The sequence below is a fragment of the Amblyomma americanum genome, chromosome 4 (genome assembly GCF_052857255.1).
Source record: "Amblyomma americanum isolate KBUSLIRL-KWMA chromosome 4, ASM5285725v1, whole genome shotgun sequence".
NCBI lineage: Eukaryota > Metazoa > Arthropoda > Arachnida > Ixodida > Ixodidae > Amblyomma > Amblyomma americanum.
Window position 1 is genome coordinate 48,874,518 of NC_135500.1, and position 72,089 is coordinate 48,946,606.

General features: G+C 47.9%; 1 protein-coding gene across 2 annotated transcripts; it reads left to right on the forward strand.

Moving 5' to 3' along the window:
* Positions 1-880: 880 nt before the first annotated feature.
* LOC144127930 (cell death-inducing p53-target protein 1) lies at positions 881-56,799 on the forward strand. 2 transcript variants are annotated; one of them, XM_077660936.1, is made up of 5 exons: positions 891-1,026; positions 2,369-2,467; positions 10,142-10,229; positions 18,879-19,143; positions 55,475-56,799. In XM_077660936.1, exons 3-5 carry the CDS (start codon positions 10,145-10,147, stop codon positions 55,581-55,583), a joined length of 459 nt encoding a protein of 152 aa, XP_077517062.1. In that variant the 5' UTR covers positions 891-1,026; positions 2,369-2,467; positions 10,142-10,144; the 3' UTR covers positions 55,584-56,799. The 2 variants fall into 2 exon arrangements, with proteins under 2 accessions (XP_077517061.1, XP_077517062.1); XM_077660935.1 differs by lacking the exon at positions 2,369-2,467 and having other exon boundaries at positions 881-1,026.
* The last annotated feature ends 15,290 nt before the right edge of the window (positions 56,800-72,089 follow it).

Below are 72,089 nucleotides of genomic sequence, written 5' to 3' on the forward strand. Positions count from 1 at the left end.
GGTCCAAAGGGTGATATCGTCCGCGTACAAGGAGTGTTCTAGGTCTGGAATTTTGGCGAGTTCGCGTGCCATTTTGATGAGGGTTATATTGAATAAGAAGGGGGAGAGGACCGATCCTTGCGGCGTTCCTCTGCTCCTAAAGTGAAGGTGTCGGATTTGATTGTGCCAATTTGAATTTTAGCCGTTCTATCGGAGAGAAAGTCCTTGATGTAGTTTAACGTTCTTTCGCCTACGTTCAACGGTGAAAGAGAATCTAGGATTGCTTTGTGTTAGACGTTATCAAATGCTTTGGTTAAATCTTGAGCTAGGATTGCCCTTGTGCTCCTTTCTTGCTCCTGAGATAGGACGTCGTTTGCTAGTCTGAGCATCGTATCCTGTGTTGATAAATATGGTCTAAAGCCGACCATAGTGTTTGTATATAAATTCTCTTTGTGCGTGTGGGACTGCAGTTTGTCGAGTATGACGTGCTGAATCATTTTTCCTAAGCAAGAAGTAAGCGAAATAGGTCTGAGATTTTCGAGCGCGAGCTTTTTGCCCGGTTTTGGAATGAATTTAACGATGGCGTGTTTCCAAGACGCTGGGAGTTTTCCTTCCCTCCAACATCCGTCCGTGAGGGCTGCGATGGAAGCGCCTTAGCGTTCGTTTTAAAAATTTCATTCGAAACTCCCGCGCTTGTTGAACATAGGTTACCCTATTTGGCTATAATGACAGCATAAACTTTCTTGGAAACTTTTTTCGCTTAAAGATACCTAGCTGCAATGTTCTTCTGGAAACAGATTAGACTTTAAAAGAAAAACAAACCATTGTGACAAAATTTGTCGCGCTCCCTGGCGTTCATTTTAAAAATTCGGTCCGCAGAGCAGCCTCAGCGCTCATGAGGGTTCCTGAGCATAAGGCCGTAGTGTGCAAGTAGGGTGAACCAGAAGTTGGAGTGTGCGTGAGTGAGCGCTTGTTTACAGCGGTGCTGGCAGTGTGTGTGGTGTCGGCGAAAGTAACCGCGTTGGAAAGCTTCTCTTCATTGGTTCGGTAAGCGCTGCTTTGTGTTTTCATCTGTTGGCGTGTTTTGACTTTCTGGTTTGCAGCCTGTGATAGGTGCTGTAAACAACACCGCGCTCTCCCAAAGCTCCTCTCGAATGTCCGGGAACGGAGAACTTCCTTCGCAGCTGTGGTAGAGGCGCATCCTGTTTTTCGTAGCATGTGATCGTGCAACTTTCTAGCGTATCAAGCGCATCATCGCGATGCCAGTGAGTGCGCCCGCTAGTAGCGGAGTGTTTCGTCTGAAGTAGGTTGTGTGCAGGCCACCTGCAAAGTCGCCCGTTCGTGCCTAGTGGTAGATGAGAACGTATTTAACGGGATCGCGCTAGCGGGTGTCTTGTGTTTTCAGCTCTGTCAAGCTACAGGAGCTGACCTTCAAGTTTCCGAGTGGCGCGGGCAAGCAGCCATGCGACGATGAGTCAGACAGCCGCGTTGCATCGCTCCCATGCACTCGTCGCGGAAGCAGGCGTATCGCGAACCCCGTCAGCTTGCACTGCAGCAGCTCACTCACTTCTTTACGAGTGGGTACTGGTAATAAGGGAAGGTGCGGTCAACCAGGCGACACCCATTAGCAGCTTCGCGGCTTCGAGTGTGCCGAAGCCAATGGTGACGTGCACGATGCTTTGAGGAAGTGCGGTCGTCGAGCTGATGTAGCGTCCAGGAAGCTGATAAATTGCCCCCTGTGACGTCCGGTCTCCGTCAGCAGCTTGGCTGTGTCTTGCTGCCAGTACAGCGCTTGCATAAGCACGGTGACGCGCAGTCTGACGGGGACACCTTCGCCCTTGCTGCACGGTTTCGCCTGTCGCGTGGAACGAAGCACTCACGTGCCACTTTGCCTGCGGTGCTGTTCTTACTGCCGCTTTTAAAGTGCATTTCGATTAATTTTGGAAAGAAAGTGGTTGCAAACAGTTGGAGAATAGAAAAATTGCAAGCCGTGCTTCTTATATTTTCGCGTGTGCAGGAAGAAAGAACGAACACCATTAGTGCTGATTCATTTAATGGTTCCCGCTCAGTACCGACGTATGCGAAACTGTGCAGACAGGGGAAATTGTAGCAATCATTCGGTAACATGACGGACCTACTCAAGAACATATTTGCTGTGGATGACGCTTTATGTCTGTCAGTGCTGGCAGTTCTTGCTGCTGGCCTCAGGAATAGAAGGATTACCGAATGATACATCCTGCAGACCATTAGAAGTAGCCAGCCACAGGGCTGACTTCTTTTTCAGTTCGTATTGCATCATTTGTTGAAAGCAGCAGTGGTTGCCCTGGAACCATAGCAGCAACTCTATGGCTTGCAGTGTACACATTGGAATAGTGTTATTTCATTGCAGCTGCAGTGCTGGATATCTGCAGTTGTGTGGGACGGGAAATTGCCACAATCACAGTGGTGATCACCATTACTGTGTACATGGAAGCACGTGGCTTAAAAAGTGAGGAAAAAAACTTTTCTGCCCCTCATGTACGCATGTTTTAAACAATGCAGCTACTATCTTGTCACTGATTACAAGTACTAACAGCACCCTATATGCTTGGCATGCTTTGTCAGCATCCCTTGGAACTCCTGCAGCCTTAAGCTAGGGTAACAAGAATTGTTACCAGGGATTTGCAGAGTCTGTCATTGGAAAATGGGCACATCAACTATGTTGCAAGCATTGTACATTGTCCTCCTTGTTGCATTGTTTAAGGGAATGTTAACATGCCTGCCCATTGGTTGTAAATGGTTGTGTTTAACTTTTTGCTGTGAAAGCAGCTACTAACACCACCGCACACAAAATTTTGCAACACAGACACACCCGCATGGACGTCTGTAGCATGCTGATGTTGATGAGTCGTGACACTACGGGTCCCTGAGCATCCGCAGGGACATCCCCGCAGGGGGATAGTGGTGAGCAGTGCGCCACCACGGACCCGAGCACCGCTTTATCGCTTTGTTAGTTTTAAAGCATCAAGTCGATGCTTCTTTGAGATGGTAGTAATGCCGCAAATGTTTGTAGTGTTTGCTTGTATTGTGTGTCGTCGAACAGAATGCCAACCGCTCCTGGCCGTGCAGAATTTAAAGCTGATCGCGAACTTTCGAGATACGGCATGGAAAGTTTCTGCAACATTCTGGAAAAACTTAGAATTGGCTTTGCTTGGGGGTGATCAGTCAAGATAAATCTTATGGCGTCTTGCATTGCAAACAAAGCGATAAAGTGTCATGCCAACAGCTTTGAAGCATGACCAAACGAACACTACAAAGATTCGCGGCAGTGTCGTTCACATTTCAAACCTTGCAAACATCGAAAACCTTTGGTGGTACCCCTGTGACTTCGTAACATCGCACAGGTCTTTAAACACAGTAAGCGGTGTCATTTCTAACAGTGACTTTCTGCACATAATAGAAGAAGAAATGCTCGAAGAATCCGCAAAGAAGACAAAAGAAATTCCCCAAGCACCTTGTCCTGACCTTTCCCTCCTGCGCCCTGCCCAAATCAATAGAGGTAGGATACGCAAAAATCTCTGTCCGTCCATATATACCTAACCGTCGATGCTGCTTCAAATGCCAGAGGTTTGGCCATGGCTCGCAAAGCTGCCGTGGCTGCGATACCTGTGCCAAATGTGCCTCAAATGATCATCGATCCGACTGTGATGCTGCGCCACGCAGCATCAAGGCGACCACGCCGCTTATTCAAGGTCATGTCCTGCATGGAAGAAAGAAAAGCAAATAATTTCCATAAAGACCAAAGAGAAATATGACATTTAAAAAGGCAAGAAAGCGTTACCCAACGACTCCGAGCACACTCTCTGTTCCTGCACATACAAACTTCACCAATGTGGTGCGTGGGCGCCGGCGCACCACACTGGTCTTCCGTACCTGCTCAGCTCACACCCAGAGAGGCTGAGGCAGGGCCACCCACTCCCCTGGCAGATGCAGCCAGAGCTGCTATGCCACCCTCAAAGAAGGGCTCGCCGGTCACCAAGTGAGCAGCCCGCAAGGCTTCCCCTGTTCGGGAGAAGCCCGCGAGTTCCCCTCGGAACTCCAGCTCCTACACTGAGGCGATGGATACAAGTCAGAGCTCGCCTCCACCACAGTGGCACTGAAGCTCTCTTGACCGAAGAAAGAAAAAAAACCCTCAATAACAGGCCCTCAACAAGGAGAGACCTAGGTTCTGAATACATCCCCCCAAAAATATCATGATTGGAACTGCCGTGGAATTCTCAATAACTATAGGTATGCAACAGATCTATTAAATTCTGTCTCCTGTAGCACTGTGTCTGCAGGAGACCACATTGGAACCTTTGCATAAATGTATATTTAAAAAGTATAAAGTCTTCCGCCGTGACTGTGAGCAGGCGAGTAGGTGCTCTGGAGGCGCTGCTGTTCTAGCTCAGAGTGGTGTTACAACCCATGGAAGCTGCTGCAGTTACTGTTCTTAGCTTTCAACCAATTACTGTATGCTCAGTTTATCTTCAACCACACCTCACAGTAACACTCTGTGACCTAGAAGCATTTTTTAATCGGTTACCAGAGCCATATGTGGTAGTTGAGGATTTTAATGCACACTCCTCATTTTGGGGGAGTGAATAGACAGACGCCAGAAGCCGTGTAATAGAAGATTTTATTATGCGCAAGAATGTTTGCCTACTCAATACAGGCAAACCCATAAATTGCTCTCCATCCTGAGGAAAAATGAGCTCATAGACTTGTATTTTAGCTGTTCATCCATTTTTACCGATTTTAAGTGGGTTGTCCTTGATAACCCGTACGGAAGCGATCACCTTCCTATGGTGAATAACATTTCATCACCACCATTAATCACCCCTAGTAAACCACGCCGTTGGAAGCTGCACTTAGCAGCCTAGCAACTGTTTCATGAAAAGGCCAATCTGGAGAAAGTATATTCAGATAATGTTGGCGTTGACGAACTGAACGAAATTTTCACAACTTGCATTATTCCTGCTGCGTGCCAAGCTATTCCTTAGTTGCCAGGAGTAGTACGACAAAATAACAAGCTCTGGTACACACAAAAATGCTGACAAGCGAAAAAGAAACAAAATAAAGCCTGGGGAGTTTTCCAAAGATACCCAACGCACGAAAATCTCGTATATTTTAAAAAGGCAAGAGCAAAAGCATGGTACATCTGACGCAATGCTGAAAAAAACATCGTGGAGAAACTACGCATCATTCATAAATAGTTCAGCTACATTCAAACAAATGTGGGAACAAGTCCGCGAACTTTATGACAGCTTTTCTCCTTTCACAATTCCTTTCCTAAGAGCTCTGGACACACAAAGAAGTACAAAGGAGCAAGCAGGCATCTTAGATGAACATTTCTCAAACATTTACAGTTCTTCACACTACACAGATTTAAGTTTTAAAGTATAGAAACAAAGCGGAGAAACACAGACTTCCAACAGCTGGTTGCAGAAACGCACCGTACAATGGTTTAATTACAATCCAAGAAATAAACAACGTTCTTTCAGATAGAAAAAAAGATTGCATCTGGCCCTGATAATATACAGTACTAAATGCTGATGCATCTTTTTCAACCATCTGTGGAAGCACTTTTGAAATTTTTTAACAAAATATGGCTATTCGGGAAAACTACCGGAAGCCTGGAAGAAAGCACTTATTGTACCATTCCTGAAACCTAGAAAGCAATCAACATCCCCCAGTAGTTACAGGCCAAAAGCCCTTACTGGGTGCCTTGCATAACCTTTGAAAGTGTACTGAATATAAGACTTAACTTTTCTCCTTGAATCACATGAACTTCATGATGTCTGTCAGTGTGTTTTTAAAGTGGCAGGCTAAACAACTGGACAACTGGTCATTTAGTTCGCCTTGAAAATACTGTCCAAGATGCTTTTATACGCAAAAAACACTGCCTTGCTGTCTTTTTCGACATCGAGAAGGTGTACAACACCACCTGGAGGCTCGGGATTCTGCGCGACCTAGCAGAGTTTGGCACCCATGGCAGGATGTTTAACTGCATAAATGATTTCCTGTCCAACCCTTCCTTTCACATATGCCTAAGCTCAACCCACTCAAGGAACTTTGTTAAAGAAAATGAAGTACTTCACGAGTGTATTATAAGCACAACGCTCTTTGTTATAAAAATAAATTCCATAGCCAGAATAATCCCAAAGTCCCTTGTGTATTCCGTCTATGTCGACTATCTTCAAAATAGCCTGCACATCCTCAAACCTAGTAACATGCAAGGGACAAATACAGTTTACAATGAATAAGACTGGAAGGTTCCATTTTTCCACACAGAAAACCGTGGCTATTCTTTTCTCACTCTAAAAAGGCTTACAAGCCGACCCATTCATTTACCTGAATGAAACGCAGCCACCCGTAAAAAATTAATACAAATTTCTAGGCATAACTTTTGACAAAAAATTCACTTTCCTGCATCACATCAACGCACTGAAAAAGTGAATTGGAATGAAATAGTAAGGCTTCCACAGTGTGCATCCATCTTCACTGCGGAATTTTACGCCATCTGTGTAGCGGTAGAAAAAGTAGTAAACAAGAACCTCTCAAACAACTTTATTTACAGAGACTCGCTAAGTGTACTTACAGCTCTTCGTTAAAGAAATGCATTCACTCTGTGGCTTGGTGACATCATACACAACATAACAACCGCCTTAGCTCAAGGGCAAAAATAAAACTCTGCTGGGTACCAAGTCATGTCGGAATGAAAAGGCAATGAGAGAGCAGACTTTTGCTCTGCTCAAGCTGGTGGCAAGCCGATAAAGAAAGTAAATGTACCTTTTAAGGACTGCATGAACTTCGTACACCGTAAATTAAGAAAAAAAATGGCAGTTGGCTTGGACCTACGACGTAAACAACAAACTACTCTTGGTAAATCCAGTTTTACGTGAACGGAAGTCATGTTTGCACCAGGAGCGTTTCGTTGAAGTTGTTTTATGTTGTCTTTATGTAGGCCCCACACACCTCACACACAACTTTCTATTGACAAATGAAGACAAACCTGTTTGTGAAAGATGTGGAGATGAACTAACAGTTAATCACATTTTATTATCATGTACAAAAGTAAAAAAAACTAAGGAAAATGTATTTTACTGAGTTTTATAATAAACACATTCCTTTAAACCCATTTTTCCTCTTGGGAGAAGATGCAGTTGTCGACATGTCGTTTTAAGAGAAACAGGTTCTCTCGACAAACCCTAAATTTTTACCCACTGCTTCGCTTAATTTTTTTATGCACCTCAGCCACCTTCTTATTCCTGGGAAGAAGACAGGATTTGTTTTATTGGTTGGGAGGCTCAACATCCTTGCCCAGCCAAGGATGGCTGCTGAGATTACCTGACCTTCTTTAAAGCTTTTAATATTAGCCATTCATAGAATTTCTTCCTTCATCACTAGGTATTACCTTTACCTAGTGATGAAGGAAGAACAATGTTTTAGGCTCTCTACACCAATGATAATTAATATTTCTATAAAGTTCTGCAGAAAACAATTTCCCTATACCTTGAGTTTGTTACACGATGGCCTGAGTTCCGTATGTGCCATAAAACCCAACACAACACTGTTCTGCTTTGGGCTAGTTCATTTATGCAGAAACAGTGCGAAAAAACATGAACGATGGGAAGACGCACGGACAGACAAGATAGACACTGTTCTGGCTTGGGCAAGTTCATTCATGTAAAAACAGCTCGAAAAACTAGGAATATGGAAAGGCACACTTATAGACAAGAAGGGCACTGTTCTGGGCTGGGCTAGTTAGTTCATATAGAAACAATTGGAAAATACAAAAACTATGCAAAGGCATACTGACAGACAAGATGGGCACTGTTCTAGTTTGGGCTAGTTTATTCATGTTAAAGCAGTGCAAAAAGATGAGGACGATGTAAAGGCACTCTTACAGGTAAGATGGCCACTGTTCTGGTTTGGGCCAGTTCGTTCATGTAGAAACAGCAGGAAAAAATGAGGACGATGGGAAGGCACACTGGCAGACAAAAGACGGGCACTGTTTTGGCTTGGGAAAGTTCGTTCATGCAGAACCTCGGAAACACTAAGCCGATGGAAAGGGACACTTAGAGACAAGAAGGACACTGTTCCGGTTTGGGCTAGTTTATTCATGTAGAAACAGCGTGAAAAAATGAGCACAATGGAAAGGCACACTCAAAGACAAGATGGGCACTGTTCAAGTTTGGGCTTCTGGTAACACCTTGCATATGAATGAATTAAGGTGTGAAGGACCTAACCATCATTTAATCTTGCCTGAAGTCATATCAGTGTCCCGATCCTCCTTTCCCACAAGATGTAGCACCACCTAGGGAGTGCACTAAGATTCGTCTACTATCCACATGACTGGTTGAAAATAGCCGCACATGGCTTATGTGGGCGTGATGGGGTTCTACAAGATGCCAACTACGCCAGCAAAGGGGCCGATCTGTGCTTGACAGCTGGCGGCATCTGCCGCTTGCACCTGTGATAGCACCAACTAAGCATGCACAGTGCAAGCAGGTGGTTTGTTTTCAATCAGTGAAGTGCGGGAGTGGGCAGAGGAGGAAAGGCGCACATGCACAGAGTATGAAAACGTACGAAAACGGTGGTCTTTGCTCTAGCCAATCTGTGTATTGTCCCTTCTTAGCACTTCTCGAGATGCTCAGTGTTTTGTTACATTACATCTCTCACTTTGTATGGACCTTCATCTCCTGTTCTGCCTCTTTATGGGTTAAGTACTGGTATGCTGTATAACTTCCATGTGCAGCCAGGTCATGAGTAGCAGCTTACCAGTACCCTGAAAAGAAAATGTATCTGTAACAGCTGTATCTTACTGGTACTCACCTAGGCGGCAGAAACGTGGAAGCTAACGAAAAGGGTGCAGCTTGAAGTTAACGCCACTTAGCAAGCTATGGAAAGGAAAATGATAGGTGTTATATTAAGAGACAAAAATGGAAAAGAGAACAAATGCACGTTAGTGATGCTGTAGTCAAAATCAAGAAGAATAAGAAATGGCATGGGTGGGCATGTAATCCGAAGGCACGATACTGAATGTTGTTAGGGTAACGCAGAGAATTCACAAGAGAAGGCAAGTATAGCAAGGAGAAGCAGAAAGTTAGGGGGCGGATAAGATTAGAAAGGTTGGAGGTGTAAGATGGCCAAAGCTGGCAAAGGATAGGGTTCAGTTGGAGCGATACGGGACTGCCCTCTATCCTACAGCGGATGTAGTTGGACTGGTGATGGTAGTAATGCATCATAATATGCTTTGTTGGAGCTGAAGGGATGTCCCACAACAACGCTTCGCTTTAGCGGACTCTTCCCAACCGTGCACATAGGTATGGGAGAGTGAATGCAATGGATATCTCAAATAAGAAAGTTGATGCTTGTGAAATGGTGGCTGGACACGCTGTTATGAGTTTGCAGCCACCGGCTGAGCTCCTAGAACGTGGTGTCTGCTTCTTTCATTGGTCTTTTTGTGGCATAATAATTCAGGACGAGTTCTTGAGTGGTTGGAACTGAAGAGCCATGCAACAGGCTTGTACCTGCAATGTGGAATGTATTGCTGGAAACACTCGTCATTGAGCACTAATTGCGAGAGTTTGTTAGTTGCCAGTGGCACACTATATTTTTTTAATTGCAATTGGACTGCTGTCTCTCTGCTGTTTCTTGTCTACTTTTCTGTGTTAATTTCAGTGTGTTATAGTGAAAGTTTTTGCATAAGCAGTGCAGTGCATTTTTGTCTGTGTCTTCAGTGCTCGGCATCAGATTGTTGACATGTAAAAAAACACTGCAAATTTTGTCATAAAGTGCTCGGATGGAAACCTGCCTGGCTTTGATCAGTATCAGAATTAGATGCGTAGGTTACAAGCACATAAGGCACTATAAAATGACCAAGACTACCCAATCTCTCAGTGATTTGTAATGGTGTCTATTGATAACCTTTTGTGAGCAATCATGATTTTTGCATCAATTGCTGCAAGGGCTCATAGAGTGGTCACTGTGACCAGAGAGAAATTGTCGCTTCTTTGGGCCTTTGAGGATATAATAAATGATGTGGTGTGCCTGGTTCTGCCCGCGTGCCGGGAGGGTATGGTATCGAGGAACTGCCAGGTGGCCTTGCTCATGTGATCTGCTTGTCGTGTGCCTGTAGGCAATGGCAGAACCAAGCAAGATACCTCCACCTGGTTATGCCGATCCGCCGCCTTCGTACCAAGCCTCGGTGCATGGCTTCCAACCCAGTGAGTACCTCACCTTACAGACCAGTGTTGCATATGTGGAGGACAGGACGTCGTACATGTTGGACATTCGTCCTGCAGAGTACCTAATTTGGCTGATGGTTGTGATGATAGCATGGCACCTTGTGGGCCAGCGGTAGTTGCTTCCTTCAGATTTGTTATGCAGCTTAATTATATATATATATATATATATATATATATATATATATATATATATTGCACTGGAGGGGTTGCTTCGGCTGGAAGCTTTTCAAAAGTACATGCATTTAGCATGATGTAGGCATAATTTGTTGGGCCCCCGAGCCGAGGGCAACTGCACTTTCAAAAATTCTAAAAAGTGATATGGGTGTTACTTACTGTAGGCTACGCCTTTCACTAAATAAGGAGACTAGCAGTAATAGCTGAAATGTTAACTATTCAATATTAGTTATTCAGCCTACTCATTAGTACATCTTAGCTGTGTTCTGATGCACTACACCGCTGAGAGTGCAAAGTAAAAAAAAGCGCTCTTCTAGCTCGAAAAGCCAGTTTTTAAAAATTGCTGAATATCTTAGGTGAAGCGCCTGGTATGCATTCAGAATGCAATGAAAAGAATAAAAACAGAATTTTAGCAGGTTAATAGGCGCTGTACTTCACCAATCAAATGTTGCGACGAAAAAACGCATGGCAGTAACAATTCCGTTCTTCTATTTTTCTTTGGAAAAACCTGTATTTAAAACTTCATTTTAGTGAAAATTTGAGCGAGTGAATGTTTACGAACTTACGAGTCCTTCTCCTTGGAGGAGGTTGAATGCACTCTGGAAGCTTAAGTTCATTTTTCCAGGTAAGCTGTTGTGAAGAAATGCCAACTGACTGCTCTTCCTACGGGTTTTCCAGTATTTTAATGCTGTTTAAATGCATTAACTATGACAGAGTCACCTATTCTACATTTGCCAGATATAAACCTAACAACTTTCCTATGTGCTCTGTCAGGCTGCATGATGCTTTTTTCGCGTATGGGTTCTACACTGGTGAAGCGTGTTCAAGTATAGACCATACACAAGTATCATAAGCCACTTTCTTAATGTCTGCTGGAACAGGTTTTTTACAGTAAAGCTCGTTAATTTGAAAATTTGGTTAATTCGGACTACTGCCAAAGTCCCGCCAAATGGTCATGCAAGTCTATGGCATCAGAAGCTCGTTTATTCGGACACCGCGGGGTTCACATCAGTTAATTCGGACTTGGCCCCCGAATGGGAATCGTGTCAAATGAAGTGCTCGATGGGCAGTTGTCCAGATATTCGTCCATGGGCCTGAATTGCATATTATATTGTCTCCTGCACCCTTCTGATGTGGGCGCAAAAGCAGCCATGTTGACGGTTGGCAGGTTCCCATCGATAGGCCAAGAGAGAGTCTGGCCACATAGTTTCGTTTTTGGAGCTTCTCTGCTAGTCCACGGCAGTGGCGGCTATCTGCTGCACATATCAGTGAGCCAGCCGATCCGCACAGCCTTTGATACGACGACTTCCTTGTTGCTGATCTTTTGTAGAGTGAAAGTGCTACTTCACTAGCAAAGCTGAAAAACCTGAGGTATAAGGGAAGCCTCAACTTTTGATGGGCCAGCTGTGGAGGCCTTGCGCAGCTGCTCTGTCCTGCCACTTGAAGGTGTCGTTCCACTCCGGCGCCAATGCGTGCGCTTTTCTCATTTCCGTCTAAGTGGTATTTCTTTTCTTCCAGCGTGCCGAAACTCCGCACTCGTCATGAGCGGTTCGCTGTTTGTGCAATGAAGACTCCTCATATGTGGCGCCACATGCGACAAAGCTCCAGCGCTACTATTTCGAAAGAAGTCGCAGGTGCCATTATCATTGTGGAGTGGTTCTGCTTCTGCCACTCCTGATAGCATGCATTATTGAAACATCTGACGGAACCGCGAGAATTGGCTGTTGTCGTGCGGTAGTTTGCGAGGGGGGGGGGCATTTGATAATTTGACATGCAGCACATAATTTGGACGTTTTTTCCACTCCCTTGCAGTCCAAATTAGCGAGATTTTATTGATGTTTGCTTTGCAATGCGCCCCTAACTTTCTCAATGCAGCTGTGCAAATATCAGTAATGTGTGCTGACCTAACTTATTATCAAGTGTAAAACCTAAGTGTTTATATTTCTGAATTTCCAAAATAATACTGCCGTGAAAAAAAATAAGGAAGCAAATTGGCAGATTTTATTCGAATCATTCATAAAAGTTTTTTCAGTGTTCACCTTCATTCTCCATTTGAGACACCACTCATTAATGGCAAAAATTGCTTTTCTTACAGACCTGTGACCATGTTTACATTAAATTTGTTCAAACCCTACACTATCATCTGCAAATAACTTAACAGGTACATCGTCAGGAGCAACCATAACTAAATCATGAATGTAAATTGAAAAACAATAATATTCCAAGCTCACTTCCTTGCAGGACTCCTGAATGAACACTGAGCACACTTGAAAGGGTCCAATTAATTTCTATGTGCTCTCATCTGACTTTCAGATATGTTGGAATCCACTGGATAATACAAAAAGGTGCACCCATGCATTCTAATTTGTACAAGATTGTCTTGTGACCATATCAAAAGCATTTCTTAACCCTTTGTGGTCCTTTGTCGGGCCCCGCCCAACAATGCAACTCAACCATAGCAGTCCGCTGTCAGGCACCGCCCGACAATATTTAAATGGTTGAATTGCACAAGTTTTGTTATTTTTTTTTGCCATGCAGGATGTGGGCATCATCATTATCAGCCTTACTGTACCCACTGCAGGGCAAAAGCCTCTCCCATGTCTCTACAATTAACCCTGTCCTTTGCCAGTGTCATCCACCCTTTGCCTGCAAACTTCTTAACCTCATCCGCCCACCTAACCTTCTGCTGCCCCCTGCTACGCTTACTTTCTCTTGGAATCCACTTCGTTACCCTTCAGGACCAGCGGTTATCTTGTCTCCTCATTACATGCTTTGCCCAAGCCCATTTCTTCCTCTTGATTTCGACTAGGATGTCATTAACCCTCGTTTGTTCCCTCTCCCACTCTGCCCGCTCCTGGTCTCTTGACGTTGCACCTATCATTTTTCTTTCATGGCTCGCTGCATTGTCCTTAACTTAAGCTGAACTCTTTTCGTTAGCCTCCGCGTTTCTGCCCCGTAGGTGAGTAAAAAAAAACCTTCTAGTAACAAACAAATTAGGGCATCTATTAGACAATTTTTACGCTAGGTTTTTCTTGTGTTTGTATCTTTTTAGACTAGAGGGTAGCGTATAAGTGCTTTGGCATGTGCAAGCATTCTGTAGTTCTATTTACACACTGCTAGCAGCATAGCATGGCTTCATTTTTGCTGAGTGCTTTCTATGCCAGAACTTGCCAAGCTTTTCAGACAGTGATTTCAGTGAGGAAGACAACTGTGTGCCTCTAGCAGTTGGTGAAGACAGCAATTCCATAGAAACAAGTGGCGGCAGCGGCAACAACGACTGCGTTGGAGACGGTGGCTCTGGTGAAACTCGAGCATCAAAGGGTGGAGGAAGCTGTTGTTCTGGCTTGTGGATGTTTCCATCATAAACAGCTTCATTTTGATGAGAATGCAGCAGCTCCGACTGGGTCTAAAGGAGCAGCGACAACTTCAGCACTGGTGGAACCTCATTGAACAGCTGGTCGGTGATGTGAGGGCCTGTGCCAAAGACAAGGGCCCATCTGCACATTTGGATGGCGATGAAAGGCTGGATGGGGGGCCTCGCTTCATATATAAGCTTTCCAGCCGAAGCAGCAAAGATTGCGCAGTTCACAGTGACCGAAACACCAAAGGGGTAGGAAGGAAACAGCTTTTCTGCCCAACGTGCCATCAAAATCCTGGACTGCACCCACGGGAATGCTCCAAGGAGTTCCACTTGCCGCCAAAATACTGTTGAGAAACCTCAATTTGCATAGAGAGTAGTAAGGAGCACACAGTCTACTTACTGACAATGCCAGGGAGCAAGCTAATGAAGCCGCCATTACCAATGCCTTCTGCCATGCGGTGTTTGGGGTGCCTAGTGACTGCTGAATGCAGAATGACAGCGATACTATGAGTGAGGACTGCACTGCGAACTTGGAGGAGAGAAGCAGTGTTTCTAAGAAACCCTGAGCAGTAAGCATTGAAGAAAGTGTGCAAACATGTAAGGCTGACACACTGGAAGCTCTAATTGAAGAGGCGCTCTTCCTATAATTAGAAACTGCTGCTGACGATGACAGCATGGATTTTATCCCTGAATCTGCACTAGTGACCTACGGTGTAGCATGCTTTAGTACAGTTTTTCTAACAGTCTAACGGCATTGAAGGATATCTCTGATAGTTACCGTAAATACCCGTGTATAATATGAACCCGAATATAATGCAAGGAGAAGTTTTAGAGATGCGAAATAGAAAAAAAGTTTTACCCGCGTATAATATGAGTGACAAAAGCTTAGTGAAGACATTTATTCAAATCCTATCCCGCACTTCACTTCAATCGCTTTCATCTTCAGCAGCGCTTTCTTCGGACTTTTCTTTGTCCGACAAATCATCCCAAATGTAGTCATCCTCCATGCCATCGAGGGCGTTCGAGATTCCGCACTTCTTAAAAAAACGACGCACAAGATCTTGGATGGCCGCCCACGCTTCCACGATTCATTTGCACAGCATGGCTGGCGAAGCTCGCTTCAGCCGCCCGGTTGGCGTCACCGCAGGCTCACCTGAGCGCATCCACTCTGCGTAGCACCCCTTGACTGCATCCTTGAAGGGTTTGTTTACACAAACATCAAGGGGCTGTAGTTGCGACGTCATCCCACCCGGAATCACAAAGAGCTCAGTGCCACAGTCGCATAGCAGTTTCTTTACCGAGTCGGCTAAATGGCAACGAAACGCATCCAGCACAAGGACGAACGCATCCAGCACAAGGACGAATTCCCCCGCCGCGGTGGCTCAGTGGTTAGGGCGCTCGACTACTGATCCGGAGTTCCCGGGTTCGAACCCGACCGCGGCGGCTGCGTTTTTATGGAGGAAAAACGCTAAGGCGCCCGTGTGCTGTGCGATGTCAGTGCACGTTAAAGATCCCCAGGTGGTCGAAATTATTCCGGAGCCCTACACTACGGCACCTATTCTTCCTTTCTTCTTTCACTCCCTCCTTTATCCCTTCCCTTACGGCGCGGTTCAGGTGTCCAAAGATATGAGACAGATACTGCGCCATTTCCTTTCCCCAAAAACCAATTATTATTATTAAGGACGAACGGTAGAGACAACAGTGCACCAGGTCGCCTACACCACACGGACTTTACCCAGTCCAAGACTAGATCCTCATTCATCCACCTTTTCTCATGACATCTCAAGACGACATTTTTCGGCAGCCCCTCACCTTTCGGTAGCGTTTTCCTCTTGAAGATCACGTAAGGGGGCAGCTTGCGGCCATCTGCCGTGCGCGATAACATGACTGTAACTCGCGTCTTGTTGTTGCCAGTGGACCGGACGCTAACTTGTTTTGGACCCCTTCTCGTGCATGGTGAGGGGCGATGGCATGTCCAGGTAAACTGGTGTTTGATTGGCATTGCCTATTTGTCCCAACAGAAAGTCGTTTGACTCGCACAAAGAAACAACATGGCGCTGAAAAACTCACAAGCAGCTCTTCGAACGCTTCAGACAGCTTTTGTGAAATCGAGGTCCGCCGGCGTAGTGAAAAGCCAGCACGGCACATGTAACGGTGGATCCAGTGCTTGCTCGCTTTGAAGGCAGAGCGTGGTACCCCTTTTTCTTTTGCAAGCTCTCTATCTTCTGCCTGCATAAGCTCCCCGCTCACAGTTGGATGCGTGGCTCGCTGTTGCCGTACGAACTCCGTCAGGCCAAGTCCAATTTCTGGGAATGTGCCATTTTTCGGGCCGCGAAATATTCGTCGCGTTCCGCTCCACGTGAAAAGGGCTCTTTCTGTCGTCACCATTCACGAATGCTTCCTTCGACGAGACCAAACTGCCTCCCGGCCGCATTCTTGCCGATGTTCTTCGCAGCTAAAATCACTTTTCGCTTGAAAGCAGCAGAGCGCTGTTTTCGAGACTTGGACATCTTTCTCTCAAAAAAACATCCACTTCACGAAGCGTGGTTTACATGCGAGCACTTGCGTTGTCAACGGGCACACGGCACACCATGACCCCTCGGCACACCTAACAGATCAACAACAAAGAAACGACATCATGACGTTGTTTGTTGAGGGTAACAAAGCCATGTTGAGGGTAACAAAGCCAAGCCGTAGCCACGTGCCAATAACAAAGCCAAGCCGTAGCCCCGCCGCAATAACGAAACCAGAACTGTGAGCAACTTCGAAAATTTTCGTTCGGATCTGCAGATAGTACGAGGCGGAAATTTAGGAGGCTAATTTTGGGAAAAAAACCTCTTATTATATGCGGGTTTTTACGTAAGTGTCTCCTTCTCTAGCAGCCAATCAATTCTCGTGACAAACACAAAAATAGTAACAGACTGGGTAACAGTCAATGGTGCCTGATGCTTTACTAGTGCTATGTGTACTAGCCCATCAGCAGTGCAATAGATGCTTATATTGCAGTTAATTTTTTCCTGAAAGGCCATTTAATTCATTTGTTCTCATATACGAGATATTTGGACACACTCTGCATTCTCACATTTTTTTTGGAAGCACTCCTGATTAGACCGACTTCTTATAAGACAAAGAATTTGCATGGCCCCTTGGAGTTCGTCTTAAAGGGAGTGTACTGTAATGCCTTATGCATCATTACAAAAAGAAAACGCGCACCCAAGAGTTAGGTGTCTGAACTCCTTTCAGTAAAAAAATTCAGAGGGCACTTCAGTCTGCTTACATGGAGGAATGCGAAAGCATGGAACTTTGTAGAATGCAGGTTTTTCCACGACGCCAGTATGTGATATATTTATTTTGTATTTTTATTTTTGTCATTTTTATTTAGTTTTTTTTCCTCCTTACTTATTTTACTTTTCACATCTAGGTGCTATGTCGACGCCCATGGCTGTTTTAACATCCAGGTGCTATGTCGACGTCCGTGGCTATTGTGTCGTCGAAGTCTAATTAATTAATTACAATCCATCAACCAAATGTTTTCCACAGCAAGATCTCATCACCCACTATCTGACACAATCAGACTGTTGGACATTTATCTTCGCAGATGTTCCTTAGAATTATTATTGCCCTGTTTTTTTTTCAGGTGTTACTCTTTCGTGGATTGATGCTCCTAACCTGTTTTGCAAGGTGTTTTGTTAATTACTGGAGTGAGTTGCCGTTTTTCGAGTCCTGTAGGCTAAGGAAATGTGGAAGTGTAATCTTTCCTACCCTTGGTTGCAGCGGCATTCACGCTGACACCCTTGGCTTTGTTGGAGATGGAGGGGTCCTTGAGTAGGCTGACTCGTTCAGCACCGCAGGTCCTGGCTCCGAAGGAAGTTGTCGGGCTCAGTTAGGAACGAAAATATACAGTGTGTTTATTTACATTTTTACAAGCGTAAAGATCTGAATGGAGGATGATTTTCAGTGCACTCGCGGTCGAGTTATATATCATTCTTCGTCCCTAAATTCCCCAGGTTGAGGATGCCCTCGCCGGGGTGCGAGTGGCCTGAAACTTTCACTCATGCGCACAAACTCACGCCACCACACATATGGACACGCCCCCGTCACATGTCGAGCCCGCGAAAGAGAAGGATGCTGTCAGAGTCATGCCGACTGTGGTAGGTGACGTCAACTGGCCAGCCAAAGGTTCCCACGCGCCGCTGACACCTGTTCTTCATCAGATGGCAGTCGACGCGCAAGGCCAGAACGCAAGGTTGCGTAGTGAAGCCGGAAGGGGTCGTTTGTTCGTTGAGTTGCTTGCGAAGATTACGGACGATGACCGCCAACCCGCCGCGGTGCTCCCAACGCCGACGAGCTACCACATGGCGATTGGGGAAGATAACATCCACTCGCTCGTCCTTCTGGCCTCCGCCCTTTCGGGTCCTGTACTCCAACCGGGTAACACTTGCTAAATTGGAACGAGCTGACACCTGGGTCCATTCCGCATGGTCCTTGGTGGCAAGCCTGGGAGCGATCACCGTTGAGTTGCTCGGAGCCACTCAGTAGAAGCATAAGTGTTGCCTGCCAGCAGGCGGGTCTTGCTGTCGCTGTTGCTAATCCTCGCCATTCGTAACAGCCTTGAGTTACCGTGGCCGTGCTTGTGGAGAAGTGCCCCATCTGGTGAACCCTTCCTGATGGCTTAGTGGGCTTGGCATTCAGCTGCTGAGGCTGCGGTTGTAGGATAGAGTTCCGGCCACTGCGGCCATGTTTTGGTGGAGGTAGAATGCAATAAACCTTCACATGCTGTGTGGCATCAGTGCATATTTAAAGAGACCCAGGTGGCCAAAATTTCTCTGTACCACTGCACTATGGTGTCTCTCATAGCCGACACGCTACTTGAAATTAAATCAAATTTATTTTCCATCCAAGTGAGGAAATTATAGAAAAAAGCGGCTTCTGGGTAGTTTGAAGAGTTTAAAATCCTGTTGTTCAGCAGGGAGGACAGGCATAATTTGTGCAGTTTAAAAAAGAACATGAGACAAAGAAAAAGGAGAAACAGAAGAGCACAAGAAACAAATTGAAGTTCATAAGACCATACCACGCGTGATTCAATGTTACAGCTCCTGGGTACCCTCCACCGGGTGCACAGCAGCCTCCACCACCGGGATTTGCACCATCGGCTCCCCCTGGCCCCGGCGCCGCTCCCTACGCAACATGGCTCCCCCAGGGCACAGCTGTGCCTACCGTGGTGGTCAATGTGGCTGAGTGGGGACCCTACCCTGTGCAACTGACCTGCCCCAACTGCAGGGCGCACGTGCTGACGGCTACATCAACGCGTCCAGGCCTGCTCACCTGGCTGCTCTCAGGAGCCTGTGTCCTATTTGGGTGAGCATTGGCGAGACGGGGCCTTGTGAGAAAACTAGTGCCATGACTGTAGAGTCGGATCATTGAGGAGAACATTCGTTATGCATTTCGCTAGTACAGTAAATCCTCGTTAATTCAGGCTGTCATCAGGGTGCCACCAAACATCCATGTAAGTGTATGGCATGGGGATCTCATTTATTCGGATGGCCTGGGAGTTGGCACCGGTTTACACAGGCTGCTGATGTGGCGCCGTGTTAAGGTTGAGGTACAACCTGCCAGACAAGTGTTCGTCAGGCTATTCGTCCTCGGGCCTGAACTACATATTACATAGGTACCTTGATGCCCACTCGCCTCCTCTTTCAGGGTGGGCACACCCTCTGTACCACCCTGCTCCGCCGTTTTCCCCATGCAGCAGCATGTTGGCTCTCACGCGCTGGTTGCATACTGCATGCTATGCATGTGCCGTGGTGTCTATGCAGGATCGTTCACAGGGCCCCAAGTTTCTTGGGTGTGCCAGCAACCCAGAGTATGACCTGACGAAAATTGGTATTTTTGCATAGTTAACACCTGCTTTTCCAACATTCCCTGGGATCTTTTTGTCTTAATACTGCACCATTTGCGGAAAATCCCACATAGTAATGGAAAATTTCTCTTCCAGACAGTCTGCCGCCGCACTGCTCTGAGGTATACAGCTCAGGACGCATCAAAAATGAAATAGTCATATTTTCTCACCTGCTTCCTTTAGTGGCTTGTTCCGCAACAAAATCATGCAGGCGATTGAGTTTTTATCTTGATGATGTAAAGTTCTTGCAGACGATGATAGGTTATGTGAAAAAAAACCAGCGAGAAAAGACGCAAAACCAGAGGAAGACGCACACAGACTGTCGCCATGAGACTGATAGGTTATGATGACGTTTTGCTAATTTGTAGTTGCTAAGTAGCCTTATGCAAGGATAAATTTAACTAGAACATTTATTTTTCTTTTCAAAACGTGAAGGAAAAAACCATTAAAAGCGACTAATTCGCAAAGAAGCGTCACAAAATCAGCCCCTGATAACCACTTCATTTTGTGGCTGTGCGACGCCAACGAAAGGCACTTTTTTTTTACCAGTAGTGGGGAAAAAAAATGTGCCTTTTGTTGGTGTCACACAGGCACGACTTCATTACATCCTGATGTGCAGAAGGTAGGTACACCACCAGAATATTCACATCGAGCTGATGCAAAGAAGTTGAGGAGGTGTTAGAATACCTTTGTGGCATTAAGATAAAATTAATAAACTGAACAAAATGCAGAGATGAAAACTTCACATACTCGCTTACTAGCAAGAGCACCTAAATATAATAGCTTCCTTACTGGGGAACATCGTTGTAGTCAGTTTTTGAAGAAAGCACTTGGTAAATTTTGATGTGGCCTGGCAGGTGTAACCCTCGCCTCTGCGTGGCACAGTCAGCAGCGGGACAATTGCAGCTTTCCCAGGCTATATCTCGGTGCATGTGCTTCTGGTCTGATGGACAAAGTATGCGACTTCTAACAGCACGGTACAGAGGGAAGCTGTAATCTGGAGAACAAAGGCTATTATTCTCAATGAGGCGTCTCTAATTGGAAGAAGAAAGGTGACAGGGAACTCTGGAAACTTGAAAAACCGAGACAAGAGCGGGCAATTATCGGTCCTCACCTCTTTGCTTGAAGTGAGCTCGTGTTGTGTATTTGATACGCATTCGGAGGTCAAGTTATGACTAACTGTTGTGCTCCCGGGTGTTCTGCCTACACTAGAAAAAGACAGCGGCTATTTCGATTTGCTCGGGGCAGCACGCACAGAAAAAAATGGCTGTGGTTTAGCTCTGGTTAAACCCGGAGTGACGCGATAGCTACAGCTGGTCGAGTGGAACTCACTCAGTCACTTGCAAAGTCAGTCTTTCGCCGCTCTGTTTCACTGGGCGTTCCTTCATCTTCGTCCCTGGATGTGATTCACTCCCCCCTCCACTTGCCCTCACTCGGTTTTGCCGGTGCACCGCGCTGCCGGCAGCTGCTCCGCACCACGTGACCAGCCACGTGACACATGGCGGCAGCGCCGCTGCCACGCTGAAGGCTCGAAATGCTAGCATAATGTAGCTATCACTACAAAAAGTGGAAATCGCAGATCAAGCTAGACAGCTGGAAAACAACAGAAAACTCCGAAGTTTGCCAGGTAAGGCCTGCGAAACATTTGCATTCCAAAACAATTTTTCGCTGGTGGTGGAGGTTTAATGCATAACTTCAGCTTTGCGTCCTCATAATTACTGAAATTAGCAGCTGTCAAGGATGACTTCTCGCACTTGAATTCATGGCAGACAAGTGGCTGTCATAATGGCAGTCTTTGGTGAATATCCTGTATGTTGGAAAATAATGAAATGTAGAGTAACCGGGTCAACAGATTTGCCTGGAGTATGCTGCGCCTGTTGTAAGAATGTAACGACAAGGCACCGAGTTTCTTGGCAGATTAGCTGTGAAAGATGATATACTCTAGCATAACTAATTCCGATCCACTGTTTAAACAACCTCCATTACCACCATGTCTTGGCAGAAGACCAAATTTGCGGAATTGCATGCAGTAGCAGCAGTTTTTTCTTCAAAACGGTCCGCTGCCGCATTGCACTCAGTGCAGCCGAACGGGAGAGTGGGACCCAACATGCTGCCGTTGAGAGCGGTGTCCTCAACCTGAAAGCGGCGCAGGTCGTCGAGGCACCCTAGTATTACATCGTTTCTCGCACCTCTCTGGACTGCACGCAACGGAAGGGTTGTCGACGATCGCCGGCCTCCCATTGATAGTCTGAGTGTCCGGCATCATAGTTTCGGTTTCGGAGCTTTGCCGCGTAGCCAGTGTTGACGGTGTATTAGCTTCTGAATTTAACGATACTTTGAACTTTAAACTTTAGGGTTCCAATAATAGAGGCTAAATCACAAGGGGACAAAAACTGAATAATGATAACAAAAACATTGGATATATTTAGGAAAGATTACACATGTATTTTCCGACAAAGTGTCCACAAGATGCTCTTTCTGTCCCCCCCCCCCCCCCCGCACTTGTGCATTGCTTGATGGCCACGCCCCCACCCCACACTTGCACCATGGCCGGCACCTGCAGTTCAGGAGAGGGACCGCTCGCGGGCGTGAAGTGGAGAGCAGAAGCGCCATTTGTTGTCGACTGTGCGGCTCCCCTCTGTGTCGTTGCCAATTAAGGGCGCTGTGCTCTTGGTGGCCTTTTGTCCACTGTCTTTCAGATCCCGCCATTCGGGTGTCTCCAAGAGGGCGCTCACTTCTGCTGTCTGTACCTGAGTCGGAACCAGACGCAGCGGGCAGGCTTCGTGCTCTTGCACGGGACATAACGCTTGCCGCGTGGAATTCCGGCCAATTTTCCAATTCACGTTTAAAAGCCTTGGACCAAGATCTGAAGCTTCGGCTTCCATCCGGCCTACCACACCATGAAGACACTTTGCTGTGTTGCCTGTGGCTTGGTGTGGCTTTCACCAACCATTACTCGTTCTTAAACGGTATGGCTGATAGCCCTGCATGTGCCATCGGTGGGTATGACGAGACTATATCCCACATTCTTTGTGACTGCCCTGCCTATACCGCCGAAAGGCAGTCGCTCTGTCGTGCGATGGAGCGTCTAGATCCACGCCCACTGACAGAAATGAAGATTCTCAGCCACTGGCTGTGGCGATCGTTGGCGGTAAAGGCCTTTAAAGGGGCTGCGAAACACTCCTTGAGCGGATGCCGGTTGCACTTCAGATGGATCCTTTGTCACACAGATGCTGACTCAAAATGAATTACAAGAATCGATGCATAGGAACAGGAGTTATTCAATGAAGAAATTTCAAAATACAAGCAAACGAAATGCTGCCCTCAACTTGATTTTCGCGCAGCTTCCCATTTCACTCTTCCAATGACGACACTTGCGGGGACCAATCAAAACAGCCTATCTGAGCACGTCGCGGAAGTTTGCACACCATGGTTGCCTAATCGCTGTAACTCGTTCTTGCCAAGGCTGGCAGCGACGTTTTGCATGGCTACAACAACCATGTGAACGCCCAGCTGACCCAGCACTGCTTCATATTCACGTCAATGGTGCAGAAGGGAACACTGATCAGTCACGTTCCCTGACTTATGGATCCGAACTGGATCCGAACTCAAGCGCGAGATACTGCGACGGTGTGACGGCCTGCGCAAGATATCAGACTCATTTAGCATAGCGCGTACTGCTACTGCTTACCGCCTACCATGGCCCGTCGCTCCTAGCGCGCTGGTTGGTCACGGCGAGCAAGAAGTGCGCGCTGTTGACTCTGTTGATGGGAACGTGGCACCACCTGGCACCACCGCCCGGTGATCCTCCACAAGCTGACGATGCGCACTGCTAAATGTGAAGCGAACGGCCTTTTTTCTTTGCATCCTTCCTTGGGACCGACACGGACGCTTGTGGAGTGCAATGGCTTGATCGGATCGATCCCGCAAAGCCGTTCTCAGATACATAGAGAGTATCCATAAGTGTTGTGTGCTAGGTCGTGGGATGTGTACAGAGAGGCGCAAAGTCCTTCGATGCAAAGAGTATCCAGAGCCGCTGGTGGTGTATTTTGTTTTACTTGCATTATAGCGCTTTTATCTAAGGCAAACAAGTTGGTTTTGTTGATGTAATATAAAACATACACTTGAAAAAATGTATCTCTAGTTATTAACACAATTTCCTGTATATTTACTGTTTGTCCAATCATCAAGCTCCCGCCAAGTGATGCCATATCCACTGCTAAAAACTGCCACTGTATGATGACACTGTCAGCGCCATGAATTTTTTTTAGCGAGCTAATTAAAATATTAAATCTGGAGTATACTCGGTATGACCGATGCTAATAGCATCACTATAACTCATTCTATGCAACCAAGAGGCAAAACAGTGCACTGTGTAAGGTGGGGTTTATTCGGAGAAGCTTCTTAACGGGAGCAGGGCCAACAGCAGTCCGAGGTCAGCTAGTGCAGCCAGGAGCATGCACCAGGCTATGACCATGCGGCTCGTGCGTATGCTCGTCGTCTTCCTTACAATGGCCCCTGAAAAGAAGAGGAGCCATCCTAGCGACTTAGGGGGCGGACAAGACAGCGGATTGTAGTATCTCTTGAGGTGTTGGATATGGACAGTCTCACGGCCGCGGCGTCCGAGATCGGGTGACAACGTGAGGGGCTAAACAATATACTTGACTGGAGATGTTTGCTCCAAGATGTGATATGGCCCTTGATATTTAGCGAGCAGTTTCCTGGAGAGGCCCGGAGTACTGGGAGGTATCCACAGCCAGACAAGAGAGCCGGGCAAGAAATGCTGTGGACGTTGATCTTCATCGTGGCGCATTTTTTGAAGTGACTGGGTAGCTGTCGTGAGCGACCGGCCAAACTGGCGGCAGTGTTCGGCGTGCCTGGCGGCTTCGGAAATGGTTGTGCACTCAGATACGTCAGGGTGGTAGGGGAGAACAGTATCAATGGAAACGGAGGGATGGCGGCCATAAAGGAGGAAGAAAGGAGAAAATCTTGTCGTAGACTGCGTAGCAGTATTTTACTCGAACGTAATATATGGGAGATTAAGGTCCCAGTTCGTGTGGTTCGAACCGACGTACATAGCCAGCATGTCCCCCAGAGTGCAATTAAAGCATTCAATGAGGCTGTTGGTCTGAGGGTGGTAAGCGGTGGAAGTCCGATGGATGATATTGCACTCACAGAGCAGAGCTTTGATGACATCAGATAGGAAGACACGGCCTTTGTCGCTGAGGAGTTCTCGAGGGGCACCGTGTCGAAAGATGAACTGACGCAGAAGAAAGGATGCCACATCCTGTGCCCTGGCAGCAGAGAGCGCAGCGGCTTCAGCATACCTCGTGAGGTGATGGGCAGCAACAATGATCCATCGTTTGCCAGAACCAGTATACGGGAGGGGCCCATATAAATCAATGCCAACGCGGTCGAAAGGGCGAGGCGGACAAGATAGCAGCTGCAACTCGCCAGCAGTACGGGTAGTGTGTGTCTTGCGGCGTTGGCAGTCGAGGCACGAGCTTACGTATTTCAATACGAAATTGTACATGCCACGCTGGTAGTAGCGGAGGCGGAGGTGCGTGTAAGTCTTGAAAAGGCCTGCGTGACCGCATTGCAAGTCAGTGTGAAAACATGAGCAAGTATAGGACCGCAGGTGGAGACGAAAGACGAGGAGCCATTATTGTCCATCTGAATGATAATTACGGAGATAAAGCAGGCTATCTCTGATCTCAAAATGGGAAGCTTGACGGCACAGCGTGCGGGATGGTGTAACTGCCGATGGGTCGGAGAGAAAGTCGAGAAGAGCATGAATCCAGGGATCCTTGCGCTGTTCAGAAGGCATGTCACTGACGGTGGGAGACGGCGTAAGGGCTCCGATTTCGCAGAGGCTGGAAGTTTGGTGGGGAGCAATACAGGGTGTTGACGTCCTGATGCTTGCCGACCAGTAAACGACTTGGATGTTATATTCTTGAAAACGCAGCGCCCATCGCGCCAGGCGGCTGGAAGGATCTTTCAATGAAGAAAGCCAACAAAGGGCGTGATGATCCATAACGACGTCGAAAGGACGGCCATACACGTAAGGGCGAAACTTGCCTAAGGCCCACACAATGGCGAGGCACTCTTTTTCAGTCACAGAGTAGCGAGACTCAGCCTTGATAAGTGTGCGGCTGGCATAGCCAACGACATATTCGTCGAATCCATATTTGCGCTGGGCGAGCACTGCACCGAGGCCAATATCACTGGCATCCGTGTGAACTTCAGTCGGGGCCGCCGGGTCGAAATGGCGCAAGATGGGTGGTGCCGTGAGGAGATGACGCAAGGTGTTGTAGGCGTCGTCGCATGCGGGTGACCAAGCCGAAAAATCGACATTGGCGCCGAGCAGCTGAGTCAAAGAGGCAGCAATTGAGGCAAAGCTGCGAATGAAACATTTAATATAAGAGCAGAGCCCTAGGAAGGTGCGAAGGTCCTTAGTGGTGGGACGTTTGGGAAATTCAGTCACGGCACGAAGTTTCGCGGTGTCTGGGTGTACACTGTCTTTCGTCACATGACCTAAAATTGTCAGTTCACGGGCTGCAAAGATGCATTTTTTTAAGTTCAGCTGCAGCCCTGCATTTGTGAGGCATGTCAAGATGTCCTTCAGGCAATATAGATGCGTTTGAAAGTCGGGTGAAAAGATAACGATATCATCCAGGTAGCACAGGCACGTCTTCCATTTGTGGCCACGCAAAACGGTATCCATCATTCGCTCGAAAGTAGCAGGAGCGTTACACAGGCCGAAAGGCATGACGGTAAACTCGTAGAGGCCGTCAGGGGTCACAAACGCGGTTTTGGCACGATCTGCAGTTGCCATTGGGACCTGCCAATAACCAGAGTGCAAATCAAGGGAAGAAAAGAGCTCCGCGCCTTGTAGACAGTCCAGAGCGTGATCTTATTAATGCGGCGGTAATCGACGCAAAATCAAACGGAGCCATCTTTCTTCTTGACGCGGTCAACCGGGGAGGCCCAGGGGTGGTGGAAGGCTGAATAATGCCGCTCTGAAGCATGGTGTCTGCCTGTTCTTGAATATCTCGTCATTCAGTGGCGGAAACATGATATCGGCGCTGTCGCAGAGGGGCATGGGCGCCGGTGTTAATGCGATGCTCGACAATCGACGTGCGCCCCAAAACGCGTTGGTGGAAATCGAAGGAGGAGCGAAACTCCTCAAGAAGCGCAAGAAGCTGGGTTCGCCGAGTTGGAGGTAGAGCGGCGTCAATAGAGCGAAGGAATGGGTCGGTCAACAACGGGGCAGGCGCAGGAGTAGGGGAGCTGAGGGCGTCCATGGCAACCGGCGTTGATTCTGCGTCAGCGTCGGGGTCGTTGAAAACAGAATCAAAGAGCTGCACGGAGCCGACACATTGTCCGCGGCGTAAAGTGAAGGGGCTTGAAAATGGGTTGAAGACCCACAGTGTGGTGGGGCCGGCGGAGTTGGTGAGCAGGGCATAAGGCAGCGGCAGGCAATGGTGGCGCAGAAAAGTAGGAGGCGGTGTGAAGAGGACACTGGCATCGCGAACACGAACACAGGAGAGAGGCACAATCATGAAAGGGCACGCAGGTATATCGGTACTGTCGGCGACAAAAGCTTTGGCAAAAACAGGGGCACCACAAATTTCAGTCTCTGGCACGGGATTCGGCAATGTAGAGAGCGCTACTTGAGCCTGAGCAGAGTCTATGACCGCGTCGTGGAGTTATAGGAATTCCCAGCCCTTGATGATCGAACGCGAACTTGACGGCAGAACGATGAACTCAACCAAATATAGAATTTCTTCTACGACTACTCGAGCAGTACACGCTGCTAACGGCTGGATAAGGTGCGCACTTGCAGTTCGTAACGACAGGCCAGAAGGGGCGTCTTCACTTTCCTCAAAGATCGGCAAAGCGCTGCATCCATGACAGAAACCGCAGCACTGGTGTCAACAAGCGCCATCACAGATACGCCCTCTTCAAAAACTTTAATTAAATACGCGCCAGACAAACGAGGCCTTTCAAATTTCGACGACTGCGCAGTTCTCGCCTCAGGAACTGTTTTTTCCTAGTTTTTTCCTCTTGAGTGGTCGAGGGACGCCGTCGCATCGGAGAGATGGAGCGCCGACGTGGAGAAGGCGGTGCGATCAGGAGACAGAGAAAGGCTTAGGGGCGGCTCAGCAGGAGGAGAGTACTGATGCTGGGACCAGTAACCGCAAACTTCGGGAGGTGGTCGTGAGACGTTCATGCGTTGACGGCAAAGCTGTGCCACATGACCTGGTGAGCCGCAGAAGTAGCAGATCGGGCGGTTGTCAGGCATGCGCCAGGAGTTTCCCAGTTGAGCAGTTTAAGAAAAGGCAAGTGGCTCATGAGGGGCACTCCCTAGAAATCGTGTGAGGCTATCAGTATCTATGAACCGTTGTAGATTGCGGTACGCCTTTCCTACAGGGCAGTTTATGCTTACATCTACTCTCGACGATGAGATTGTCTGTTATTTTTTTTCTTGTTGTTTCTTGAAAGCGTCTTTCCGCTTGGCACCAATGCTCGCTTTCTGCTCTTTTATCGGCCCCAAGCTCCTCAATTGTCATTTGCTATTCAGTGTTAGTGCAATGAAGCCTCCTTATGTGCGACGGCCCACGCGAAGAAGGTCCAGCGCTGCAGCATCACACACTCAAAAGTAGCCGCAGAGACCCTTACCATTATGGATGAGTCCGGCTTCCAACACTCCCAGTAGTGCGCACGAAATAAAGCATTGTACGGAACTGCGGAATGTCGTCGTTGCCGCTCAGCTTTCGTTAGAAGGAGATGACCATTGCCCACGTTCTTTCCAAACAAATTTTGCTCTCACGGTTCTTGGCAGTTTTGGAGGACCATGTGATAATTCAAGTCAGATAATTTGGACATTTTTTTCTGGTTTCTTGAAGTCCGAACAAATGACATTTTACTGTATGGAAAGAAAATTTGCACTGATGTATAGCAAGTGCGCAATTAAGTATGCAGTGAATGAGCCAGTTTCATTTAATTATTTATTTGTTGTACCTCAATGGCCCCATCCTGAGGGATGGGATTTGAGAAGTGGCGGCTAACAAAGATGGTTATGAATGGTCATGGTCGTCTTAGGCTGGCATCGCCCTTAGGCTGGCATTAGTTAATTCAGATGAATGGGTTTAATCGGATACGAACAAGCAATAGTCCAAATATTCGACCTCGGACCTGAACTGCGTTGTACATGTTCCCTGCGTCCCTATCCCTCTGACGTGCGTATAGGCAAGCATGTTGATGATAGACTGGCCTCCGTCGACAGGGAGAGTCTGGCCACAGTTTCGTTTTCAGAGCTTTGTCACCAGCCGGCAGCGACGGCCCGATAGCGTGCACGAATGTAAGAGTTTGATGGAACTTAGAATATAGTCGTCGAGCAGTTTGGGTTCTGAAAAGGAAATGACCATTGCTTATGTTTTCACGCAACAAGTTTTACTTGCACGTGAACGGTTATGACAGTTATGGGGGCATTCGATAATTCGACAGACGAAGCCGCTGCGGTGCCTCAGTGGTTATGTGCTCGTCTGCTAACCCGAAAGAGCGGTTTCGATCCCGGGCGTGGCTGTCGCATTTCGAGGGAGGCGAAATGCTAGAGGCCTGTGCACTGTGCAGTGTCAGTTCACATTAAAAAATCCCAGGTGGTCTAAATTGTCAGCAGCCCTCCACTACGGTGTCCCGTCGTAGCCTGAGCTGCCTTGGGGCATTAAGCCCTATAAACTAATTTAGACATATAGATAAATTGGTCTTTTTTTCCACTCCCTTAAAATTTGAATTAACGAGGTTTTATTCTATGGAACAAGTTTTTGTCTCTGTATACCTTATTTACTCGTATAATTTCCGCACTTTTTTATCGAAAATGGGGTCACAAATTACGCATGGATTTTGTGAACGTGTCCTAAATATACCGTATATTGCCGCGTATATGTTCACTCGGATGATAAGTTCTGCCTCTCAACTCATTTGGCCAAAAAAAATTCACTCTGAATATATGTTGAGGCATACCCCCTGCTGCACGCTTTGTTATGTAGTTCCTGCGGGATGTCGTGACGTCAGGTGTGCAGCTCAAAGCAGTAAACACGCAGCGATTCAGTCGAGAAGCCAGCAGTCAGAAGCAAATGGAGATGCAAGCAGAGAAAAACGGCACCCTCGCGGACAGTCTGGCTGCCTTACAGCAAACCGAAAAACCAGGGATTCAGGAATTTTGTTTCTGGGGAAAGGAAATGGGGGGGGGGGGGGGGGGTGCGCGGATTTTTATTTAGAGAACTTTTTTTCGGGGGCCGGCCAGCGTGGGGTGTGGGTCCGGGTGCTGACGTATACGCAGCAACATACACTATACCTATATTGCGCTTATGACCTTTGTGGAGTTTTTTAAGTCGCGCTCACGAAATCCCCGCGTAATTTGCGCATCCCCTTCTTCGAGCCCTAATTTCTGAATAAAAAGTGTGCAAATTATGCGCGTAAATACGGTATTCATCCTCACTTGAGTCATCTTCAGTGGTACTGCTGTCGTCGTCGCCGCCGCTGCGATCCCACAGCACATCGTCCTCCATGGAAAGCCCGCACTTCCTAAATGACCACACCACGACATCGCGTGGAACGGCCGCCCAAGTGGAAATCACCCACCCACACACAGTCGCCAGGGAGGCTCTCTTCACGTGCCCCGTTGGCTTAAGTTCCCGCCTTTCTGCCGCCAGCCATTCGTATTCACGCCGGAGCAAGTCCTTGAATGGCTTGTTAATGCCAACGTCTAGCGGCTGCAGCTGCCCCGTCAGACCGCCGGGAATGACCAGCATATCTGTATCTTCTTTTCTGAGCTCTGCCTTCACTTTCGCGGCAAGGTGGCTGCGAAATGAGTCCAGCACGAGGAGGTTCGGATTGCGATTTTTGAGGGATGCCCCTGGCCTCAAAAGCCACACCCGACGGTACCAATCAATAACTAAGTCGTCCGTCATAAAGCCTTTTTCGTTCACTCGCACAATCACACCTTTTGGGAACATTTCCTTTGGCATAGTTCTTTTGAATACGATGTACAGTCGGAGCTTTGTGCCATCTGCCAAGCATGATAGCATAACAGTGAACTGAAGTTTCTCGTTTCCTGTCGTGAGAAGCTTAACCTCGAGAGCTCCCCTCACACTCACTGTTGTGTTGCTCGTCATGTCGAAGTAGACGGGAATCTGGTCCGCATTGCCGATTTGGCCAAGCAGGTATCGCCGCGAGTTGCAGAGCTTGAGGTAGTACCTATGGAAGGCGAGAACTTTCTCCTCGTAAGCAGCAGGCAGCTTCTGGCATACACTAGTACGCCGACGAAGAGAGAAGCCAGCCCTCTTCATAAATTTTGAAGCCCAAGCCCTGCTGGCTTTGAAGTCTGTTCGGAGTATTCCAGCTTCCGCAGCAAAGACCCGGGCTTGTTGCGTGATCATTTCGCATGTCACTGGAAGGGACTGATCACGTATTTCGGTGACATACGCTGCAAGCTTGACCTCCAGCTCCAGAAAGCGTGCTGACTTCGGCCCGCGGAAACCTCTTCGCTTGGAGTTGCAATCGAAAATTTTGTCTCGCTGCTTCCGCCACTTCCGTACCAACCGTTCAGAAACGTTGAACTTGCGGCCCGCCGCGCAGTTGTTGGTTTCTTCGGCGTAAATGATGGCCTCCCTCTTGAACGCTGCAGTGAATGAGCGCTGAATGCTTTTCGAACCTGGAGAGCTCATGGCGAAGCACGCGGCCAGCAGTCGAGTCAAAAGCACCAACTCCAAGCACCACCAAACAAAGAGTGATCGGTGTCGGGGCGTCGGCTCTTCCAGCAAACATCGGCATTCTCCAGAAGCGCCGCTGTTACGTATTGCGCAACCAACTGAAATAGCGGCTCTTCCATCAGCTAGCGACACTCCTGGGCGCTGGCGCAGACTCCGCGATTGGAACAGCCGGACAGCGGCCCTTCCCGCTAGTGAAATGAAATGAAATTGGTTTTGGGGGAAAGGAAGTGGCGCAGTATTTGTCTCAAATATCGCGGAAACCCAGTTGTAAGGGAAGAGATAAAGGAGGGAGTGAAAGAAGAAAGGAAGAACGAGGTGCCGTAGTGAAGGGCTCCCGAATAATTTCGACCACCTGGGGATTTTTAACCTGCTGTACTGACATCGCACAGCACACGGGCGCCTTTTCGTTTCGCTTCCATCGAAACGCTGCCACCACTAGCGCTGCACCATCGCGGTGGGTAACGGTGTGCCCAGTAAAAATACAAAATTAAAAATCCTGGCCAAAAAGCCCGCGAAATACCTGAATGCTATGCTTGGAGCCATAGAGCAAACAAAAACTTCTAACATCGCAGTAGCGTCCCTGATAGATTGTTTTTCACCCCCCCACTTCGGAATTTTAAATTTCAGAAAAAGGGTTGACTTACAATCGTGTAAATATGGTATCCCCTATTAAAGATTTTTTTTGGCACATGAAGCTCCATGTATCCTGCCGGGAGAAAGTCCCGGCGCGCGGCACGTACTACCCACAGCTTGGGCGAACCGCATATACAGTCGAGTCCACTTATAACAATGTTCAGGTGCCACGAAAGTTCCATTGTTATAACCGATAATTGTTATAAATGGGCTGCACGAAAAAAAGCATATTAACTGCAAAGAGGGGTCACGGACTGCAAGTGACATGCGAGCTCTGCCGAGGCATCGCTTTGGTGGCACCGAAAGGGGCATTGTAAAAAATACGAGAAGGTTGCTGCGGCTGCCTCTCAGCTTGGAAAATCCCTTAGTGCCCGAAAAAAAAACAAAGAAAACATGAACACTTGAAAGCATTTAAATAGAGCAAAATAGCTTGCACTTCTCACTTCTTTGCTGAAACAAACCCGCAATCGGTGAGTTTCGACTGCTTCGCGGCAATCTTGCTGACATCTTTCTGGAGGGCATCCAAATGTTGGACATGTCCGAGTGAAAGGTTTTTTGCAAAAATGAAGTCCCGCAGGTACTCGATCATTCTTGAGGCCTCCTCATGAGAGACAACTTGTACAGGCTCCGGTTCTTCTTCGTCATCGCTGCTGTCATTGTCTTCCGCGCCGGTGACTGCTGCAACGATCGCCTCGTCATTCAATTCTTCGTTTGTGGTGACTGCATCGTCGGCGTGCAAGAATTCTTCAAGCCCTTCCGCGTCGCCGTCATCACCGCGCACCGTAGACCAAAGTTCTGTAATCGCTCCATCGGCAGGAGCTTCGCGACACTCCGCGTCACTGATATCCCCGGCGAAGCCCGCTTTTCAGAAGCAATTCATGACAATGGAGGAGCTGACTTCTGCCTATGCCCCAAAAATGAATTGAACAGCCATCAGGAGCGAAATCTTAATGTCTGGAGCGGGTCGGCATTCACGCACAGCAATGTCCAGGTTAAGAGCAAGCCTGCTCAACACACGCCGGCAATACAATGCCTTGAAGCACGCAATCACGCCTGCGTCCTTGGGCTGCAAGCCTGCAGTCGTGTTCGGCGGCAGGAAGAAAATTTTCACATGCGACAGCTTCTGGGCAGTCTGGTGTGCAGTACAGTTATCAAGGACCAACGCCACCTTCTTGCCTTCTTGCTGCATCCGCTGATCGAACTCGCACAGGCACTCGTGGAAAAGTTCACGTGTCATCCACGCTTTCTTATTATGACGGTAACGAACTGGAATCCTCGCAGCACCACGGAAACAGCGGGGATTCCTAGATTTTCCAATTATGAAGGCGAGGCACTTGTCGCTGCCGTCCATATTCGCACAGAGGAAAACAGTGATGGCAGATGATAAAAACCACGCTGGCAACGCACGTGCTTTGACACTGTTCGCTGCCCTCGAAACATGTGCTGCTCGTGAAGCAGGAGCCAAAGAAAGTGGGAAAGATGGGGCAGCCCACGCTGAAATGCCATGACGCGTTTTCAACGAGCGGCGCACCCTCAGAATGGACTGCTCCCCACGCGGTTACAAAAGCAACAAAAGGAAGCGCCTCCCTACCCTCTCCACTTCTGCCCAGAGGAAGTGCCCGTCTTTTCTCCTCCTCCGAGTCATACAAGCTTCTCCGGCTCACCCCGTGCGCCTCGCCTCGTATGCGTCGTCACGTGATCTTTTCACAGCCGCTGTGGCCGCTGTGCGGGCGGATCCGCATACGCGTGCGCGTTTTTTTAGCCGTAAGCGTAGTTTTTTTCTTTGAGGGTTGACTCCAAATGACTACATTTAATTGTTATAACTGACAATCTAGTATGATAGCATTGTTATAAGCGGTTTATTTTACCATAGAACACATTGCAAAGGTGGCGGTGCCGCGGCTGTCCATTGCTATATCTGATATATTGTTAAAAGTGGTATTGTTATTAGTGGGTTTGACTGTAGGTCGGCCCCTCATTTTCGAATCGTCATTTCTGTAAAAATAAAAAAGAAAGGTCAAATGTACGCAACAGTATACGGTATATATCATTCATTAGCTTTAAATTCTTTTCTTTTGCGGTGCGGCTATTGCTGCCGTTGCGAAGCTACAGTATTTACTCTCTCCCCGCAGGGGGTGTCTGCATCGCCTTGCCCGGGGAAAAGGGGACTCTGGTGGTTTAGCCAATGCCTAGTGTTTTGACCTTTAAGGCCCCTCGGCGGAGGCAACACACCACTTTGGTCCCAGCTTTGTGTAGACGGCGCCTCCGGCTTGACCCAAACGGGGGAAATCGGCATTCGCCTTTTCCTATCCTCCCCTCTATCTTTCATTTTCTTACCCCTTTCTCACAACACTCCTGTCCCCTATTCTCTTCTTGTTTTTTCCTGTGGCGAAAATTAGTTAACCTCGTGCGGCCAACCACCCTGAGTTGTCGTATTGGGTTATAGTAGGGGTGTACAGCTGGCGTGGGCAGGACTTGCTTGCAAGCTCGTGTCCCATCCACTAGTTGGGCTCCATGGTGGGTGGCTGGCACCGTAGCCGAAAAACATAGATATTCTATGGCTGACGCTCTCTCATCAACTAATCGCCCTCTCAAGAGAGGGCGGATCGATGTAACTCCAAAGTTCGTGCAGAAAAAAAGGTGAAGATTTCCAAAATTTCATGTGATGCATAGTGAACATAAAAATCCGTTACAATAATCTCCCCATTGTTGAAAAATGCATGATGGGTGCATTGGGCTTAGGCTACAAGGTTACAAAAATGTCCAGTGAACACCTCTTGCTGGAACTTTGAGTAGCGTCCAACACTCAAAACTTCTAAACATTGTATCCATGGGTGACATACCTGTCTCCATCACTGCCCATCGATCCCTCTACACAGTTCGTGGTGTACATTTAGAAAATGATTTCCTCCACCTCACTGAACAAGGAATCAAAGAAGGGCTTGCTGATCAAAATGTTGATGTTCACTGGATCAAATAGGAAAAGAGGGCAAAAAAATCTCGACAAAACACATAGTCCTGACTTTTGCGCATAGTACTCTCCCAGAATCAATTGAAGTGGGTTATCTGAAAATAGATGCGAGACAATCCTAACCCTCAATGGTGCTTTAACTGCCAGAGATTTGGCCACGGTTCACAGAGGTGCCGCAGTCGCAAAAATTGCATGAAATGTGCTCCGAAAGGTCACTGTTCTGATGAATGCGACGCGCCCCAGGCAGGGCAAGCCATGAAGGAGACCATGCTGCATACTCCAGGGTGTGTCCGTCCTGCAAGAAAGGAAAAGAAATAATCACACTAAAAACTACTGAAAACATTTCTTTCGAACAGACACTTTCCCCTTCACCGCAAAAACAAACTTTGCTGATGTGGTGCGTGGGTGTGGCTCACCACACCAGGCTTCGGAACCTGCCCAGGCCACTCGCAGTGAGCCTGTGGCAGGGCCATCTGCCCTCGGGTGGACTAGGTAACACTACGCCGCCAACCTAAAAGGAGGCCTCGCAGACCCCCGGGTCGGTGTTCCTCAAGACCTTCTCCTACAGGTCGAGGTCTAACTCTTACGTCCCTGTGCCCTCTGCACGGTCGTCCAGCGCCTCTGCAGAGGCGATGGACACTACCCAGGGCAGCCGCGCGCAGTCCACGTTGGGTAGTCGGCGGAGCTCTCTGGATCGGTCAAAAAAAGACAAGCCCCGAGTCACGGGACCATAAACAACCTGATCTAGCTTTTAACTATATAGCAACACAAAATTAAGATTGCTTTCATAATTTAATGGGACTGCAGAGCACTTCTAAAAAACTAGTGACATAAAAGATATCCTAGGAGCACACGCTCCTGTCACTTTATGTCTACAAGAGACAAATTTTGGTCCTAAAAAAAACATTTTCTGAAGAATTATACTGTTTTCCGCCATGACCGAGAGCAGGCGAGCATGCTGTCAGGAAGTGTAGCCATCAGATTGAAAAACAGTGCCCCAGCTAGTGAGCTTAAACAAAAAAACAAGGCTGTAGCAGCCACTCTGTTAGCACATAAAACCATTACAGTGTGCTCTGTATGTATTGAGCCATAGCGGAAGTTAACAGCCCATGAGTTAGAGGGTCTTTTATAGCAGCTACCAGAGCCATACCAGGTGGTTGGAAACTTTAATGCACAATCTCTTTTTTTGGGGAAGCAAGAAAACTGATGCTAGAGGACAGCTTATTGAGGATTTTATTCTATCCACTAATGTCTGGTTGCTGAACTCGGGTAAACCCACACACACTGTTCCCCAACCTTGGGGAAATTGGTGTTTTAGATATGTCTTTTAGTTCACTGTGTGTTTGTAGCGATTTTTATTGGAGTGTTTTAGACAATCCATATGGAAGCAATCATCTCCCTGTTATTATAGCTCTGTCATCCTCGCTAACAGTTATTCCGACAAAACCACAGCGTTGGAAACTACATTTAGCTGACAAGGCATTGTTTACAAAGAAAGCCAGTTCAGAGGATATAATTTTAGGAATTTATAGCATAGATGAGGTAAATGAAATGTTCACAACATGCATTCTTTCTGCTGCACATGTATAATAAGTTCCAAAATCCACAGGAGTGGTGCACCAGAACCATAAAGTTTGGTACACACGAGAATGTAAGGAGGCAAAAAAACAACAGAATAAAGCCTGGGGAGTCTTTCGCAGAAAGCCAGCATGTGAGAGCCTTATTTTTTTCAAAAAGGAGAGAGCATAAGCGCGGGGTATTCGGCGCGAGGCCGAGAAAACATCATGGCAAGCTTCTGTCTCTTCTATAAACAGCTCAACAACATCAAAAAAAAATGTGGGAGCACGTTTGAAAACTAAATGGCAGATACTCACCTTACACAATTCGTCTTTTACCAATACCTGCTACACAAACAAGTATAGGGGAACAGGCAGACATATTGGGGGAGCACTTCGCTGCGGTTTCAAGTTCTTCACACTATGGCGCAGTCATTTTTAAAATACAAAACCATAGCCGAAAAACAAAGGCTTCCAACAAGTGCAAGTGTAAATGAAAAATGCAATAGTCTTATTACACTCCAAGAAATCAATCAATACTATACTGTCTGCCAGCAAGAAAACCCTCCAGGACCTGACCAAATACACTAAGAAATGCTTGCCCATCTTTCCGAGCCTGCCGTAGAGGCACTTCTACAATTCTTTAACACAGGTTGAGTATCGGGGAAAATACCCGAAGCCTGGAAAACCCCCAACCTCTCCTACCAGTTATAGACCCATAGCCCCTACCAGTTGCCTCGCCAAATCCTTTGAAAGTTTCCTGAATGTAAGATTAACTTTTGTCCTTCAATCCTGTGAATAACAGCCACCAGTATGCTTTTAAAAAAAGGATGCTGCACTACAAAGACGCTTTCGTTCATAAGCAACACTGTCTTGCTGTATTTTTAAATTTAGAAAGGCCATAATTTATGGCCTGGATTTTCGGGATTCTCCAGGACCTTGCAGCCGCTGCGGTGGCTGAGTGCTTATGGGGCTCGGCTGCTGGCCCGAAAGACGCGGGTTCGATTCCGGCCGCGGCGGTCGAATTTCGATGGAGGCGAAATTGTAGAGGCCCGTGTGCTGTGCAATGTCAGTGCATGTTAAAGAACCCCATGGTCGAATTTTTCGGAGCTCTTCACTACGGCGTCTCTCATAGCCTGAGTCGCTTTGGGATGTTAAACCCCCGTAAACCAAACCAAGACCTTGCCAAGCTTGGCATCTCAGGCAGAATGTTGAACTGCCTAAAAGACTTATTATCTAACTGTTCATTTCATGTCCACCTGGGTACAACCCTTTTAAGGAATTTCATTCAGGAAAATGGAATACCTCAGGGGTGCATTTTAAGCACAACTCTTTGTTGTAAAAATTAACTCTCTTACTAAAATAATCCTAAGGTCCCGTTATGTATTCAGTCTATGTAGACGACCTTCAGGTAGCTTGCACATCCTCCAGCATATCAACATGCAAAAGACAAATACAGCTAACCGTAAATAAAGTGACAACATGGGCAGACAGGCAGGAATGTTTTCCGGTTTTCTGCACAGAAATCGGTGGCCATTCTTTTCTCACTCAGACAAGGCATACAGATAAAATCCCACCTTACACCTGAACGAAATAGAGTTACCCGTGAAAAATGAACACAAATTTCTAGGCATAACATTTGGCAGAAAGCTCACTTTCCTGCCTCGCATAAACACATTGAAAAAGAAAGCCTCTCGACCCCTGAACCTGAACGAAATAGAGTTACCCGTGAAAAATAACACAAATTTCTAGGCATAACATTTGGCAGAAAGCTCAGTTTCCTGCCTCGCATAAACACATTGAAAAAGAAAGCCTCTCGACCCCTGAACATACATAAGTGCTGTCGCAAAAACACTGGGGTTCCGACAAGGCGTGTCTCTTACAAATTTACCGCTCTGTAGTACGCTCTATCCTAGATTATGGATGTATAGTGTGTGGGTCAGCAAGACCATTGTACCTTAAACGACTGGACCCAGTTCATAATTTAGGCTTGCGTCTTTCGACTGGTGCATACAGGACATCGCCTATAGACAGTCTTTATAGAAACTAACGAACCATCACTTACAGACAGAAGAACAAAGCTCGCGTGTTCATACATTCAGAAAATCCGTTCACTACCTAAACACATCTGTCACCAGATACTCACAAAGTGCCCATCTAGAACACTGTTTAACAACAAACCTCAGACTACTAGGCCACTGCTCTTACGTCTTGAAGAGATGTGCCAAAACCTCTGCCTGCTGGGCACATTACCTGGCAATGCGCAATGATGGGGCCCACTACCTCCATGGTACAATATTCCTGCAATCTGCGATTTCACTCTTACACACTTCTGTAAAAATCAAACTCCACAGCAACATATATTACAAGAATTTCTTGTACTCGCAGAAAAGTACGGTACTTTCAGAGCTTTTTACAGAGGTGTTTCAAAAACAGATGTTTACATTGGAAGCACAGTGGTACAAGTGAATTGGAATGAAATAGTAAGGCTTCTACAGTGTGCATCCATATTCACTGCGGAATTTTACGCCATCTTTGTAGCGGTAGAAAAAGTAGTAAACAAGAACCTCTCAAACAACTTTATTTACAGAGACTCGCGAAGTGTACTTACAGCTCTTCATTAAAAAAATGCATTCACTCTGCGGCTTGGTGACATCATACACAACATAACAACCGCCTTAGCTCAAGGGAAAAAATAAAACTCTGCTGGGTACCAAGTCATGTCAGAATGAAAGGCAATGAGAGAGCAGACTTTTGCTCTGCTCAAGCTGGTGGCAAGCCGATAAAGTAAATGTACCTTTTAAGGATTGCATGAACTTTGTACACCTTAAATTAAGAAAAAAATGGCAGTTGGCTACTCTTGGTAAATCCAGTTTTACGTGAACAGAAGTTATGTTTGCACCAGGAGGGTTTCGTTGAAGTTGTTTTATGTTGTCTTTATGTAGGCCACACACACCTCACACACAACTCTCTGTTGGCAAATGAAGGAAACCTGTTTGTGAAAGATGTAGAGATGAACTAACATTTAATCACATTTTATTGTCTCATACGAAAATAAAAAAACTAAGGAAAATGTATTCTACTGAGTTTTATAATAAACACATTTCTTTAAACCCATTGTTCCTCTTGGGAGAAGATGCAATTGTCGACATGTCGTTTTTAAGAGAAACTGGTTTCCTCGACAAACCCTAAATTTTTACCCACTACTTCGCTTCATTTTTTGATGCACCTGAGCCACCTTCTCATTCCTGGGAAGAAGACTGAAGATTTGTTTTATTGGTTGGGAGGCTCAACATCCTTGCCCAGCCAAGGATGGCTGCTGAGATTACCTGACCTTCTTTAAAGCTTTTAATATTAGCTATTCATAAAATTTTTTTCTTCCTTCATCACTAGGTAATTCAAAACAATGTATTAGGCCCTCTACACCACTGTGACATTCCGTGTGTGCTACGAGGATCCACGTTCGACGGCGCGGCGTAGACGGAGACCCGTGACAGCAGCATCATCAATTACCCAGCCATGCTCTTTGAGTGACGACCAGAACAGCCGGACCCGCCGCCGCCCCGAGGAAACAGGCTTTATCCTCCCCAATTTCCGGGCACATTCCAGGACAAGGGAGCTGTCAGCGGGCCAGAGCGCGCCGTACCACAGCCGACGCTATGCGCTACCGCGAAGACAACATTCTTTCCCTCCCCCCCCTTTGTCGTGGGCTATCGCCGGGAAGGCACCCACAGCTTCCCAGAAGGGCCGTGACGGACACCTGTCATGGCGGACAGGCAGTACTCGCCAAGAATGTGGAAAGACAGGCGCTAGTGAATTAGCTCCGAAGAGAGAGCCTGTGTATACTCTCACTTGAGAGAGAGTGGTGGCGTTTTTGTTGTTTATTTAGTTTGTATTGTTAACAGACTCTGGGTTCGAGGCTAAGCCCAACCCAAGGGGTGGTCCCCATCTCGCATGTTATTTTGGATTGGAGAATTGATGCTTTGGGCGGGCCACTGGAAATGACCGCCCTTAGTCCTTTGTTAATCAAGTGCTTAAAAGCACATGTAAACGGATGCAGTCCAGTCTGAGCTGGGGCTCCATGCTTAGCATGTAATGTGATGCTACTTAGGCACTAACCTGCCCGGTCGATGAGTAAAGTAGTGCAAAGTTTGTTCTGTTGTAAAATTATGCTCTGCTGTCATCATCTACAAGCTCTCCTCCTGTTCATCTTCCATGCCGAACGACACTAGAGGAAGGGTTTGTGAACCATCCTCGAAGAAACGGACGACTACTGAAATTCTACTGCATACACGCTCAGGACGACATCGTTCGCCAAGAGGGCCTTCAGCGCCGAAGCCCGACGGCGTGCAGCTTCTGCCAGCAACCGCTCGAGCCCAACTCCGGAGCCACTCCATCGCCCCCATGAAGTCGTCGGCACGTAAGCTCGGACGCCCCAGCCTCTGATGTATAACCTTAATCATGTGTAATTATTGAATATACCTGTTTGTTTAAACTGAGCCATACGGTGTCTCTTTGCCTCTCCGTCCCGTGTGGACCTGCGCATTATGGGGGTCATCACACTGGTGTCAGAAGTGGGGTCTCAAAAGCAAATGTCCTCTGAATGCTGCGACATTCATGACTTCAAAATTGTAATCAAAAGGGAATCACGGGACTGATTGTGGGACTTTTACCCCCATTTGAGAGGCTTGAGGCACCGGAGGGCTTGAAAAAAAAAAAAAATGTCTTTATCTGAGGGAGCTCCCACTCCACAGCCGTCGCTCGGAGCAAGCATGCTGGCATTAGGAAGCGTCATTCCGACGTTTACGGGAGATAAGACAGGGGTTCCAATCTGCGATTTCTTTTCCATGCTAGAAGAGATTGGGAAAATGGGGGGATGGTCCGATGCTCAAATGCTGGGAATGGCGAGGTGTAAGATGGCAGGAGCTGCTCATGATTTTGCATGGCGAGACGAAAAAGTAAAATCCACAAAATCATTTGCGGAATTTAAGAAGCTCGCGTTTGAACATTTTGACACTGAACCACGTCACGTGCGAGTACAGAGGTTCCGTGACGCCGGACAGATGGTAGGGGAGGACGTGCGAACGTTTGCGTCGCGGCTTCAGCGCTTAGCGCGCGATACGTTAAGCAGGGAGGAGGAAGGAGACCAGCTAAGGAAGAAATACGCGGAGGATCTACTTAAAGAGGAAATGACCGCTTTGTTCGTGGCTGGTCTGCAAGACCCCGTGCGCCGGTTCGTGCTCTCGCGCAAGCCGAGCAATTTCGACCAAGCCGTGGAGGCCGCATTGGATGAGGAACAAAATGAGGCGTTAACGACAGCCGCAGCGAGAGTACGCGTCATAGAGAGAGCGGTGCTGAACCCTGAGGTTGCTCTCTTGACAGAGCAGTTAGATCGCTTAGAACAGCTGCTATCTCAGCAGGTAGAATGCCAGGTTGAAGCGCGCGCTCAACAGCGCCCATTCGCTGGAAACCGGAGTCCGCCACAAAGCTACAGGCGCGGTATGCGAGATTTTGAAGAAATCGTATGCTTCGCTTGCCAGGGTCGCGGACACATCGCCAGGTTCTGCCAAAACGTGCGCCGTGGGGAGCCACAAAGAGAAGCAGGCGAGACACGCCCTAAGCAAGCCTACAGCGGGGCTCCAGATACCGAGTCAAAAAACTAGTTAGTCCTCCCCAGCCTGAGGAGCGTGGGGAGGGAGCAGTAGATGATGAGGTGGTGGTAGTTTGTGTGGCCGACGAGGCATGCCCTGTTGTGCGTTGCAAGTTAAATGGTTGTTGTATGGAATTGTTGATAGATACGGGGTCAAAGGTGACATTGCTTAAGGAGAGCAGTTTCGAGAGCACGCTTCGAAGGAAGGGGGACCGCGAGGTGTTGGAAGCGTCTGGTGGTATGGCAACCAAATTTGTAGGCATAACGGGGGATCCTCTTGGCATAAGTGGACTCTACCGGTTACACTTCTCTCTCGGCGGAATTGCATTGGAGCACCCCTGCTACGTATGCCCGGACACGGTGTCTCTGCCAAACGGAGTGTCAGGTATATTAGGGCAGGATTTTTTGAGAAAAGGGAAGGTAGTAGTCTCATTCTCTGAGGAAGAGGTTAATGCGGGCGGCTCAAAAGTTCCGTTTTTGAACAGGAGAGGGGCTGAGATTCGCATTACCGATATTGTCACCCGTCAAACAGTGGGATCATTGGAGAAGGTATATTCGCGGGTTGCCGTCCGGCTGGTCGAGGAGGCGGTCGTCCTTCCTTGGTCGGAGCACATTTTGTACGCGTTTGTGCCTTCAGATGTAGAGAGCGGCGCCGTGGGAGTGCTTGAGCCGGTCGACTCTCTCAGCAATGGCCTGAAGGCAGCCGCGTGCCTCGTGACAGTTAATGACGCCCACAGAGTGCCCCTACGGGTGGTTAACTGTAGCCAGCAGCCACTGAGCCTTCCCAAGAACAAAACATTGGCTTTCTTCACCTCTGCGATAGAGCAACGTGAGCCCACCGATACGGTACTCGCAACTGTAGAGCATGCTAGTCCTTCGGCTGCTCCAAAGGTGTCGTTCGATCTTTCTCACGTAAAATCCAGGGAGAGGGAGGCTCTGGCTGGTTTGCTGAACGACTACTCGGAGGTATTCGCCGCGTCCAACCTGGATTTGGGCTGCTGTGGCGTTATAAAGCACAGGATAGAAACCGGCACTTCATCGCCCGTTTACCAGCGTGCGTACAGGATTCCTTACTCCCAACGTGAGGAGATGGAGCGGCAGGTGCAGGACCTGATTGATCGCGGCATTGTCGAACACTCAAAGTCACCCTGGGGAGCACCAGCACTATTGGTGGAAAAGCCAGATGGCTCGTATCGATTGGTAGTGGACTACCGCAAACTAAATGCCGTAACTCGCATCGATCCATACCCCATCCCCAATATACAGGAGACGCTTTCTCAGCTGGGCTCTGCCAGGTACTTCACGGTAGTGGACATGGCGGCGGGATTCTGGCAGATAGCAATGGATCCGGCAGATGCCGAGAAAACGGCATTCAACACGCCCTCAGGGCACTATGAATGGAAAAGAATGCCGATGGGTCTGGCCAACAGCCCTGCTGTCTGGCAGAGAACCGCTGATGTTATCCTGGCAGGTCTTCTGGGGAGGCTGTGCTTCGTGTATATGGATGACATTATCATATACAGTGACAGTTTTGATAACCATTTGCGCGATATTGAGCAGGTTTTGGTGCGACTAAGAGCAGCGGGTCTCAAGCTGAAGCCCTCTAAGTGCCAATTCCTCAAAAACGAGGTGAAATACCTCGGGGACGTTGTTTCAGCTGACGGCGTGCGACCGGACCCTGAGAAACTAAGGTGTGTCTCGGATTTTCCATCCCCGACTAGCGTCCGCCAGGTCCGGCAGTTTCTCGGCCTGATCGGTTACTACCGAAGGCACATAGAGGAGTTCGCCAAGCTCGCTAAGCCGCTCACCGCCTTAACAGCCAAAAATGTCGCCTTTCGCTGGGACGAAAACGCGGAGAATGCTTTTGGGGCCCTGAAAAGGAAGCTAATGAGTGCACCGCTGTTGCGCCACCCGGATTTTAGTTTGCCCTTCGTTATGGCCACAGATGCGTCAAAGTTCGCAGTTGGTGCCGTGCTATCTCAGGTTATCGAGGGCAAAGAACATCCCGTTGCTTTTGCTAGCCGACAGCTGAGCCCCACAGAGCAAAAGTACGGAGCTACGGAAAGGGAGTGCCTCGCCGTTGTCTGGGCAGTAAAGCACTTCAGATGCTACCTTTACGGCCGCAAATTCAAGCTAGTCACAGACTGCCATCCTCTGAAATGGGTGATGAGTGTCAGGGACCATAGCTCGCGACTCGCTAGATGGAATCTACACCTGCAGGAATACTGCTTTGAAGTTGAGCACAAGTCAGGAAAGACACATCTGAATGCTGATGCACTCAGCCGCACAGCTGCCGTGGCAGCTATAGATGAGTTTGTCCCCGTAGTCGACCCCGCCGAATTACGCACAGAGCAGTGCAAAGATCCTGACCTGAAGCGAATAATCGAAAGCTTAGAGGGCGCACCGTCTCACCCCGAACAGCTAGGTTATTTCATTGGCAAAGACGGCACCCTCTGTCGGCGCACGAGACCAACCAGGAAAGGGAGACCAGAGAAAACCGCTTGGGAGAGAGTCGTCATACCTCGGTCGTGGACAGAAAGGGTTCTTCGCGCGTTTCACGATGCGCCATGCGCCGGTCATTTTGGCGTAGCGAAGACACGCAGGCGTGTGGAGCGTTTGTACTTTTGGAGTGGCATGCGACGGGATGTTAGAGACTACTGTGCGAAGTGTCATTCCTGTCTCGAAAGAAAAACACCCAAGGGACGAAGACCAGCTCCAATTCAGCCGTTCCCTGAGGTTTCGGCTCCCTTCGAGCGGACAGGTATGGACATAATGGGCCCATTGCCCACGACCACTTCCGGAAACAAGTACATTTTAGTATTTGTCGATCACCTTTCAAAATACGCGGAAGCGGTAGCACTCCCAGATCAGAAGGCAGACACGGTTGCAAGAGCATTTGTCGAACAGATCGTGCTCCGACATGGACCCCCGAGGCAACTCTTGACAGATCGGGGAACGAACTTCGTGTCGCAGCTAATGAGGAGAGTTTGCGAGCTGCTTAAGATCGCTAAGAAGCAGACAACACCGTACCATCCGGCTTGCAACGGCGCGGTGGAGCGACTGAACCAAACCGTGGCCGGGTTCCTGTCGCATTTTGTTTCGCGCGACCAGCGGGACTGGGATTTGTGGCTCCCGTATGCAATGTTTGCCTACAATTCCGCAGCACACGAGAGCACGGGCGAATCGCCATTCTTTCTTCTCTACGGCCGAGACCCGGACCAGCCTAGTGAAGTGCCAGAGGGCCCCCGTCGTGTCCCATACGCTTCACTGGACGACTATAAGGTTGAGCTAGAATCGCGCTTGCAAGTGGCGAGGGACATCGCAAAGGAGTCCTTAAAGAAAGCGGCGAAGCGCAGGAAGGAGGTGCACGATCGCAGTGCTAGAGACGCGCCGTTTAACGTGGGGGACAGCGTGTACATTGAAAACTGCCAAAGGCAGATTGGGCTAGCTCGTAAGTTCCAGACGAAGTGGAGAGGACCGTGCGAGGTTGTCGAGAAGCTTTCTCCGGTAAACTTCAGAGTCCGAGACGTGAACCGGCGTTTGATAAGGATACACGCAAATCGCCTCAAGTCGGCACCGGTTCAGTATTCACGAAATGAGGAAAGGGAAAGCGCGGATTTTGATGGGGACAGAAGTGAAGCGGAGCGCGCAGATAGTTCGCAAGAAACGCCCTCTCCTGCATTTGTTCGGCAGGCGCCCGAGGTGACGGCCGGAATGCCACCGGATTTACTTCATGCATTGCTAGAAGAAGAAGCGCGCGAGGTTGCCGCGCAGATAACGCCAGGAGAGGCTCCTGCCACGAGCCCTCGCGAGTCCCAAAGCAGACAAAGGGGCACAGACTTACTTAGTATGACTCATGAAGGCCGATATCCGCTGCGAAATCGGAAAGCTAAGTCGGACTAATGGCGTAAACAGAGCGGAGTTTTGAACTGGTTAGAATTGTGTAATGCCACAGCTCATAACATTGCTATGTGCTTATGTGTTAAGTTATCGGAGTTGGTAGTTAAACCTTTCTGTCATTAAGTAACACCTTGACAGGAGAGCATGCGGAGCGCATGCAGAACCTGCCCTACTTCCTTTCGTTATCTATATTTTTGTCTGTGCCGTGATCGTGCTAGAAGTGGGAGCTCCTTTGTAACTGTGGTAAATTTATTTCGTCCAGTTTGGACTAGAAAGGAGAGGCTTGGGTGCTGAGTTTCATGTTTATCTGTAAAAGATCAGTGCTGCCCCTGGAGACGCCAGTATTGACAGCGGAGGCATATGGTGTTGTGCAGTGGTGTTGAGTGCAGCGAAAAGTGTTTTGTCGGACGCACTGTGCGAGGCGATTCAGAAAGACAAGGGGAGCTGCGTGGACTCAAATGTTCGGAGAACATTCTTCTGGAGGGTGAGCGAGTGTGACATTCCGTGTGTGCTACGAGGATCCACGTTCGACGGCGCGGCGTAGACGGAGACCCGTGACAGCGGCATCATCAATTACCCAGCCATGCTCTTTGAGTGACGACCAGAACAACCGGACCCGCCGCCGCCCCGGGGAAACAGGCTTTATCCTCCCCAATTTCCGGGCACATTCCAGGACAAGGGAGCTGTCAGCGGGCCAGAGCGCGCCGTACCACAGCCGACGCTATGCGCTACCGCGAAGACAACATTCTTTCCCTCCCCCCCCTTTGTCGTGGGCTATCGCCGGGAGGGCACCCACAGCTTCCCAGAAGGGCCGTGACGGACACCTGTCATGGCGGACAGGCAGTACTCGCCAAGAATGTGGAAAGACAGGCGCTAGTGAATTAGCTCCGAAGAGAGAGCCTGTGTATACTCTCACTTGAGAGAGAGTGGTGGCGTTTTTGTTGTTTATTTAGTTTGTATTGTTAACAGACTCTGGGTTCGAGGCTAAGCCCAACCCAAGGGGTGGTCCCCATCTCGCATGTTATTTTGGATTGGAGAATTGATGCTTTGGGCGGGCCACTGGAAATGACCGCTTTTAGTCCTTTGTTAATCAAGTGCTTAAAAGCACATGTAAACGGATGCAGTCCAGTCTGAGCTGGGGCTCCATGCTTAGCATGTAATGTGATGCTACTTAGGCACTAACCTGCCCGGTCGATGAGTAAAGTAGTGCAAAGTTTGTTCTGTTGTAAAATTATGCTCTGCTGTCATCATCTACAAGCTCTCCTCCTGTTCATCTTCCAAGCCGAACGACACTAGAGGAAGGGTTTGTGAACCATCCTCGAAGAAACGGACGACTACTGAAATTCTACTGCATACACGCTCAGGACGACATCGTTCGCCTAGAGGGCCTTCAGCGCCGAAGCCCGACGGCGTGCAGCTTCTGCCAGCAACCGCTCGAGCCCAACTCCGGAGCCACTCCATCGCCCCCATGAAGTCGTCGGCACGTAAGCTCGGACGCCCCAGCCTCTGATGTATAACCTTAATCATGTGTAATTATTGAATATACCTGTTTGTTTAAACTGAGCCATACGGTGTCTCTTTGCCTCTCCGTCCCGTGTGGACCTGCGCATTATGGGGGTCATCACACCACTGATAATTAATGTTTCATTAAAGTTCTGCAGAAAACATTTTCCCTATACCTTCAGTTTGGTGCATGATGGCCTTAGCTGCCTATGTGCCATAAAACTCAACACAGCACAACACAGTATTTACTCACATAATTTGCACACCTGTACCATTTTGCCCTGATTTGTGGAAAAAAAAATCACTCGGGGCACTTATGGCTGCTTACGTACTGTGAAAGCGAAAGCATTAGTGCGTCATCATGAGCGTTCGACCTAGACACAGGCTGCGCACAGAGAAATGAAATGAAGACGGGCCTTCGAGTGCTGATTCTATAAACGCTGAATATTCAAAGGTTCGAGTGAAACACTCGGCACTCGGTTCAAATACCTCTCGCAAGCTATGCTCCAACCTAAGAAAGGTATGCAATATGGAACAAGAAACTATGACACTACCTGCAATGGTGGTGACGATTGGTTGGGTCACAATTTTAATACAAAAATTTGTTTTTGAGGAAAGGAAAAGCCTCAGTAACTCTCACATCTGTGTGGACATCTGAAAGTTCTTCCAGGGAGGACATACATATGAAAGTGCACATGTTGTCGGTTGGAATATCTGTTGCAAGCTAGCCTCCAACTTGATTAGAATATGTAAGCTATATGTAAAAAGAAATCGTATGATACCATCCGGAACGCTGTGTGACGAATGGTTCCTCATGATTTTGGTTGAAGTATGGTCTGGAATACTGTCACCTCGTTGAGGTCAGCCAGTGATGGATATATATGACGGATCAAATTTGTATGATCATTCGAAATTGCAGCGCTCGGCTTGCTGTGTGCTGGCGCGCGCTGCCAGCTTAAAAGTTCCTTGGGAGCACGTGATAAGAGCACACTTGTGGAAGCCTAGCCCTTGTAGCTTCCACTGCGTAGCCACAGAAAGCTGTTCCCGTAATAGTAAGGCCTTAAAAACTTTTACTTGCATATTTTGCACTCTTTACTGCACCAGACCACCAGCATATACACAGAAGCACTCGAGACATGCTGGGAATATCAGCGAGGCTGCGTCGCCGGATGCAGTTGCAAAATGTGCGAGTGGCGAGGGCACAAATTATGCACCGTTTGCCCGGCTGGCTCATGCTGATGGTCACTTTCCCAGACTTTCCCTGAATCCAAAACTACTGAACCGTTTGCTATTCGATTTGCCTCTAATGAGCTGGGCCACATGCGAGGGCGCCATTTTATCCCACCCGTTATTTCCGTTGCTGCCCACTGCTGGCATCGCGACTGTATTGTTGAGCATTTATTGCTTTTAGCTGTGCACGCGCCGTCATGCCATCCTGCAGGGAACGACATAATGTGGGGCGTGGCTGGAAGGAGTATGCATGTTATATTTTTTTTTGCCAGCGAGGGATGCGAGCTGGGCACCCGGTCAGTGTGTAGGCAGCAATGTATTCATTATTTATTGCATGTTATCACCTTTGTAGCTTTCTTTAGGACATGTTCAGAAATTTTTCGCGTAATTTGCACACCCGCTTTTTCAGACCTTAATTTAATGAAAAAAAGTGCACAAATTATGCGAGTAAATACGACATATCATCTCCTCATGGTGGTTCATGCTGTCTCATTTCCACACGTGTGCCTGTGTGTGTGTGTGTGTGTGTGCGCGTGCGTGCATGCGTGCTCTTGTATATGTGGCCACGAGGGGAGGGGGTTGTTATAAAGAGATCGAGGCACGGCACCCCGGTATCGCACTCTCCCAAAAAATTAGCTACGGTTTAACTACTGCTGAACCTGGTTAGAGAGTGAAAGCTGTGGTGTATCAGGCAAGTAGATGCTGCTTGGCATCTGTAACGTTGAGTGCGCACACTAGATAGGTAGTGCGCCTAGCCCACCCTTCGACCTTGGCAGGTGGCAGTTAAATTAATGGTTCATCACAAGAGGTTGGTTACTGAATGAATGCTGCAGCCTATTCTGCTGCCCTTTACTGGCGAATCGAAAGGTCAAAGGTCAAGTGGTGCGACACCATTGTGGACCACATATGGTAAGGCCTATAGCCACATTTGGCCTCTAGCTCACTTGAAGGTCAATCAGAATCGGCGAAATCTGCTGTACCTAGTGTAGTGAAGCTTTCGCTTCAAAAGCCAGCCACGCTCGCCCCTGGCACTATGCATGCGGCAGGTAGGATTCGGCTTGGCCTTGTCATCATGTGTCAGTCTTTGTTAGAGCTGCCTGGCCACGTGGCAGCGTCCCCTCGCCACTCATTTGCCTCTCCCAGCGACGTGGCTGCTCCAATCTTCTCATGGCTGCCTTGCGCGCACCCGCATGCATGCAGCAGGGAGCGGAAAATGTGCATGTAATTTTTTTTCAGTAATAAATTAGGGGTGCGCAAACTATGTGAGTAAATATGGTATTCCTGATATTACAGTATCTGTACAGTACAGCAAATTGCAGTTGCCATACCTGAAAATGTAACTAAATGGGCTATTCAGAGGCCACATATGCACATCTTGGAATAATAGAAAAAATAATATGCAAAGCCAAGCAAAAGGTAACAAATAATCATTATGTAGACAGAATGCAAGTAATAATTTCAAAAATAAAGTAATGCCGCAAGCTGTTAACAGAAAATGTCTTGAAAAAGGAGGAATTTTCCCAACAGTAGTCTCAAATTACGGGTCTTGATTTAAAGGTTATATGAAAATTGTTCTGGCTTAATCTGTTGTCATGAAAGTAGCTCATTTCTGCTCATTTATCACTCAGTCACTTGACATCGTGTCTACATCGCTGTTTTTAGTTATTTCAGGTCTATATTCGACACTGGCATTGTTGGATGTTAAAGAGGAAGGCTTACACATAATAAAACAAAGAGAAACAGAAAATGAGACCTTTAGGTAAAAACCGCCATCTTTTTCACTTGCATGTCCGTTTAAGGGGCCATGACACGGTCATTCTTCATATTGCAGTTTTGTGCTTCCGTAAGTAACACAAAAGACAATTATTCAATTTCCAAAATTTGGCTGCCCTGGACGCGCTGTATATTCCAAAAAATGCGATCGAAATTGAGACCGGGAGACTCCTCCCACCGGCATTGTCCGCCATATTGAATGCTCTCGTGACGTCACTAGGGATACACGGAGGAACGTCATCTGCTCTCATTGCTGTAAGAAGTGCAGTGAGGTCTCATTCCCCCTGTACTTTCGCGGCCAATCGAATTAGCAGTCGTCCCCCATTTATGAGTGACTGGTGCCGCAAAAGCTATCACAGTAATGCAGTTTTTCTTCAGTATAGTTAGGGTCCCAACACACTAGGCCGGTGCAACGGCGATGGACGGTCGGTGGGCTTGCCGGTACGTAATGCCGTCGCTGGCGCACCGGTCTGTCACGCTACACCAACGACGACGCCAGCAGGATCAATGATCGCGTATCGTAGTAGTGTTACGAGTGAGCTTAGTGGGAACCAGAAGAGTATGGACATTCTATAAACTTAAGAATTTTAAAACTCATTGGACCTCATGCTAGTCACGGCGACATACGCAGTGTGCGTGCACCAGCGAAGATGTGCTTTCAATAGGTGCCTGCGCATAGAACTGATTGGCGAGGCAAGCGACACGGGCAGAAAACGCCGCACGACGGTGCCGCGGAAAAACTGCGCTTGTGTACCTTATCCATATCGAAAAAAGTGAAATTAGCGGCTACATATATCTTCACACTATTACTAATCAGTGAGGAACTTTTGCTGTATTCTCGAATTTCGGTCGACGGTGGACCGCCAGCCCCTTTCGTGACGAGGCGTAGCGAGTACGCAGGATTCGTGTGTGCGATTTCGGTGATTGCGGAGAGCGAATTCGCAAGTTTTAGCGCGTGCAAATAGCTGTCGAGCGTAGTTTTGACTACAGTGTCCTCGAAGCGACGACTGCCTACATCGCAGGACGCAAGTACAATAAGGGGGAAGTGCAGATATGTGACCCGGTCTGCATAGCATGTGCAGAAGGCAGCCGGCAGCAGCTGTCGGTGTCGACTGTGGACAACAAATCTGGATTTCATTAATTCAAGTAATGTCCGTATGTATTCTTAGCTAAAGCGATCTAAAATTAAATTTTGGTGACATAAGAGGATGCAGATACAATTAGCGGGAAGCGCCGGTATCCTACGCGAAGCTTTTCCCAAGCAGGCGATATATAGCATCATCGGCACTTATTGCAGTGTTATCGCAGTGTGTAAATGAGTAAAAGTGCAATTTGGGAGCAAGAGTACGTAATATTTAAGATAAGGAGAACCAACCTTACGTTTTATGCACGCAAACGAGCAGTACTGTTTGCGCACGGCCATGTAAACAACCTCAGCGCAGGGCTGCAGTTGTAACCGTTGCACTCCTGGGGCACAATGCGCACGCACAGCAAAATGCTAAATGATGTACTATATTTTGAAGTACTCATTTAAACGGCGGCGACTATTCATCGGTGCGGGCAGTGAAAGCATTCGAGTCGTGTTGTGTTTTGCAAACGGCTTGGTTCTTGCAAAACGGTTCTACTAGTCGAAGGGAATGTATGTTAGACTTACAAACGCACACATGCAGCGAGGAAGTCGTCGTACTCGGCTCGTGCCTCAAGGTTACTCTAGTGCCACCTTTTGATAATTTGAGTTTAATTATCGAGCCGATGAATAGCGGACAAAACTACAAAACGCTGCGGCTTTCACGGCACACATCGGCAAGGCATGCATGGCACGTGCCGCTTTTCACATACGGGAGCACTTGACTGCACAAAAGAGACCACACTCATAATTCATAACATATGAGCAGCATGCTTCTAAGCGTAAATAATAAAGCAGGGGTCCATCGATTTTTGTTTCCTCAACAATCAGAAAACGGGCGCCATGACCAAGTCCGCTTTCCCAAGAATCACTCAGCTCGCGTACTAAGTTGAAGCCTTCCGAAAAGAGAACATGGAAAAGTATTTTATTTCGCTAAGCTAAAAGAAAAACTTCTCGAGCGACTGCCGTCCATGGTGTGCATGCGAGCATCTCAACAGCTCGCAGCAGACGACGCGGGGCGTGTATGCCCTTGTGACGTCAGCGATGAAAGGTTGCCAGACCAGCAAGCAGTTCGCAGAAGAAACAAAAAAATTCGTTTTAGAAATATTTACCGCACAGAATCAACTGAAAATTCGGGGAATTGTAATTTAACCTATTGGGAATTGAAGGCGATAAGCAGGGTATGCGTGAAAACAGGCTGTCATGGCCCCTTTAATGTGCAAAACAAGAGTGTACCTGAGTTGCTTCTCTTCCGAGATGGTAGTTTTCTTCGGAATGCTAATTGTTGCATTGTAGTCACATGGTGAGCATGTGCTCCGATGACAGACCCACTCAAGGCTAGCGCAGGCTCAAAAAAGAATGTTTGTTTTCATTATGCAAGGTGTATTTATACACCAGAAATGAGAAGGAAAGGAATGTGCACTAATACCAGAGGGGTGGGGGTTTTTATGAAGAGTTAACCAGCCAGGTAAACTCTTCATAAACACTTCAACATCTTCCCACAGCTTCATTTAATGCGTGATCACCAACTAGGCAGGAATGGCATAGCAAACCTTTAGCAGGGCTAACCTATCTTCATATCATATCAGAAACGTAAAAAGCACTAACCTCTTACACAAGCAGCAGAGAAGTTTCTTAAGTATTAGGCTAAGAAAATAAAACTATTATATGTGCATCTATTCTTTCGGACTAAAACTCAGTGGAAATTTTCAAGCTATTCCTTCAAACTAATGAGCTAGCTACCTGTTTCACCTGTAGCTGGCCACTAACGCAGCACTGTAACATTTGAAATTCGGTACCTTATTGCCCCCATACTTACGTATATTCGAAACCAACACTATCAGAAACCATGTTTCCGCGGAAGTTAACGGACTATAAACACCTAATTTTATTGCGTGTTCTCATCTTTAAAATGATGCTTTAGACGTTAGAATACATGGATCACCACGTGGTTTTTGCCTACAACCGCTAAGTAATATATAATTGATTTTCTTTTTTCGTGCTGTTTCGCTTCTGGTTTCATCAACCGAATGATGGCTGTGATGTGTAGTTGATGTTTAGGTCACGTGACGCACAAAAAAAAACAGAAATATAAATGCTGACACACAGTTTTAACTCACTACAGCACTTAAACCAGCCTGCGTCAATAGCTAAAATTACAACAAACGACGTATCAGCAGTTATGTTGCCGTTTTTTATGCCTTTCATGACCTCAACATTGACTACACATCACTGCCATCGTTCTGTTGATGAAGCCGAAACACCGTCAAGAAGAAATTCAATTATAAATTATTTAGCAATCTTAGGCAAATACTATGGGGTACTCCATGTATACCATTGTCTAGTGCATCGTTTGAATGAAGAAAACACTAGAAAAAATTTAATGTCTAAGTCTTTTAAGAGATTATCGATAACTACAATCGTAATGAATGGTGTCGAGGTCAGCATGGAAATAAGTTTAGCAACATACAAATTAGACGTAGATGCATGCTTTCAGTTTACTCTGTATTCATCGTGTAGGAACTGTTTTAAACATCAAAGCTCAGCGCAGACTACTTACTTGTTCGTGTCCCGAGCGCTGTTAATTTAACTGCTTCATTGCCCCTATCAGAAGGACACAAAAGTGACCATGATATGGCTAGAAGTATCAAGTCACTTGTGTTGAGTTTTTTTCTATATGGAAGTGATAATTCAGCGAAAACGCTGGTGCCCTCATTGGTGCCAGCCAATGCATATGGCCAGCAATGTGCCTGGCATTCTAAACAAGCCTTCAAAACGGGCCTCCAAAGGGGGCAAGGAGGAAACCAGGGGTGCTGAGAAGAGTGTTTTTTTTTTTTTGGATCAAGGGGCTTTACGAACGCAGAAGCTGCGACTGCACCCGTGAGCACTAATTGCTTGGCTGCACCATGATCACTTGCGCAATGTGCACCTCAAGCACTGAGTGTTAGAGCATGGGCGTCATTCAATCCCATCAGCCATAAAAATATGTGTATGAATGCTTCTCACATGTTTCTGCATACAGATGTTATGTAATGATATACGGGTGTCGCCGGTCCATATGATGTCGAGGAAGCACAGTCGTAGGGAGTCTTCGTGCTGTGTAGTTCACTGAAGTAGTGCGAATACCACAGCGACATGCCCGTGGCATGGAGGGAATGACGAGTTGAGCAGTGGGCAAGGCTCTGCACGGAGTGGAGGGTAGGAGGAATGCGCAGCAGTGCAGGCAGTGTACCAGGGTCTTGACGTATGGATGCATATGCTAGAGGGGCTGGTGGTGGCACTGTGCAAGCGGAAGGTTGCCGCGTGTCCGGTTCTTGGTGTAGGGGAAGACTGAACCCAATTAGATGATACAAATGCATTTAGTGACCCTGTGAGGTTCGTATCATCAAGATTCTACTGTGTACGGACATTTACTATTTCGATATCTCTGATTTCATTCCAGAAAACAAAACAAATGGTCCTTAATTTTCAAAGAAAATCACTGGGTTTACAGCATTACCACCTGCCATTGCAGCTGAAGTTGCCTCTTTTGGCTTTCACACTAGCATCTGTAGCTAGCATCTGGTCATGTAAAAACGAGGCTTTCATGGTTGTGCAAACGTTAGTGGTAGCAATATTGGTTTTATAAAGAACTTGACATGTTGGCGTCATTTTTCTACTGATGTGCGCAGCTGCTGGCTTGGGTGCTGCCTGATCCCGTGCTGCATTCCGGAGTGTCAAGACGTGGACCACTACTGCCCGAGCTGCAAGCGGCACCTGTGCACCTACCGCAGGCTTTGAGCCACAGTGGCCACAGTCTGCCAACCATGGGGACCACCTCCATTGCCCAACACTCTCCCTCCAGCACTATCTGTGCCCCGGACGTACGGACCTGAACTCCTTCCGAACAGCACCAAAATGATGGTAGCCACCAGAAGTGTGCCAAGGGGAACAATTGCAGAGCCTGCCACTTTGTGGGTTCCAAGCCGTTCACATTCTGCGATGCCTTCCTTTCCACAGCTCGTTCTGCACTTTTCTTCAAGCGCAGAAGAAATGCAGAAGGAAGGACCTGCACTGTTCTTATCAAAGATTAGCAGAGACAGTGTGAAGTAAGCACTTCCCCGAGCACCGCATCCAATGGGCAACTTCCTCTGCACCCATGCAATACTTCACGGTGATGAGGCACCGTGGCAACTTTGTCATGGGAACAACTCATAGCACTCTTTTGGAATGCTGAAGGAACTTGTGAAACTTGAGTTGTGGAATATCCACCCTAAGAAGACTGAGCTGAAGATGTGTTGAGTGAAGATATTTTTCTCATTTATGGTCCAGACTGCTCATCGCATTTCAGCAAGTTTCTTCACTGCATTCTGAAAAACATTTTGAAGATGAACTGCAGTGGAGGAAAGTATGCTTCTTAACATAGCTGACTAGTTGAATGTCGCATGGAATGTCATCTTCAGTGACGAATCGTGGACACAAATGAAGCTTTTTACACTGTAGATGTGTGTAAACTTCTTGGTGGCAACCCATTGGGCGGGCATTGAAACTCCATTGGACATCCACAGGACCTTCTAAACATCCCCAGCACGTCCATGGGAGTTTCAGTGCCCAATTGGAAGGTTTTCATGGTGAAAAAGCAGATTAAAGCTGTTGACGGGAATTGTAAATGGAAGGACATCAGTCTCACCTGCCTTACAACAGGTGGAGTACTCCTGAAGGCATGACGGGAACAGCGCTCATGACATAGTTGATCAGCTGCAAGGAGTCGGAACACCAAATTGGAGCTCTTGTTGCAGTGCTTGAAGTGATCGAACTATGTAGGATTTAGTTGGTCAAAGTTATCAAGACTTCTTTTGTGAAGAGGTTGTGTCTCGACTCTAACCTCTTGCACACAACTTCTGCTTAATTGTTATATTTTGTTGCAGCAGACTTAGATAACCGTGATCCCTGTAGCACTTCTGTCTTTTGTAGGCAGTGTTGCATGTTTCAATAAAGCAAAAGTATTCTTCATGCATGCATGCTTTATTCTTTTGGTATCTGCTACAGTGTCTTAGTGGCTATGTTGTTTGGCAACTGAGCGCCAGGTCATGGTCTTGAAACCACTCGACATAGTCTCATTTTGATAAATGTGAAATGAAGAGAGCACTTGTGTTCTTAGCTGGTTTGTATGGCTTTTTTCTATCACACCCTTTCTTCCTGAAGCATGGAAATTGGAAATTCATTGGGGTCGCATACCAAGGAAGTACGCAGTGAAGTTCCACGTACTGTTACTGTACAACAAGGAAATAGTTTGTTGTAGTATGCCTTTACTTGTAAGCTAAGCAAAAAGTTAATCACAAAACGAAATTATAAACTGTGCAAGAATTTTTGTGTGTGGCTTATTGCTAGGTCGAAACATTAAAATTTAGCTTTAGTTCACTGCTACAATTGGTTAGCAAAGTCACACAGGACTCTGTGGGACAGGCCATTCTTGCCAAATGCCGTTTTCTTAATTTGTATTCGACTCTAAACATGGGTTCCTTCCTGCATTAACTAGTGTAAACATTCATGTCTCGGAGCCGAGTTTACCCATTGGTTTTTGATCAGTCTGCACATGTCCCACCACTGATTTTCGGCTTGGCTGTTTACACTCACTGTCTAGACACGAAAAAGTTATTTGTGCATCTGGTGGCTTTGAAACCATTGTGAAATTTTCCTAATATGTGGCATTGTTCTGAAACCAGATCTTTAGTCTTTTTACTTGCATTGCCAGCCTGCGAGCTGTCAGGGTTACTCAGAGCAGTGTGATTTAAAAGCGACCCTATTTCTCTGTCTTTTGTATGTTCTTTTACTCTGTCACAAACCTTAACCTTCTCAGTTTTCTCTTGTAGCCTTTTCTAATATTTAAGACCATGCTGCCTTTGCTTTTTTTGCTCGTTTATTAATTTGTCTTGTGGAGATTTTGCCTAATCCAGTTGGCATATAGCTAGGAATTTTCCCATTGGCCTTTTTTACATTGAAATTGTGCAGGGGTTCTCTTGCATTCATCTTATGTGCAGTTCTGGCTATGGCCCCATGAATGTGTGTGTATATATATTGTTATGGGAATAAACGCCCAGGGCACGGCGTAAGCCAACCAAGTGCCCTGGTCGGAAGAAGAGGAGGCGCGGGGAGCGAGCGCGCACGGGAGATGGAGATAAAGATTGGAGCCCATTGGGTGGGGTTCCTTGGCTCTCTTCGACTTGGTGTGGTTGTCTTTGGGTGGGACCGCCGTCCCGTTTCATTTTGGTGGCAGCGGTGGGCAGCCCATTGTGACTAATCGGCCCCAACCATCCTCCACACGGATGCTAGCCAGGATGGGCTCGGCGCGGTCCTCCTGCAGGAAGACGAGTCTGGCGACCACAGGGTCCTCGTCTATGCCAGCCACAAGCTCTCCGACGTGGAGCGCCGCTGGCACTCTTCGGAACTTGAGTGCCTCGCCGTTGTCTGGGCCATCGAGATGTTCCGCCCCTACCTGTACAGGCGTCATTTTACCATCGTGTCGGACAACAGCGCCCTCACTTGGCTGCAGTCCGCCAAACATTTAAATGCGAAAATTGTGCACTGGTCCCTCCAACTTCAGGAGTACAATTTCAATATCGTGCATTGGCGCGGCTCTGCTCATCAAAATGCCGACTTCGTTTCGCACCAACCCTGTTCTGTGATGGCGTTGACGGACCTGAAGACCGCACAAACACGGGATCCCGACATTGCTGCCATCATTCGCTCTCTCAACACCATTGCCGGTCGACACCACCGCAAACTACGACTGGTCTATCAGGTGGAGAGCACCCTCTTGTGCCATGTGAAGCGGCTCCATGGTCGATCTTCTGTGTGGTTGCCATTGGTGCCAGCAATGCTGCACTCGCAGGTCTTGCGCGGCTTGCACAACGCTCCCACGGCTGGTCACCTGGGCCACGACAAGACCTATGCACGCGTGCCGGAGCGCTTTTGGTGTCCCAATATGTTCCAAGACGTTAAGGAACACATGGCGTCCTGCCAGACTTGTCAGTACCGGAAGCCGTCCACTCGGGCACCCAAGCCACCCTTACAATCCTTCTCGCCACCGAGTGCGCCTTTCGAGCTGGTTGGCCTGGACCATTTGGGCTCATTTCCGAAGACGCTCGCCGGCAATCGGTATGTTCTGGTTGCGATCGATTACTTCTCGAAGTGGGTCAAAGCACTGCCCGTTCCTGACACATCTTCGGCCCATGCCGTCTCGTTTGTGGAACAGCACCTCATTCTTCGGCACGGTGTGCCCCGACGCGTCCTTACGAACCGAGGGAGCTGCTTTATGACGCATGAATGTGAGCGGGCCCTCCGCTCTTTTGGGATTGCACACTCAACGACATTCGTCAACCTTCCCCAGTGCAATGGCCTCGTGGAGCGTGTTAAACTGGACACTGACGGATATACTTGCGTCTTACGTTGCTCGATCCCACACAAACGAATCGTTTTGTTCCTGCCGCAGTTTTTGCCGTCAACACTGCGACGCAGGAAACAACGAATGTGACGCCGTTCTAGGTCATGTATGGCAGAACGCCTTCCATTCCCCTCGATACGCAGTTGGACCTGCCCCATTCTATGGTGCCACCACCGGACTCCGCCCAACGACTTCAGCGTGCTCGCCTCGACGCCCGGCACAGCCTTCTACGGGCTCATGAGCGTGTGCAAGCGGCCAATGAAGCAGCTACGCCTCCTTCCGATCCAACGATTTGGTCCTCGTTCGCCGCACCATCAGTGCTGCTGGGTGTGCCACGAAGTTCTTGCCCCAGTACCGTGGGCCTTACAGTGTTGTTGCCCGGCTCAGCACCGTAACGTACCGACTCGAAGATCTACCTGAGCATCGCCAACGTGGTGTGTACCACATTTTTCCAGAACGCATTTCGAACATGAAGAGATATGTCACCGGTACCCGCAGTGATCCCGACTTGGCTCCCAGATCACATTTATTGGCTCCCACGTCCTCACCAGTGCCGGTGCCGCCTGCTGGCTCCAGGCCTTCCACGCAGAATTCCGCACCATAAGTGGCGCGCCATGCCATGGACGCACTCGCAAGTTCCGAGGTGTGTCCGTCCAGACTGCGCCCGTCGAAGCAACCCCGTCGCCCACAGGCAAACTATACAAGGGCAAGCGCGCCAATGCACTTCCAAAAGCTAACACGCTGCCGCATAAGCAAATACAAGCGCCGTCGCCCGACTATGCCGCCTGAACCGAAAGTCGGGCTAAGCTGGGGGTGAACGGCTTAATGGAACCACTGTCTGGAGGCGAGCAGGAGCCCTCACCATTGTCGTACGCAGAAGAACCACTTACAAGCAGCTCCGCCATCTACCTGGACAGTTTGGTTTCAAACGGGACCTCAACGCCATCACCGCGTGGCGATGCCTGCCACGAATCAAGCTATGCTCCTGACAACATTCGTCCGGAATGCCGAGTGGCTCATCTAGAAGTGCTCGATGCCTTTCCCAATGAGTGCAGCGCAAAGTGTCCACACCCCGCTGCACTGGAGTCTGCGGCCATTGCCGTGGGACGGCATCACTTGAGGCTACCGTACTTTCCGGCTGGCCTCCCCGGACTCGAACAACTTGAACCGTCGCACTGCGTCGCGCTAAACTTAGTCTTCCCTTTCTTCTCCCCCCCGGGCGGAAAATTGTTACTGGAATAAACGCCCAGGGCACGGCGTAAGCCGACCAAGTGCCCTGGGCGGAAGAAGAGGAGGTGCGCGAAGGAGCGAGCACGGGCGGGAGACGAAGATAAAGATTGGAGCTCGCCCGGGGGGGGGGGGGGGGGGTTCCTTGGCTCTCTTCGACCAGGCGTGGTTTTCTTTGGGCGGGACCATCGTCCCGTTTCAATATACAAATATACAATATCAAACAAAAAGGGTTTACTAGTATTTATAGGGGTTGGAAAAGGGCTGCTACCACTATACCACTGTCTCAGAGGTAGCAAGTCCAAGGCAAACTGCCTCTTTAAGCTGACGGAGACGTGACAACATCTCATGCTCGCTATTCCACCTGGTGTCTACGTTCTGGACGAGCTCCAGGAGGGGTAGCTCCATCTGCCGTTGCCAATCCTTTAGTCTTGCTGCAGCTTGGGCACTGTGCTTGTACTGACTGGCCCACTATTGCACGGCATTTCTTAAGAATGGCTTGCAGTCCTGCAGTTTCTTCCTTGGCATCCTTCATGGCCAATTGCAATGTATGGCTCAAACACTGCATGGGGTACACTGAAAATCCCGGAAAGCAGTGAGAAAATTTCATGCATTTCCAGTCAACAAAAATAGGTACCTCTTGCAGTGGCAGATCCCATTCACTCGTCATTGCTTCCAGCTGTGCTAAGATGTTGCATGCAGTGTGACTGTCAATCACATACTGATTGCCCAACGTGAACGCCTTATTTCGAAGTTCGAGGTCAAGTAATGGCATGTGAGACTAATGTAGCTCTGGTTTGAGATCGACGTCCACATGTCACTGGTGAACGACAAAGACTACACCTTCCTACAGGTCAGCGTGAATTCGGCGCTTACGGTGTCCCTGTACAGGTCGGGGATGATTGTTCTTGAAAAAGTTGTCCGAGAAGGGACCTTGTACAGCGGCTCCACGTCATGCATTAACTCCTTGAACCCTCGGCTTTCAACAAAGTCTTATGGCTGCAGGTCGAGTGCCAGCATCCGCGCAATCCACGTCGTGATTTCCTGCCGTCGGCGCTGCGACAACTCCTTGGCCCTGTCAAACTTGCATTTGATAGAAGGCTGCGATGCGCTGCAGAAACTTGTTCGCTTCCCGCTTTCCACCAAAAACGCGCTGTACAGAGCGTAATGTTTGTTCCTTAGGTGGTTCGCCAGCAGTGTTGTTGTGCCCGACGCTGTCCGAAGTTTGGCATTGCAAGTCTTGCATGTCGCTTCCTGCGGATTATCCTTGACGAAATGTTTCCAGATCGCACTTTTCGTGCGATCAGCCATGTTGCTGAGACAGGCACTGCACACAAACCGATACAATCCTTTCACGCCTTTGGTCCGCAGACCTGAACGAAACTGCGCGGAGCTGCGGAAAACAGAACTATAGAGACATGGAACTGTGAATATGTGAAGCGCGGCGGCATGGGTGCGCGTGCAACCAGGAGTGCGAAACTTCTTGCACTCGACAGGTGGCGCTGTATGCATTCATTAAAAGTGTAGGAAGACGTATTTAAAGAAAATGGCGAATAACTTGCAACACAGTTAAACAAAAATAAATGAAAGAAATAAGCTGAGCATGGTGGCAACTGCCGTCAACCCGTTTCAAAGGGGACGCTCCTACATTCCATCCATCACCATCATTCGTTTTATTCAGTTCAGGGCTGTTCTTTTTTTCTAGCTGTGGCATGCTTCTGTCTCTTCTGAAAACTAAACATTTCAACATAATTGCCTGGCCTATGAATGAACGAATTTTAATTGGAGTAGGATGGCCTGTGACCTAAATGGTGAATAGGAGTAGACGCTGCTCTTTTTGTGGTCACTAATAGTGACCTCGCAGGCCGGCGTACCGGCGTTCACCACAAAATTTCACAGGAACATCAGTTCCACGCGTGTCGACAGCGGGATAGGTTAAAGCTTGAAAGGTGCGCACCTACCGTGGCTTGTGTTGTGCTGTGGTTGCTGTCGCTCATGACTTGCGCCGCTAGCGATGTTCCAGCTGCGTGCAGTGATGGATTTTTTTTCGGCTGTTTATGACTCGGTTGCATCACGAGTGCTATTAGCTTTGTGCTATTGAGAATTTATTTCTGCCTGCTGCACAGCGGCTGTAGATTAAATATGTGCGTCGCACGATCAAAAAACAGACGACTGCACTGAAGGATTTTGAGGAATATATATATTGTGAAGAAGAAGGTGTGCATTAGCTCAGCCACACTATACTATTATGCACATTAAGCAATTGTCCCATCTTCGATCTCCAAGTTAACAGGACCCCTGTCCTTCCCTCGTCCAATCAGTCAGACTACTTACTGTTACCACTCCTTTTCCCATCAAAACTTTCCTGTATCCAGTAATTAACCGCCTGTGTCTTGGCCACTCCCCCGTAGTGGGTATGTGCCAGCAACGTCTGAGGCCTTCCTTCCTTCCACACTGTCATCGCTCCGAGCGATACCGTGCTCAGGCTGACCGATGGCAGACCACCACTGCTTCCGTCATCCTCGGCGTCACCAAATAAACCACTGTTACATTTGCTGCGGGTTCGGTTTGCCGTCCCCGTCCGCCCTGACACTGGAGCTACATGCTACCGACCCCCAGTACGCCCACAGACGCCAACCATCGAGCTGTGTAAGTTGGCCCGGCAGTCCTATGTTCCGGTTTCCTCCGCTAGCGAGACCCCGCCCTCTTCATTGGGGCTGACGACCACGATGTTGAAGACTGGCTTCATCCTACGAGCGAGTGATCACGTATGACAAATGGGACGACGTCACAAAATTGAACATCTTCTATTTGACTGGCAGTGCGAATTTGTGGTACCGCAACCACGAAACCTACATCTCCAAGTGGGCCATCTTCAAAAAAACCTCTCCGAAGTGTCCGGTCGTCCTGCTGTCTGAAAGCTGCGTGCCGAGCAACGCTTGCGTGAACGTTCGCAGCATTCGGGCGAGACCTTACGAGCTATATTGAGGCCCGTGGTACCCGTGAAGAAAAATGGCTGTATTCGTTTTTGCGTTGGATTACCACCGCCAGAGTAAGATAATGTGGAAAGACGTTTTCCTTTTCCCACGTGTTGATGACGGTCTAGACTGCCTACAAGGAGCGGAACTCTTCTCTCGATTTGCGCTCTGGCTACTGGCAGGTCCCCATGGCCGCCGAAGGTCGCCTAATAACTGCATTGTGACCCCTGACAGCCTGTATGAACTTGACGTCATGCCTTTAGGCCTCTGTAATGCTCCGGCTACTTTCTCGAGCGCATGATGGACACTATTTTGCGTGGCCTGAAGTGGAAGTCATGCCTGTGCTACCTGAATGACGTTATCTTTTCGCCGACTTCGAGACATCTGTCTTGGCTCAAGCACATCTTTACCTGCCTTACAGAAGTCGGCCTGCAGCTAAACTTAAAAAGTGGCTTTGCTGCTCGCGAATTTACCATTCTAGGCCACGTGTCAAAGGAGGGTGTCCATCCCGATACTGCCAAACTTCGTGCAGTGAGCACTTTTCCAAAACCTACTTCCATCAGTTAAGGAACTCCACAGTTTTCTAGGCCTATGCTCCTATTTTTGGCGTCTTATTTGGAATTTTGCTGGGATTGTTGTCCCTTTAACTCAGCTCCTCGGCAGCAGCGTGGATTTCTCGAGTTGGTCACCTGCCTGCGACGATGCTTACTACACCTTGCGCAATCTCCTCACGGCATCACTTTGACCCTCAAGCAACAACCAAAGTACTGCAAAAAAACAGCGCGAACAAACGGGGACTAGACGAAGAATACACAGGAACAAGCGCTGACTCTCAACTAAAGTTTAATCACAGGAAGCACACTTATAAAAGGAAACAGAAAACGAAAAAAACACAAAATCAGAACGCATGTGTTACTATGTGATGTCCAGATATGCAACCTCACAGTCACGCAGGAGCAGGGATGGTTGGCTGACACATAATCTTGGTTTCTTTGTCATGTTATACGCCTCGATAATTTCCCTGCTCCTGCGTGACTGTGAGGTTGCATATCTGGACATCACATAGTAACACATGCGTTCTGATTTTGTGTTTTTTTCGTTTTCTGTTTCCTTTTATAAGTGTGCTTCCTGTGATTAAACTTTAGTTGAGAGTCAGCGCTTGTTCCTGTGTATTCTTCGTCTAGTCCCCGTTTGTTCGCGCTGTTTTTTTGCATTATGTATCACCAACTCACCCGCTTATCTATCATGTTGAACCAAAGTACACAGACGCCTGTGGTATTGGACTCGGTGCTGTGCTCGTTTAGCGCAAATCTTGATTCGAAGCATATGTAGTTGCCTACGCCAGCCGCACCCTGACTATTTTTATTTATTTATTTATTGAAATACCTCACGGGCTCCGACTGGAGTATTATGTGAGGGGGGTTACATAACAGGGGTGGGAAAGCAGAGTCCATCTACTCTGTCACGGAAAAAGAGTGCTTGGCCATCGTTCGGGCCCTCGGCAAGTTTCGACCTTGCCTCTATGGCCGCCCATTTGACGTGGTTACGGACCACCATGTCTTTTGTTGGCTTCGTAAACAGCTCCCTCCGGCCGACTGGCTCAATAGGCTCTCCGCCTGCAGTAATTTTACCATATGCGTCGTCTGCCGGTCGGGCCGCAAGCATCACGACGCCGATGCCTTGTCCCGCTCCCCGCTACCGGCCGAGATTGCCAACCTCTCCGCCCTCAAAGCCACTGCACCTTTGCTCACCAGCAACGATGTGCCTTCAAAGCAGCGTAAAGATCAATAGATTGCCACTCTTCTCGACTTTCTATCCAATCCATATAGGTTTCCAGCATCTCATGCCCTTCGTCGCCAAGCTTCACATTTTGCCATTCGCGATAACCTCCTTTATCGTCATTCAACATCTACGCTCCCCAATCTGCACCTGTTTCGTGCCTGTTTACTGCAGGATGGCTTATTAAACTGAGGACTTCTCTGTGTTAGGGGATGACTTGAGATTTTATTTCTGACTGCTGCGCAGCACCACGAGAGGCGACGCTTTCAATGGGAAACGTCGTATGCTTTATGTTTATATGAGGGTGAGGAGGAAGGCGGTTGTTGACATCACGTGCGTCTGGCATATGGAGGAAGGAAAATTTAGAGGAGAAGCCGTCAGGTGACATTTTTTGAAGCCGGAAACGAAAGCCGTGTTGTACGGGCGCGCTTGTTTATTATCTCAGCGCTCTTGTTTACGTTTCTCCATGCGCGCGTTTCAAACCACGCAAAGGAGCTGACCTAAAGAGACTCCAGTGTGATTGGTGCTTGGTTTCTGGCCGTTGCTCATGTACGGGAGACGTCGGAAATTTTCGTGCGAGACATTCGGCTCCTTCCAGTTATTGCCCTTTGCCGCGTTGTCTCCGCGCCATCCCCGCCCTCTTGGTCGAACAAGAACAAAACAGTCCGACCTTGTGTGGCCGTAATCAAGCAGCATTCGGCGAAGGCGCTTATCGCAACTGCGGTAGGCGCGGGAAGGAACTTTCACTTATAGCGATGGCCCACCATGGCATACAGTGTCTGTCGCCTGCGTCATTTTGTGAAGGCGGAGATATGTGTCGCTGGTTCCTTGCAGGCTGCACTTGGCGAAATATACTGGTGTACTTACATCCGGTTCATCCTAGTCTCGTACGTGTTAATCGCAAGGCTAGAAGGTTAATTTCACTAGCTAAGGTGAAGGGCACAAAATTTTAGTTAAATGAAATTGTGTATAAATACACAGCTACTGCCAAATTATAGCAGAAGAAAACAAAACAAAATCTTGCATATATGCATTTTGAAGAGCATGCTTGTTTGTGTTCTTTTTTTTTCTTATAAACTGTTACACATGGTGCCACTGAAATAGAATTTGTTACTCTGTGCTTGTATCATCTTTCATTCTTTTTTTATGCTGTGTGCCTTGGATCGCACTGTGTATTTCAGGATACTTCTGAAACAACTATCTCACCTTAATGTAGTGTAAAGTACTGTCTTTTAATTTAAGCTTCCTGAAAAGCTTTAGTACATGGCTATCCTGGAAGCTTTTCGTCCAGCTTGCTGGCACGAGGCTTATACTTAAATGGCCCTCTGCAACACTTTGTATTTGAGACAATAGAGCTTCATGCCCGAGATCCCTGAGCGAGGTTTTTATGTCAGGTTGTTTGCATGCTGTGCTCGCATAAAGGTGGTCCAGATTTTTTGCATGGAAACAGTGCAGCAGATGGGACCAAGAAAGGGAGACATGAACATGGGCGCTGACATCCACTGAAAGAAATTTATTGCAGCAACGTTAATATATAAAACCCATACATATGATAAAAGCATGAAACCTTAAAACTAGGTGACAAGATTCTCCTAACCAGTCATCGAGAAATCTGATTTCTTTTCTTTTCAAGTTAACAGAAGGAGTGCTGACGCACTTCTCCCCTCGTTGATGAATGCCATACGCCTCAAAAAGTTTGCGGTCAAGCTGGTTCTTGTATTGTTTAAGAACCTTTACTGTCCAAAGTGGCAGTGCACTGGCATGAGGCCACGTGCTCAGGCAAGTTCTTCCTTGCGCCGTCTTTTATATCTTTATTATGCCCTCTGAGCCTGTCATTCAAACAGCGCCCAGTTTGTCCAATGTATGCTGATCCACACGATAAAGGAATATCGTAGACCACTTCCTTTGTACAATCAACGAAAGCTTTTTCGTGTTTCTTTCCACACTGTTTTGGCAACGTATCTGCTCGATTGATCAACTTGCAAAGTTTTTCCAGCTTGTTTGGCGCAGAGAAAACCAACCTGACATCGGACCGCCCTAAGGATTTTTTTAGCGGATGACTCACGCCGTGCACGTACGGGATCACAACAGTTCTCTCTCCTCCCTCGTGCTCCTGCGTCGTTGTGGCCGCTTGCCGGAAGTCTTTCAGGATCCTGTTGCCAACACTACAGAGAACCGCAACCGGGAAACCAGCAGTGCGCAGTCTTTGCAGCTGGCCCTTGAAGCTTGCATTGATGCGATGATGACACGACCGGTTGAGGGCGTTCATCATGGCGCTTGTCGCTACTGCTCTTTTAACTAGTTTGGAGTGCGTTGAAAGGTATGGCATGATGGCTTTCTTTGAGCGCGGAGAGTAACACCAGAAGATGGTGTTCTGGGCGTATGAATAGGCGCAGGTCAAGAAACTGGAGTTGGTTATTTTCAGGTAATTCCTTTGTCAAAGTGAAGTCCTTACTCATTTGGTGGTCCCGATACTGGCCACACTTTAATCACACTGGTGGATAGCATAACACTTTCAGATTTATGCTGAATGAGTGTGCACATGCCTGCTTTTGGCTAAGTCGTGAACAATGCTGCCATGAATGGTCATACCCCAGCTTAGTGTTCAACCTGCCTTTTAATGCTGTTGTTGTTGTGGAATATTGCAATCTTAATATTGCATCGCCTATGTTTGGGCGGCTGGCTGTGTCAACAATGCCTTCTGCTGCAGCAATGAGGACAAAACAATCCTGCAGTATTTTGTTTTTGGTCTTGAATACTGCATTTATCTTCATAACAAGCTTTCTTAAGCTGGCCATGCCAGGAATGCTTTTTCATACAGCAGTGAGGATGGGCAAATATACTAAGACGTCTGAGTTCTTGACCCTGAACGCAAAGCTTAGCATCATAACATGTTCATAATGATGACCGTGCAAACAGTGACTTTTGATTCACCACTTCAAGAGCCACTCAGAGGTGACAGAAACAGAGAGGGACTACAGTGCCTATAGTAGCACATCAGGGGAGGATTTATTTGAGGAGGGGGGTCACCCCCTTCTCAAAGCCTGAAATTTTACGAAAACGCCGAACCCCTTTTTCTCAACAAAAGTCAAAGAAATACATGTTTCAAATGAGACCGCCCCCTTTAAGAATGATCCACAAATCTACCCTTGTAGCACTGCAACGTGGCATGTTTTACATCCACAGATCTAGTTTGGCGTATTATTATATACATGACCGTAGCTTTTCAGACTGCTTATAGAAGTACCCAGTGGTTTCTGTGTAGATTTCACAATGTAGTGCATTATTTCAATGCCGTGTTTCATGTTTAACGTGCAGAGCTACAGCTGTACGCACAAATTTTCTTTACTTGTTGAAATACAAGCTTGTACTGTCACTGTGGAGTAGCACACTTTAAATGTGATCCGCACAACAGACAATGAAAATCAATGTAGTGAACGCATGAAATTACTTTTATTCAACATAACCACAGGCATCATTAATATTAAATGCACACGTGCATTTTGATTTCACTAAGTACTTTTTGCGAGGAATGACACTATCATAGGACACAATAAACAAGTTAGAAAAGGCCTCCAAATTCTGTTAGAGCATCAGTACATTGTGAAACCTCTGAGCAATAACGTTCATACAACACATAAAGGGTGGCACATGAAATCCAGAAACCATATGGACAGTTCAAACATTTTCGCTGTCAAGAAGTGCGAAAATGCTTCGCTTTTTTCTCACTTCTTGATCATGACCTCAGCATGAAAAGCAACTGCTCAACCTGCTACAGGAAACGGATCAAATAACAGCGCGCTACCAGAAATAGACTTCATCTCAATATGAACAAATACACTTGAGCCGGGCACGTCCCAAAGGCAAATAGATCGCTCGACACTTCAAACGTTACACGCTTCAAACGGCCATGCAACAAAGTTCCTACATACTAAGAGCAAAGCGAGCGCAGCTGCTTTACAAAGTCACACTCCGCCCAAATCATGACCCCCGCCGCTCACACAAGCGCAATCGCCACAAAACAAAAATGGCAGTTGTAACCAACACCAGGGACCAGATTACGCAACTGTCAATTAGAAAAATTGTGAAAAACTTGTCATAAAGGTGTGTATAAGCCTCGCTCCTATTGGTCGGTCATGGCCGGCGGCCACTTTGCTTTTATGCGAAGCATAATAGGGACACTACTTAGCTCAACCATAGCCCAGCCTGGCGCGGCCGCGACCACCAAGGCTAACTCCCGCTCCTCCCGCTAGGGGCGCTGCAGCCGAGCACGTGGTCTGACGTCACGACAGCTGAGGAGAGACGGGGCTCGACTCGCGCGGCCTCGACCACCAAGGCTAACTCCCGCTCCTCCCGCTAGGGGCGCTGCAGCCGAGCTAGTGGTCTGACGTCACGCCAGCTGAGGGGAGACGGGGCTCAACTCGCGCGGTCGCCGCGCGGCCGCGACCACCAAGGCTATAGTGAACTAGAATGCCTATCTAGTGGCACGAACGGAGGCGCGCGGCAGCGTAACGGCTGAGGCAAAACGCCTCTCCTCGCCGCAAGGGGCGCTACTGCGCCTTTTACTAGCCCCGCGCTGCCGCTGCCGGGCTGCTTCTCACATTCGGAACGGCTCTCCGGGCGCTGAACTGGCTGAAACGAAGTGTTTTGTCTGCGTTCGACGTTTCAGCGTGGCTCCTCGAGCTGTAAACTGTGAGTGATCCGTAGAAAATCGTCTTGCGTGTGTGAGGTTCGTGCTATAAAAACACTACAGACAAGCACGATGCCGAAAAGGAAGACGGACTCCCATTGCTTTGCCCCGGGCTGTCGGAGCGGTTATCCAGGAGCTCCTAAGGCGTCTTTGTTCGCCGCTCCCACGGACGACGAACTTAGGAAGAAGTGCGAGCGCAATCTGCGAAGAGATGACAAACCTTTCACTGAGTCCTCGGCGATCTGAGCGCCATTTTGAGCCCGAGTGCATATTGCGGGACTACATACACATGATAAATGGCTCCGAAGTGCGACTTCCCCTTGGGAAGCCGTCACTGGGACATGGTGCGGTGCCTACCCTCCTGCCTGACTGTCCGTCTTACCTTTCTGTCCGAAGAGCGAAGCAGAGGCCAGAAAGAAGGCCAGCAACAGCAAGCGACAGGACGCACAGAATGAAAGTGCAGATGCCGCGCAGGAAGCGCTTCGTCAGCCTGTAACCGATGTTTCGATTTCCGAGCTGAACGCTCTAAATGAAGCTGCAGGCCCCACCGAGAGTGGGCCCTTCACAGTTAACATGCTTCGAGGTGTGATGCTTCCCTCAAAGACCTGGTGCCGGATAAATTGCGACAGTGACGCCAGCGTGCTCTTCGCAACAACATCGATACGAAGAGACACCAAACTTGAAATTCTTCACGAGAAATCCGTGCTGTTCCCTTTTGGATGCAGATGCTGGCCAGCAAAGCTCCCATAGTAGCAGGAAGGAACTTGTTGATAAACTGCTAGATGCAGGCAACATAGATGCGGCAAATGCAGTGTTCCCGAAATTATACCCCCAGACCATTCCACTTGCACTGTGGCATTAAGTGACAGCCGGCTAATATTTTATATAGCTGGTTATGTGGACAGGAAATGTGTCCTGAAGACGGGCTGTGAAAGCTGCCTCAATTTGCTTTTGTTGACCAAAGAGGCGACTGGGAACTTAAACCTAGCCAGTTCACTCGCATGAAAGACAACGGTGGTCTTCTGTATCCCACTGCCGCCCTGTACAAATTTGTAGCTGACCTAGAAAATGCTTTCACAACATGTTTTAGCCTCCTAGAACTACATGCAGACAGTATCATTGATATTGTAGGTGTGGTTAAGGCAAAAACAGAGCTTCGACTTGGCTGTCCAGACCACTGTGAGAATGTTGCTGCCGAGCTCACTGCTTTTACGTAACAACCCGCCTTCACTTTTTTATGAAAAGCATCAATAGCAGCAACAACCGGAAATGCCAAGCTTTTAAGTCCCTGAAAATGAGTCGATGCACTTAGATTTGCGAAGCACCCTGTTAGTGTAGCTGCAAGCCCAGCCTTGTTTCCACGGATGAAATTTCTATGTAACTTAATTTAGGCTGGTTATGCCAATAATGTGTCTGCCATCAAACCAATATTTGCTTCAGTTTTTCTTTTACATATCCCCACTTGCCAATAAAAGTATAATGCTCGCCTCCCGTGTATTATCAACCTGGCTTACATAATGCATACACTGCAAGTAAAATTTTCCGAAAATTGGGTTAGAACTATTTTCAGTCATGGGCAAAATTTTCTCAACAAAAGGCGTTTCTGAGGCCGCTTAACCGTCTCAAGAAATAACTGATTTCCGTAAGACTAGATCACACATATACAGGCGCGCGCACAGATGAATGAGGGGTGTAGTTCTCTATAATTAAGTCGCCGCGGTGGCTCAGTGGTTATTGTGCTCGGATGCTGACTCAAAAGACACCAGTTTGATCCCGGTCGCGCCGATCGCATTTTGATGGAGGCGATATGCTAGAGGCCCGTTTACTGTACGCGATGTCAGTGCACGTCAAAAAGAACCCGGGTGGTCGAAATATCCAGAGCCCTCTATTACAGCGTCCCTAATAGTCTGAGTTGCTTTAGGATGTTAAAACCCATGGCACCAAACTATAATCGCAGGTAAACAATATCAGCCTGGCAAAAGACGCACCTAGACAACTAACATCCACTGGAAAATCCGTGAGCCTCTCTCATTGCCCGGCGCCCGTTCTCGGTAGCAGACGGCATACGACAACGCGATTTTTCATCATCGCCGAAATGCTCAAAGCGGGAAAAAAGGTGCCTATGAGGTTACGTTGAAGCAAATGGCATGCATGTTATTAACTACAGGCGTATTAGTACACCACACCAG

Excerpts from the sequence above, each read along its gene's own strand:
- LOC144127930 (XM_077660935.1), top strand. The coding sequence starts at position 10,145 with ATGGCAGAACCAAGCAAGATACCTCCACCTGGTTATGCCGATCCGCCG. Across the intron at positions 10,230-18,878 it reads GGTGCATGGCTTCCAACCCA|CTCCTGGGTACCCTCCACCG; the intron begins GTGAGTACCTCA and ends TCAATGTTACAG. Across the intron at positions 19,144-55,474 it reads GGAGCCTGTGTCCTATTTGG|CTGCTGGCTTGGGTGCTGCC; the intron begins GTGAGCATTGGC and ends TGATGTGCGCAG.